General features: G+C 39.5%; 2 protein-coding genes and 1 long non-coding RNA gene across 4 annotated transcripts; 1 reads left to right on the forward strand and 2 right to left on the reverse strand.

Annotated features, from left to right (window-relative positions):
- Nucleotides 1-11,501: 11,501 nt before the first annotated feature.
- LOC107782676 (uncharacterized) lies at nt 11,502-13,937 on the forward strand. Of its 2 annotated transcripts, none has more exons than XM_016603595.2 (6): nt 11,502-11,785; nt 11,881-11,926; nt 12,006-12,211; nt 12,955-13,237; nt 13,388-13,465; nt 13,677-13,937. In XM_016603595.2, exons 3-6 carry the CDS (start codon nt 12,030-12,032, stop codon nt 13,725-13,727), a joined length of 594 nt encoding a protein of 197 aa, XP_016459081.2. In that variant the 5' UTR covers nt 11,502-11,785; nt 11,881-11,926; nt 12,006-12,029; the 3' UTR covers nt 13,728-13,937. The 2 variants fall into 2 exon arrangements, with proteins under 2 accessions (XP_016459081.2, XP_075093687.1); XM_075237586.1 differs by having other exon boundaries at nt 11,504-11,785; nt 12,015-12,211.
- Nucleotides 13,938-43,817: 29,880 nt separating this feature from the next.
- On the reverse strand, nt 43,818-44,228 carry LOC142172790 (uncharacterized). The gene has a single exon (XM_075236481.1). It carries the CDS (start codon nt 44,226-44,228, stop codon nt 43,818-43,820), a length of 411 nt encoding a protein of 136 aa, XP_075092582.1.
- Nucleotides 44,229-45,667: 1,439 nt separating this feature from the next.
- Nucleotides 45,668-46,386, reverse strand: LOC107782677 (uncharacterized). The gene is made up of 2 exons (XR_001647285.2): nt 46,266-46,386; nt 45,668-46,148 (listed from the first exon to the last, which is right to left on the reverse strand). It is a non-coding gene; the product is annotated as an uncharacterized LOC107782677 (long non-coding RNA).
- Nucleotides 46,387-72,089: the final 25,703 nt, after the last annotated feature.

Genomic DNA, 72,089 nt, shown 5'->3' on the forward strand with positions numbered 1-72,089 from the left:
AAGGGAAAAGATATAGTCATTGTTATATACTATCATGATATTCAAGATTGTAATAAAGTTAATGAGTTTAATTTGTCGTTAAGTCAATAAAATCTTTTTTTCTCTAGCATTGAAAACTATCATAAGTTAAAAGCTAGCTAATTAATCAGTAAATATCGACATTTCACATCGTACGTTCCGGATTCAATATCGCCTTAATTTTGGGATTTTCTGAAGACTATTGTGATGACCCGCCATGTCATCATGCCGCATAGGTGTCATTTGACATATATTAATGCCATGTGGAAGCTTACATAAGAAGAAGGCTAGCATTTGTGAGAAGATTCTAGAGAGGTATGGATATTTTCTTAGGAAGAACCTAGATCCTTATGGATTTGCTAGGAAAGTCCTTGGAATCTTCTAGGCTTGTAGATAATTCTAGAAAAAACCCTTATCTTGTAAATATCAAGGACTTGTGTAATAATTAATATTTACACACTAGCCCCTAGGAGACTAGTATATAAAGGGGGTCATCCATTTGTAATTCATCAAGCAAACAATTCAAGTTCTCTCTAATACAAAGCTTCCTTTAACAATTCTCTTGTGTTCTTTCTTCTATTCTCTTAGCGATCTTGAGTGTAGTAAGGCTGACTTGACATAGCAAGAACGTGAGCAAGTTGTGCAAGATCGTGAGCGAGTTGTCAAGTGCCACACGTGTACTTAGTTAACACTAAGGACGTGACAACGTGGTATCAGAGCGAAGGTTTCAACTAAGGGAATGGCGAACGACGGAGAAATTAACGTTGCCAACACCCAAGCCAACGTCATCCAGGATGCTGCTGGCAAGAGCAGCCGTAGCAAAAAGAGGAATGCCACCAACAAGAGCCAGGAGGTGACACCTGAGGTTGTGTCAAACGAAGGGCTTACATCCCAAGAACCATCTGCCACTGAGGCAAGCGAGGATCAAGTGGAGGTCCTTCTAGAGGACGTCTCTCTCGGTAAAGAGTGGGTGATGAAGATGAACGCGGGGATGGACGTCGTGGAGATCTTTGTCCAACGTTTGGGAAAGGTGGAAAGCACCCTTAATGTTCTTGAGGGGCACACTCTTGAAGAGATTGAGAGTATCCGAAATGACTTAGAGGGACGTACACAGACTGAGATGGAACTAAGGCAAACCATCACTGCCTTAGAGTGCAGACTCATGCATGCTTTGAGTACTATCGATGCTATGAAGGCAAAGATAGAGCCACTCGAGAAGGATGTTAATGCTGGCGTGACCGAGGTAGCCAGTAATGTTGTGGTGACGAGGGAGGCCAAGATCGAGGCTCCCAAACCCCCAGTGTTCAAAGGTATTCGTGATGCACAAGAAGTGGAAAACTTCCTTTGGCACTTGGAGAACTACTTCAGGCATGGTAAAGTGAGGGACGACGAGGCCAAGATCAACACTACGGTATTGTACCTCTCAGAGACTGCCATGCTATGGTGGAGAAGGAAGATGGCCGACGTGGATAAAGGTCTATGTACTATTAGCACATGGGATCAGTTCAAAGCGGAGTTCAAGCGATAGTTCTTTCCAAACAATGTCTTGTACGAGGCAAGGCGCAAGCTTAGGGAATTGAAGCAAATATGGAGCATACGTAACTATGTCAAGGAGTTCACTACCCTTATGCTTCAAATCCCCAACCTGACCAATGATGACTTGTTGTTACACTTCATGGACGGGTTGCAAAATTGGGCTAAGCAGGAGTTGCAACGCCGACAAGTCACTGATATAGACCAAGCCATAGTGGAGGCCGAATCATTGATGGATTTCAGGCATTACAAGCATGAAAAAGGCAAGGGCAAGGAGTCAAAGGTTAACAATGTCAAAGGTGAGGGAGATCGTGACAAAGTCAAGAAGATACAACAACAATACTCCAAGACTCAAGATTTCAAAAAGTTGAGTGGTCATCAGGGCTACGCCGAGATGAAGGCGCAGGTCGAGAAGAAGGGATGATATATATGCGGAGGGCCACATGGCTTCAGTAATTGTCCTGACCTCAAGAGCCTCGATGCCATAGTACGTGAGCGGAAGGAGCAGCCACAAGGAGAGAGTCCAGGAACCGCACAGTTAGGTATGATCGGATTATGTGTTGCTGTCATGAAGCAAGCTATCCAACCTACTGAGAATGGCAATCAGTACGTGGATCTCACCATCAACAACAAGCCCGCTCGTGCAATGGTGGATACTGGAGCAACTCATAATTTCGTGAATGAGGCTGCCGCAAAGAGACTGGAATTGAAGCTTGCTCCAACTAACTCTCGTGTCAAGACCGTGAATACCGAGATACAAAATGCTCGTGGGGTAGCTAATGGAGTTGGTGTCAAATTGGGAACTTGGAAAGGTATGACAAACTTTACCGTAATCGCTCTAGATATCTTTGACATCATACTGGGGCAAGAGTTCTTTAGACATTGTCATACTTTAATCGACCCCTACCTCCAACGACTCTTGGTTATGGAGCGAGAAGGAACTTGCATGGTACCTACAGTGACTATGCCACACGGACAGATCCAAGCACAACTCTCAGCTATGCAGTTTGTCAAGGGGATCAAGAAGGGGGAGCCAATGTTCGTGGCAACCATTGCAAGTCTAGAGGTGGACAAAAATTTTCAAGAGACAGTTCCGCCTTGCATAGAGAAGTTGCTTAAGGAAAACAAAGATGTCATGCCCGAGGAGTTTCCTAAGCACTTGCTGCCCAGGCAAGAGGTGGATCACACGATTGAGTTGGAGCCAGAGGCTAAGCCACATGCATTTGCCCTATATCGTATGGCACCTCCCGAGCTAGAGGAGCTCAGGAAATAATTGAAGGAGCTGCTAGATGCTGGTCACATTCGCCCATCAAAGGCACCTTTTGGCGCACCAGTATTGTTCCAGAAGAAGAAGGATGGATCGTTGCATTTGTGCATAGACTACCGAGCACTTAATAAGGTCACCGTGAAGAATAAGTACATGATCCCGCTCATTGCTAACTTGTTCGATAGACTTGGGCAAGCCAAGTACTTTACCAAGGTGGATCTTCGAAAAGGCTACTACCAGGTTCGCATTGCGGAAGGGGATGAGCCAAAGATAGCATGTGTGATGAGATATGGAGCCTTTGAGTGGTTGGTGATGCCCTTCGGCTTAACCAATGCACCGGCCACATTTTGCACCCTTATGAACAAGATCTTCCATCCCTACCTTGATCATTTCGTGGTAATCTACCTAGACGACATAGTCATCTATAGCAACACCTTGGAGGAGCACATGGAGCACTCAAGGAAGGTTTTTTAAGTCTTGCGAGAGAACAAGCTATACATCAAGAGGGAGAAATGTGAGTTCGCACAATCAAAGGTGCACTTCTTGGGCCATATCATTAGCAATGGAGAGCTACGCATAGATGAGGCTAAGGTACGTGCTATCCAGGGGTGGGAGGCACCTATAAAGGTAACTGAGTTGAGATCCTTCCTTGGCCTTGTTAACTACTATCGTCAGTTCATCAGTGGATACTCAGCAAAGGCTGCACCATTGACTGAGTTGTTAAAGAAGAACAAGCCATGGGTTTGGACGGAGCATTGTCAAAAGGCATTTGAATGCCTTAAGACAGCTGTAACAGAGGAGCCAGTCTTGGCATTACCTGACTTTGCCAAGACATTTGAGGTGTACACAGACAGACTTCGCCATTGGGGGTGTCCTGATGCACGATAAGCATCCAATAGCATTTGAGAGCCGCAAGTTAAATGAGACGGAGCGATGTTACACGGTATAAGAGAAGGAAATGACTGCCATTGTGCATTGCCTTCATACATGGAGACATTATCTGCTCGGGTCGAGGTTCGTGGTCAAGACTGATAATGTGGCTACTAGCTACTTTCAGACACAGAAGAAGCTCACACCAAAGCAGGCTAGGTGGCAGGATTTCTTGGCTGAGTTTGATTATGCGCTGGAGTATAAGCCGGGAAAAGGTAATGTTATAACCAATGCCTTGAGCCGGAAAGTCGAGCTTGCTGTAATTACTTCAGCGAGATGGGACATTAGGGAGGCTATAAAAGAAGGCATGCAACATGATCTAGCAGCCAAACAGCTTATCGAGTTAGCCAACAAAGGCAAGACGATACGGTTTTGGATAGAAGACGACCTACTACTTACCACAGGTCGGCGGGTCTACGTGCCTAAATTTGGAGACATTAGATGACAGATCATAAGGGAGAGTCATGACACAATATGGGCTGGTCATCCAGGTCAACGTCGCACTAGGGCCCTGGTTGAGTCAGTCTACTATTGTCCACGCATGCGTGATGATATAGAGTGCTATGTGCAGACTTGTCTTGTCTGTCAACAGGACAAGGTTGAAAAACAACAACCCGGAGGACTTTTGGAGCCACTACCAGTTGTAGAGCGTCCATGGGAGAGAGTAACTATGGACTTTATTACTTGTCTACCGAAGTCCGACGGTTATGGTACTATTATGGTGGTCGTGGATAGATTTTCCAAATATGCCACCCTCATGCCCGCCTCACCAGGTTGCACAACTAAGGAAGCCGCCAAGCTGTTCTTTAAGAACGTGATGAAGTATTGGGGCTTACCAAGGCATATAATCAGTGATCGAAACCCCCACTTTACTAGAAACTTTTGGAGAGAGTTGTTTGACATACTTGGTATGGAGCTGCACTTTTCTACTAGTTTCCACCCACAGACGGATGGACAAATTGAACGAGTCAATGCCTTACTAGAATGTTACTTGAGGCATTATGTAAGCGAGTATCAGAAAGATTGGGCAAAGCTCCTAGACATCGCCCAATTCCCTTATAACTTGCAGCGGAGTGAGTCCACTGGGCGGACACCATTTGAGCTAGCCACAGGCCAACAACCACAAACTCTACATTCAATAGCAGCCGCATTCGAGGGAAAGAGTTTGGGGGCTTATCATATGGCCAAAGGATAGGAGGAGGAGCTCGACACTGCTAAGTCCTACTTAGATAAGGCAGCTAAGAAGATGAAGAAGTTTGCGGACCGTAAGCGGTGTCTCACATACTATAGAGTTAGGGACATGGTCATGGTGAAGTTTAACCCAAGACAGTTCAAGGCACTACGGGGCATGCATCAGAATCTGATTCGCAAGTGTGAGGGGCCATTTAAGATCGTCGCCAAGGTGCAAGATCTCATACAAGCTTGACATGCCATCGTATCTCAAGATCTACCCTGTCTTCCATGCTAGCATGCTTAAGCCATATCATGAAAATAAGGATGATCCGAGTAGGGGCCAATCAAGTCAAGCGCCAATAACTATCACCGCCTTGCATGATCGGGAGATTGAGGCTATCATAGATTACTAGGCCAGGCGAAAACAAGGGCAAAAAGCCACCGCTATGTTCCTCGTCCATTGGAAAGGGCAATCACCGGAGGAGGCCACGTGGGAACAATATGAAGACTTGTGGCAATTCAAAGATAAGATCCGAGAGTTTATGCAATAGCATTGTGTCGCGGTCGTCTCAATATTAGGTGGGGGAGAGTGTGATGACCCGTCATGTCATCATGCCACATAGGTGTCATTTGGCATATATTAATGCCATGTGGAAGTTTACATAAGAAGAAGGCTAGCATTTGTGAGAAGATTCTAGAGAGGTATGAACATTTCCTTAGGAAGAACCTAGATCCTTATGGATTTACTAAGAAAGTCCTTGGAATCTTCTAGGCTTGTAGAGAATTCTAGAAAAAGCCCTTATCTTGTAAATATCAAGGACTTGTGTAATAATTAATATTTACACACTAGCCCCTAGGAGACTAGTATATAAAGGGGGTCATTCATTTGTAATTCATCAAGCAAACAATTCAAGTTTTCTCTAATACAAAGCTTCCTTTAACAATTCTCTTGTGTTCTTTCTTCCATTCTCTTAGCGACCTTGAGTGTAGTAAGGCTGACTTGACATAGCAAGAACGTGAGCAAGTTGTGCAAGATCGTGAGCGAGTTGTCAAGTGTCGCACGTGTACTTAGTTAACAACTAAGGACGTGACACTATGGTGTCTTATCATATTGGTCAATATTGTTGATTTATACAAGTTATTTTAATCAATACAAACACTATGAAACAAAATCACAACAAACAAGAGCGAGAGAAATTCAAAAATAGCCAGATTTACAACTGGTTGTTCAAAAATAGACCAGTTTCAAAAGTAATCGAAATTTAGCCACTTTTCATGTAAAGATAAATCTGGGAGAAAACACTATTCAAAATCCGGAAAATACACCAGTATATTATACTAGAGTTTCAGCATAAGTATGCTTGAACTCCAACATATTATACTAGAGTTCCAGGATAAGTATGCTGAAACTCCAACATAATATGATAGAATTCCAGCATAAGTACACTGGAACTCCAGCATAATATACTGGAGTTCCAGCAAGTATAATTGTCCAGTATAATATACTGGAGTTTGGAGCACCGGTGCTCCAGTCTCCAGTATATTATACTGGAGTCAGCAAAGTATATCGGTCCAGCATAATATGCTGGAATTCATACACAAGTGCACCAAACTCCAATATATTATGCTGGACCGGTCTCTGTTGCAGCAAAATAGTGGCTATTTTTCATTGACTTCGTAAATGTTGGCTATTTTTGAATTACCAATTCGAAAACTGGCTATACCGTGCTATTTTTACCCTCAATATTGCTTTGAAAAAAATTACGTAGATTAAGTTTATTAGACACGTTAATTAGGCTTGCTATTTGTGAAAAAAGCTTCTCGTTTGTCTATGTTAATCAGTGAAATGAGGTGTAGACAACACTTTTAGGGGTCGTTTGGTTGAAATACAACTTATATCGGTATAAGTTATATTGTGATATGTTATGATGAGATTAGTTATGCTGGGATTGTTGTTTATTCATTGTTTGGTATGTTGTATTAAAAATGATAATTGCATAATTCCTAAGAAGAAGGTATAAGTTATACCGGTGCTAATTACCCCACCTTTTATAAGGTATAAGTTATCCCAGTGTTAAAATTAACACCGGGATAACTTATATCTGGTTTGCTAACCAAACAGAGTATTAAGGTGGTATTAAATTTTTATACCACCCTTATACCTTCTTATACCTCATACCAAACAACTCCTTAGTGAATGACTTCCTTTAGTGAAACTCTTCAAAACCATAGTTCTAAAACTTTGAGAAAGATTCTTTTGTAATAATTCCAAAGGTCAGAGGCGGAGTTAGAATATAAAATTTTATGTATTTAATCTTTCGGTTTTCTTCACTATTCCACTCATTAGATTTCCAAAAATATGGGTTCAAATTCAATACTTTTTAAATTTTAGTGATTCTTTTACATATGTATTTTTACCTCGTATAAAAAATATTAGTTCAGTTAAACCGGTTATTTATACTCTCCATTCGCCACTTAGGTGTTTACTAAGAAGTCCCACAACGTGTTTTTCTCTGAAAAATTCTAATTAATAAATAAATAAAGCAAATCCCTATTTACAATTCTCTCCTCATAATGCGACCTTTGAAAAATTCTTTTGATTGCTTTTTGAAACAAAAGGGCAGGGAAGTGACACAAATTTTTCAATTACTGATCGAAGTTTGTCAAAAAGGAGAGGACTCCCACTCTATGCAATTATATATTCTTGCTATACTTTCTTGATGTTTGTTTCCTATATATAGAGTTCTATGATTAGTTTACCTAATTTTCATCGAAGAACTGGATAATTAATAATTACAACTATGGTGTAACTTGTTACATTAATTCTTGATTTCGAGTCTAAATTTTAGTTTGTAACCTAAATATTGTTAGAAAATTAGTGATATCTCAAAAGGTAATGTCCATCTTGGTTTGGGAAAACTTTTCTCTTTGAAATATTATTTACATCTATTTATTATTTAGTAAGTTTTTTTTATAATTAATAGAGTCAAACTAGCCGTTACTAGCCGTTATCTAGCCGTTGGAGTAACAGAAGATTGGTATTTGAAGAGGTAGACACACTTTCTAATACAACTTTCTGAATCATCTTCTTCCTCATATATGTTGGGTTTCTTTCTTGAGTTTTCTGTTAGTTCTGTTTCCAGTTTAATAACTGGAAGAGCTTGTTGAATCCTAGGGGATACGCCTAATTTTATATATCATGGTGTATGCGAAATATCCTTAAGGACAGTGTCCTTGACACGCCTCAAGCTAAATCTTATTCTCCATAATCCTATATTTTTCCAACAAATATTTCATGAATTTATGATTGTATACAGTCGAAATCGGAGAGCTTGATTTCGAGGACTTAATAGTACCCCGGGTTCGAGTTCGGGCAGCACAAAGTAAAGACCAGATCTGACTGAAAAATGCATACCTCGAGGGAGCAAATCGGAAACCCGTCATGATCTGCCTCGAGAGCAGTACAATTTCGATGACACTCAAGAAAGAGCGGGGATTTCTCAAGGACATGTGGATCAGGGCATAAATTATGGGATAAGATTTGTACGAAATAGTACGAGTCCGTACTAGGTTGTTATACAGCTGTACTAATAGAATTCTTTACCATAATTGGGAATGTACTAGATTAGGGTTTTCGCCTCCTATATAAAGGGGACCTCAATCATTTACAAATCTCATCTCATTCACTGCAATAGAACATTCTACTATGTTGTTCTCGTTTACTGTGCTCCACAATTGTTGTTCAGCTTCATTATTTTTACTTTATTATTTATACTTTATTTGCTCTTAACTCACCTCGAGGCCCCCGTTGCTCTAACATCATTGGTTTGATTCATCAATTCTTCTTACTTAAACTTAATAATACTGGTATATTTACTAGTATTAGAATAAATCACGTATCTTTAAAATCACAAATCACCTTTAATTGTTACTCACATTTTTCGAGATAAACAATCATATATTTTGTTTGAGATCATTCAAGAGGTTCGTAAAGACTTCCACGCTCCTCTACTTTGGTAAATTTACAAATTAAAGTTAGCTCAATTACTAACTTGACCGTTGAGAAATGGAATGCAAAATCAGAACGTTATCTTTAATTTATTAGCAGTAATTAATCCTAGAAAAAATGTTGAAGGAGTTGATAAGGTCTAACCAGTTTTTAACTGTGTTCGAATATGGTACAACTTTTGAGGCACATAGTATACGATACGGTTGAAATTAATACATCTTAATTTATGTTTTGCATGCATGATTAGTTCACCTAACGAAGGACCTAGTTGGTTTAATTGCAAGTCACGTTTGTATCAAACACACTTTTAACTTTCTCTCCTCAAGTTAACCTATCAACTGGTCAATAGAAGACTTATTAATAGTTTTATTATGATAATGACCTCTAGCTAAATATCTTATGATATTGTTTTCAATTTCTCCAAACTCAATATCATTATCAAGTTAGCAGTTTATTATAGGAATTATTCTAGATATTAACTTTTATAATTTATTCAATTTGGGTACAAACTACAAACCATAGCAGTTAGTATGATATGTTCATTATTTTTAATACAAACCCTACTAACTTTATATATATACTCTTTTTGTTCATCAATATTCAGACAAAAATTTACGCTAACCATTAGGGTTTGATGAACAAAAATTACCCTAATCGGCCCCACTCAGTGAGTCTTTTTAAATTCTTATTATTCTTTATCTCACCGGGAAACAGTCTATCTCTTCATAAGATACGTTAAAGTTTGCGTACATACTATCCTTCTCTGAGCTTGCTTGTAAAATTATACTGAATTTGTTGTTGTTGCATTATTCTTTGTCTCCGTACCCCGTATAAAAGCCCTTTTCAAAATTCCAACAAAACATCAACGTTCCAAATCGTAAGGCAATCCAATAGGAGATATGCAAATTATATTCCATACTTTATTGTCTGAGTAGCAGAACAATATGTACCTTAAGGAAATTTGAGAAACAGCCAACTGAAATAATGAATACTACAAAGACATGCATGTGTATTCATTAAACGGTACCCATGTTACTATTATTACATGTCTCTTTTGCTTCTTTTTCTTCTTCTTTGTTTCTCCTTTTGGTGAGATAGAGGATTCAGGATTGGGGTTTTGGGGGGGGGGGGGGGGTGGTTGGAGAGGAGGTGGAGCATTGAGTGGGCTCCTGGAAATTGTTTTTTTTTTCCGAGTTATAAAATTCTAAGGGCCCGTTTGGCCATAAAAAAGTTTATTTTTTTTTGAATTTTTTTTTCGAAATCACTGTTTGCCCATGAATTTTCGATTTTCACATGAATATAAATTTCGAAATTTTTCGAAAAATTGAAAAATTTCAAAAAGCTAATTTTCAAAATTTTCACTTCAGATCACTCACAACAATTCAAAAACAGCCCAAAATTATATTCATATCCAAACAGAACTCTAATATTTAAATACCATTTTCATTTGAAAAAGAATCTCACCTTTGTCCGAAATTTTACAAATTTTATGTCCAAACTCCCACTAAACAATGAAGCGCTGGCCATACTCTTTCTCTGTTTGTTGGCTATATTCGAATTATTTTGAATATTTTATTTCATATAGAGTATATCAATTATTAGATATATATGAGAAACTAATGGCAAAATTATATCCACACTAGTTGTATGATTATTACTAAGAGTCATCGACGGAGAAACAAAAGAAATTGGAATCAATGATTCTCTTCCTTTAGGATAGAAGGAATTTTAAGTAGAAATATTCTTGTTATTGCTATGACTCATAATTCCTCAAAAAAGTGGATTAGATCTAAATAAATTAAATATGTGCGTTAAGATATGAATGCTTCTTATTCCACAACAATAAAAGTACCTTTTCACTCTTTTATATACTAGGTAATTTCACTTAAAAAAAAATATATTCCATGCTAATGGATTCATGTACATAATCATGGGTTCCGAAAACGTTAATAGACAAAATATGCCTATAAGTAGTCGGAGTAATATTTTGAACATGAAACACTATAGTAAGAAACTCATTAATATTTTAATACTGTAAGGTAATAAAGACTCCTTTTTTCTTTGAGCCGTGAGTCTATCAAAAACAACTTCTACGTACTAATCAAGATAAGATTAGTACTTTGTGGCAGTGGCAGAACCAAAGATATCTTAGCATTTATTAACAAAATCAAAAACTGGAAACTCCAAAATGACCAAAGAGACAACACTATCAGCCTTAACTTAGGGCTTGAGCCAATAAACCCTAAACCCAATTTTCATTTTCTCCTGACCTAGCCCTAAGTTCAACAAAAAATTTAGGCCCAGCCCATTGTCAAAGACTGATTTGGGCTCTTTAATCCATGCAAATTCAAAGCGTAATGGAATTCTCTTATCAGTTCCCTAATCTTCTGGTTCCCGAATTTTGCTGTCAACAAGGTTTGAGTGAGCGTGAGTGTCACGTGCGCTTCCTCCACAGACTCCCAAAAGTCAATTGGAGGGAAACTCATCTAGCCGTCCATTCAACATTCAATGGACAAGATTTTCCTCAGTTAAATCTACTCAAATATATATGCCTAAAAAGAAAAAGAAAAAGAAAAATGCAAATACAAAAACCACAAAACTGTGGGAAGAAAGAAAAAGGGGTGAGAGTGGCAAAAAGAGAGAAAGATATCACTCTAGAGAATAAACTGCGCCTGTTCTGAGAAAAATTCAAGAATCCCATTTCATATTAGGGGGAAAAGATAAGATCTTTGGCTGTTTATTGGAATTGTCTTAGGAAAATCATTGAATCTTTCATCAAAAAACTCATTTTTTTTTCAGTTTTGGGAGTTCTCTGCTGCAAAAGAAGAAGGGAGAAGAAGAAAGCTTATATCTTTGTAATGTTTACTATTTTTTGTTTGTTTCAAATCTTTGTGTTTTTCAGTTCTTGCATGAGATTTTGCTTAATGGGTTTGCATTAATTTATATGCAGGGTTTTTTGAAAGAATCTGGTACAGTATCTAAGCATAGATCTTGAGGTCAGTCTCTTTGTTTGTTTAGTTTCTCTTCAATTTCTGGTCAATGAGTTTATATATGGTCTTATTTTTAATTTTTTAGGTGTTACAGATAGAACAAAAAGGTATGGATAAGTTACAGTGGGGAAACAGAAAAAGACTAAGGTGTTTCAAGGTGAAAGATTCAACTTCAAATGGGAAATCTGATGGTGGTATTGTAGTGAAGAAGAAAATCACATCTCGAGTTGTTGATAATACCAAGGAATCTACTCTTCTTCCTCCTATTTCTTCTCCTCATCGTCTTAACAGGTAATTAATTAGAAAAAAGATAATTAAAGGAAAGAATTTTGTTTGTTTTGGCTGTTGATGTATGTGTGCTGGAAATAGTGTCAGTGTTTTGATTCAGAACTATGCCTCATTTGAGTTAAAGATTTGATTCTTATTTCAGATTATGAGTACTTTTTGGTTTCTTAGATGCTCTTGGTAGAGATTTCATTGAATCTGCCTAAGTTTATGTCCCGATTTTGATGCAAAGAATCATTCTTTGATTGAGTAAGGGTTTGAATAGGTCAATTGTATGAGAAGTAATTAGTTTTTTTTTTTGACATACCTATGGAAATACACCTCGGGTAGCCGCGTAAGATATGCGTACACACTACCCTTCCCAAACCCCACTTGTTGGATTTTACTGGATCGTTTTTGTTGTTGTTATGCTGGTTGTTATGCGAGGAGTGATCACAATTTGATGCCTTACCTGTAAATTAGAAGGAAAAGAAGTTCAAAGTTATAGTCTTTAGGTTTGGTTGGGAGTTGGTTTGTGAACTCATTAGATCTGAAGCTAGAAAAGCATCAGTGATTTGTGAGCTAGTAATGATACTTGAGAACAAATCAAATTTGTTTCTGGTGAAGCTATTACAATACTTAAATCATGGATTGCTATTGTTATTGTGATTTTTTGAAGATTCTCATCTCTTAAACAGAAAAATACTTGGATTTGGTTACCTCAAAAGTAAAAGATTGTACTACAATTTGGTGGTTACTTGTTATTGCAGAGATCTAGGTGTGAATAGATCCAACACAAATGAGCATCGTAAGACATCGGTGTCATCCCCCGAGAAGGAGGACCGATATTATACGACGAGAGGGTCGGTAGGTGTGGATGATACTAGCAAGTTGTTCATTGATTCAAGGGAGGAAAAGAAAAAGATGGTATGGCCAAAATTGCTTATCACATTGTCAAGTAAAGAAAAAGAAGAAGATTTTATGGCCATGAAAGGTTGCAAACTTCCTCAAAGGCCTAAGAAGAGGGCCAAGTTGATACAAAGAACTGTACTTGTAAGTCCCTCGATGCTCCGAATTCAGATATATGATCCAAGAATTAGACTTTTATCATTTAGGTGGGATTTTACTGGGTGGTTGTTGTTGATTCTTTCCATGGTAAATCTAGTCTGAAAATAGCTACTTTGTCTTTGTTTTGTGCTGCAGTTAGTGCAACCAGGGACATGGTTGCAGGACTTGTGCCAAGAAAGGTATGAAGTCAGGGAGAAGAAGACCTCTAAGAAGGTATTCCACAGCGGGCATGGTTCGAAACTTATGGATAATCCGCAGTAACCTTCCCCCGCGTGATCTCTACTCTTCTTCACTGAGAAATTTGTATCTTAATAACATATAATGATGTATTTTTTGTGCAGTAACCTTCCCCCGCGTGATCTCTACTCTTCTTCACTGAGAAATTTGTATCTTAATAACATATTTTGATGTATTTTTGGTGCAGAAACCAAGAGGATTAAAAGCTATGGGAAGCATGGAAAGTGATTCAGAATAAAATCTGGTGAAGATAAGAGTGAGGAAACCAAGGACAGAGCCAGATAGATTTTTGGGAATTCTTTTGGAAATAGTTGCAGTTGAAGATGGGCAAAAGATAGAAACTTTTGATTTTATTTTGGTGGCAGAGAGAGAAGATGAGGAAAGAAAATCTGAAAATGATGTAATTTTTGGCATATTATTCCTAATTTAGCTCATCTTGAAAAATGAATGCTTCTTTTCTTGGCTTTCTTTATCTTTATGCGTACACTTGTATGTGTGCTGTTCTATGATGCTTTTCCTTTTTTTTTTCTGCTCATGTTTTCCTCTATGTGCCCTTCCTATTTCTTTCCTTTCACGAGTCTTTCTTAATATCTTTTAGATTTCAATATGAGCACTTCTAAATTTTTAAAGGCTTTGGTATTTATGTCAAAAATTGCTTTCCCTATGACAACTTAACTAGTGTAGTTCTTAAATATTACTCCCTCCGTCCCAATCTATGCAGACTTGTTTGACTGGGCAAAGAGTTTTAAAAAAAAATGAAGATTTTTTGAATTTGCGGTCTTAAACAAGTCAAAAATGAGTCTAGAGTATTTGTGTGGTTATAAAAGTTTCTTATTAACAGTAAAATTAGAAGTTTAAGTTAAATTGTTTTCAAATTTAGAAAGAGGTCTGTATACGGTCAAAATCAGGTATGTTCGATTTTGTGGGCTCGAGGAACCGCTTCGAGAATAAGTTCGAAATAGACTGGGCTCGAGCCCGATTGCGGAGTTCGAAGATCAAAGTGTCCGATGAATATTAGGGCCGAGCATAACTAGCCTCGAGATAATGCCGTTGTGGTTTTGTAACAGAAAAAGCAAGATTCTCCCAATAGCTCAGAGATCAAGGCGTAAATTTCGAAACGGATTAGTACGAATTCGTACTAGGCGGTTAGACAGCTGTCCAATTAGATTCCTTACTAAAAACAGAAATGTACCTTATTTAGGACTCCCATATTATATAAAGGGGAGCCCATTCATTTGTAACATCATCAATCATTGGCAAAAGAATATACATCCTTACATTCTTGCTCAGTATTCATCAGAATTGTCTTTTAACTTTATTGTTCTTATTTTATTATTCTCATTGACCTACCTCGAGGCCGCCTTAGCTCGAGGTCGAGATTCGCTCGTACATTAGTTTGATTCAACTTACTTCTTTAATTTATACGTTTGATTTCTTGTTATTAATTGGTATTAGATTAAATCATGTATCTTCAAGACCTCAATACAAATTTAATTATTACTCGAATTTTCGGGGTAAACAGTTTGGCGCCCTCCGTGTGGATAAAGATAATAGTGATTACTTCAGTATTGATTTTGATAACACACGATATTTTTCGCACTTGTTCTTGTCAAGAATTTTTTGCTTTCAGGTTGAAACGTGTCAAGCTCACAAAATGCACCCGTGCATGACAATGATGGTCTTGGATTTCACGATGAAAACGATAATGTAGTTGCTCCAGGAGCCGGGATACCACCTATTAACCCTAGGGAAGTACCGATTGCCAATCCGATAGATGTCTATTCACGCATTGCTTTACATGCAGACCCCGTATGGAGCCTATGTATAGAAGAGTGACCGAATGGCCAATGAACACATGATGTAGGAAACGGGGGAGTTAGTCTCCAAGTAATATTCGAGATGTTGCAGACTCAACATGCTGCCATTGCTCAGCTTCAAAGTCTACACAGAACTCCGTGTGTGGTCGAGCTGGAAATCACTCGCCGTACTGAGCCAGTACCGGAAAGGACAAATAATAGCGGATCAGGGGCTGATCCCACAGTTATGAAAATGCTCGAGGAGCTCACCAAAAGAATTGAGTCGGGAGAGAAGAAGATCGAAGATAATAACAGGAAAGTGGAGACATACAACTCCCGAGTTGATCAAATACCAGGGGCACCCCCGATCTTGAAGGGTTTGGATTCAAAATAGTTTGTACAAAAGCCTTTTCCTCAGAGTGCGGCCCCGAAGCCCATTCCCAAGAAGTTTCGCATGCCGTATATACAGAAATACAACGGGACCACCGATCCTAATGAACATATCACTACATACACATGCGGAATAAAAGGAAATGATTTAGAAGACGATGAGATCGAGTCCATTTTGCTGAAAAAAATTGCGGAAACTCTATCAAAGGGAGCAATGATTTGGTATCACAACTTTCCACCAAATTCCATTGATTCATTTACCATGTTGGCATATTCTTTTGTGAAGGCGCACGTCGGGGCCATAAAGGTTGCTACGAGAAAATTGGACGTTTTCAAAATAAGATAAGGGGATAACGAGATGCTGAGGGAGTTCGTATCCCTCTTTCAAATAGAACGCATGGAATTACCACCGGTCATGGTGATTGGGCCGTTCAAGATTTCACCCACGGGTTGAACGAGCGGAGTTCAATAGAATCACGACAGTTGAAGCAAAATTTGGTCGAGTATCCAGCTGTAACTTGGGCAGATGTGCATAATCGTTATCAATCAAAGATCAGGGTCGAGGATAACCAGCTGGGAACCCCCTCGGGTTCAGTTCATCCAAACAGATAGGCAATTATAGCCCCGAGGGACACCGATAGGGAACCAAGATCGATTAGAGAACGGTATCAGCCGTATGTCGCAGATCGAAGAAGCAATGGTTTGGGGCGCAATCCTCCTCAGAATAACCGAAGAAATGATCGAGGGCAAAGTTCTCGGGGACTTATGAGTAAGAATAGTTTTGATAAACATACCGATCCTGCAGAAGTGCCTTGGTTATTGGAGTATAATTTCAGTGTCGATGCATCGGGGATTGTGTCGGCTATCGGAAGGATCAAAGACACTAGGTGTCCCAGACCTATACAGACCGATCCTTCTCAAAGAAACCCAAATTTGATGTGTAAAAATCATAGTACACGTGGCCATAAGACCGAAGATTGCAGGCAGGCGAGGGAGGAGGTAGCTCGATTGTTCAACGAGGGCCACCTCCGAGAGTTCCTCAATGATCGAGCTTAGAATCACTTCAGAGAAAGAGACGCCAATAGAAAGAATGAGCAGGAAGAAGTGCAACATGTAATTCATATGATCGTTGGCGAGGCCGATGTTCCGCAAAGGCCTATATTCAAACGTACCAAAGTGTCGATCATCAGAGAAAAGCGGACTCGGAGTTATGTGCTAGAAGGAATCCTATCATTCGACGATGAAGAAGCGGAGGGCATTTCTTAGCCGCACAACGAGGCCCGGGTAATTTCTATTTTGTTAAATGAAATTCAGGTTAAACATGTTCTAGTGGATCTAGGTAGCTCAGCAAACATAATCAGATTGAGGGTCGTAGAGCAGCTCGGCCTGTAGGACCAAATTGTACATGCATCTCGAGTCCTAAACGACTTCAACATGGTAAGTGAAACAACGAAGGGGGAGATAATCCTACCAGTAAACGTGGCCGGTACCATCCAAAATACAAAAGTCCATGTCATTGTAGGTGACACGAGATGTAATGCATTACTCGGGAGGCCATGGATCCACAACATGAGGGTAGTGTCGTCCCTTCATCAGATGATGAAATTCCCAATATTGGATGGTGTAAAAATAGTTTACAAGGAACAACACACTGCAAAGGAAATGTTTGCAGCCGATGAGGTGACACCGATACCAGCGCATTCAACCTCGGAAAAATCGAGCATCAAAGATAAGCAGACGACCAAATAGCAATAACCATCCCCAGCCTCGACCGAATCGAAGAAGAAGAAGAAGAAGAAGAAGAAGAAGAAGAAGAAGAAGAAGAAGAAGAAGAAGAAGAAGAAGAAGAGGATTTTCTTACTCCTCGAACTTTCGTTGTTTCCGAAGAGTCAGATGCAACCAAGTCAACGGTCGAAGAGTTGGAACAGGTCATACTGATCGAGTATATGCCCGAGAGAAAGGTATACCTGGGAACAGGGTTAACCCCCAAACTCAGGATAAAACTCATCCAATTTCTTATTTATAACATATGTTATTTTGCTTGGTCCCATTTAGACATGACAGGGATCCCATCGGAAATAATAACACACCGACTGAGCCTCGACCCAAGGTTCAAACTGGTGAAGCAAAAGAGGAGGCCTCAATCTGAGGTGAAACATGCATTCATAATTGATGAGGTAACCAAACTTCTTAAAATAGGGTCTATTAGGGAGATAAAATATCCCGAATGGTTAGCCAATGTAGTTGTAGTCCCTAAAAGGGGGAACAAACTTAGAATGCATGTAGATTACAAGGATTTGAACAAAGCATGCCCTAAAGATTCTTTTCCACTGCCTAACATCGATCGCATGATCAATGCCACGGCTGGCCACGAGATCCATTCCTTTATCGATGCCTATTCTGAGTACAATCAAATTCAGATGAACCCGGAAGACTAGGAGAAGACCTTGTTTATCACCAAGCGTGGAACTTATTGTTACAATGTAATGCCTTTCGGGCTAAAAAATACAAGAGCTATATACCAACGCCTAGTTAAAAAAATGTTTGAGGAGCAGATAGGTAAATCAATTGAAGTTTACATTGACGATATGTTAGCTAAGTATCTATGCGCAGAGGACCATTTGATTCATTTGTAGGAAACATTCGAAATCTTGAGGAAGTACAACATGAAACTCAACCCCAAAAAATGTGCCTTTGGGGTTGGCTCGGGAAAATTCCTTGGCTTCATGGTATCAAATTGGGGAATCGAAATCAACCCTAATAAGATTAAGGTCATCGAAGATATTACCATTGTAGACAGTGTGAAAGTTGTACAAAGGCTGACTGGATGGATAACTGCCTTGGGCCGATTTATTTCATGGTCATCAGATCGAAGCCACATGTTCTTTTCCTTACTCAAGAAGAAAAATGACTTCGCATGGACCCCGAACTGTCAACAAGCATTAGAGGAATTTAAGCGGTACTTATCGAGCCCACCTCTATTCCACACTCCGAGGGTAGATGAGAAGTTATACTTATACTTGGCAGTATCAGAAATAGTGGTAAGTGGTGTACTAGTTCGAGAAGAGCAAGATACGGAATTTCCGGTTTATTATGTAAGTCGGACCTTGAGGGATGTTGAAACTAGGTATCCACACTTAGAAAAATTAGCACTTGCATTAATAAGCGCAACAAGAAAATTAAAGCCATATTTCCAGTATCACCCCATATATGTGATAATCACTTATCCACTCCGAAATGTTTTGTACAAGCCCGAGATATCAGGCCAATTGGCCAAATAGGCCCTCGAACTTGGCAGGTACAATATCGAATATCAACCCTGAATGGCCATTAAGTCACAAATTTTAGCAGATTTTGTGGTTGATTTTACACCAACCCTCGTACCCGATGTCGAAAAGGAATTTATGTTAAAATTGGGTACATCATCAGGGGTATGGACCCTCTTCATCGACGGTGCCTCGAATGTGAAAGGGTCCGGGCTTGGCATTGTTTTGAAGCCACCCACAGGTAACACTATTAGGAAATCTATCAAAACTTCTAGGTTGACTAACAATGAGGCCGAGTATAAGGCCATGATTGCAGGTCTCGAGCTAGCTCAAAGCTTGGAGGCAAAATTCATTGAAGCTAAGTACGATTCTTTATTGGTGTTTAATCAAGCAAACAAAAACTTTGAAGTTCAAGAGGATAGTATGCAAAGGTATTTGGACAAGCTACAGGTAACCTTGCATCGCTTCAAGGAGTGGACTCTAGACCATGAACCTCGAGAGCAAAATAGTGAGGCAGATGCACTTGCAAACTTGGGGTCATCAGTCGAGGAAGATGATATTATCCCGGGGACTGTCCTCCAATTACCGAGATTTGTGGTCGAGGAGGGTCATGCTGAGATAAATTCTAAGTTTGACTTGGGATTGTAGGAATGAGTATATCAAATATTTGAAAAATGGAAAGCTCCCATCGGATCATAAAGAATCGAGGGTTCTACGAACCAAGGCTGCTAGGTTCACATTAGATGGAGATAAAACATTATACAGAAGGACGTTCAATGGACCATTGGCGGTATGTTTAGGGCCAGAGGACATCGATTATGTTTTACGAGAAATCCACAAAAGCACTTGTGGAAACTACTCCGGCGCCGAGTCTTTGATTCACAAAGTTGTTAGAGCAAGGTACTTCTGGGATAGGCATGGAAAAAGACACTAAGGAGTTTGTTCGGAAATATGATAAATGTCAAAGGTTTGCACCGATGATCCATCAGCCCGGAGAGCAACTTCATTCGGTCTTATCCCCATGGCATTCATGAAATGGGGGATGAATATCACTGCCCCCTGCCAACGACCCATGGTAAAGCTAAATTTATTTTGTTTATGACTAATTACTTTTCTAAATGGGTGGAAGCACAGGCCTTCAAGAAAGTCAGAGAAAAAGAAGTTATTGACTTTATCTGGGACCACATCGTGTGTCGATTCAGGATACGTGCCAAAATTATATGTGACAATGACAAGCAATTCATCAGCAATAAGGTAATGGAGTTCCTCGAAGCATACAAAATAAAAAGAATTTTATCAACGCCGTATCATCCAAGAGGAAACGGATAGGCCGAATCGACGCTAAAGGTTGAACAACGCTAAAGGGAAATGGAGAGAAGTTCTACCTGAAGTTCTTTGGGCATATCGAACAACATCGAAGTCCAGCATGGGGGCAACCCCGTTCTCCTTAGTATATGGCTTTGAGTCCTTGATTCCAGTTGAGGTCGGGGAACCCAACGCCAAATTTTGACATGCATCAGAGGAATCAAATCACAAGGCTATGAATACTAGCCTCGAGCTATTAAATGAAATACGAGAAGCTACATTTGTTCGGATGGCTGCACAAAAGCAAAGAATCGAGAGATATTATAACATAAGGACCAATCTTTGGCACTTCGGAGTCAGGGACTTAGTTTAAGGAAAGTCACCCTCAATACTCGAGACTCGAATGAAGGGAAACTAGGCACGAATTGGGAAGGACCATATCGAGTCATCGGAGTTATAGGAAAAGGATCCTACAAATTTGGCACGATGGGAGGCGAACAATTGCCAAACAATTGGAATGTATCACTATTCAAACGATATTATTGCTAAGGTATGACCATTATCCTTTTTCCGTTTGTGTTTAATACTAACTTATTATAGGTTTCGATCGAAGACATCAAAGAGAACCCTTCTACACAAAGACCTTAGGTTTTAAAGCACGCCTTGTACTCTTTTTCCTTAGGTCGGGTTTTATCCCAAATAGGTTTTTCCGGCGAGGTTTTTAACAAGGCAACAACTATGTGCTACCTACGGAAAATTAAACAATATCCAAGGCTTCTTTTCAATCAAACTCGAATACTGGGGGGGTATCAACCTCGGAGGTTATATTTTCGAGAAAAATACTTCATGCCAAAGAGGGCCTCGATAGGAAGACCTTGTAATAGGCCAAATGGTCAGATGAACTGTATCCATATAGAATAGTCGATCCCCAAAGACAAAACAGGTACGCATGTATGAATTATTGAAAGTAGCATTCTTTTTATATCAAACACTTTGTGTCTCAAAGAAATTTGCTATTATATGAGTTTCATACTTATGATTCTGTGAGAAACGGCTCAAGGGCCAAAACACAAACACACCTCGAACACGCGGGGACTGTCATCGACAGTCAACACATTCGAGCTATCTAAGCTCTAATTCATAAGACCTCAAAGAGGCACCCCTCGATGTAAAGTCCAAGGCCATCGCACTCAGGGACTAACACTTCGAACAAGTTCGAGATGTTATCGAGAAACAAGTCCAAGAGGCATACCGAAAGGCTACGACCGTACTAAAGGCTACAAATGAATGCTACGGCCGAAATAACGCGGCTCGGAGACGTCCGAATCCCACAATACAAATAGGCCTTCAAATTCTCTGAAAACCAGTTAATAAAGGCTACCCTCAACAAACTAATCAAAGGGCTTCGATAAAATCAGCCCTCGAAATACCTTAAGAGATGTGGAACTATTCAAATACAAACTTGTGCTAAGGCACAAAAAACAAAAGGGTTTCAATCGACACTAAACCCTAAAAAACCCAACGGGTAAATAATCTATACCAAGGCATAAAGAAAGTTTTACTAAGTCTTTAAGCCGAAAAAGGGAAATAATAGCCATCATTTAAAGGCCACATCGGTCCTACATAAAAAAGAGACTAAGGGCCAAAATATGTAGAGTTCGAGACTTTGCTCTCACTCAACTCAGACCTAAGGGTTCCGCCATTCCGAGCTCGAGTAAAATTGACTTGAGTATAGCTCGAGGATTCGTAATAAAACATTAAGAGGTGTTCCATTATAAGCTCGAAACTCGCCCATTGATTACTAAAAAGCCTAAGGGTTTGTTTTACTCTGAGTCTGCGCCAGTGCTCGCTCGATCATTGAAGTTAAAACATCAAAAAAAATTCACGAAACAAAAACGAAGCAGACTTTGAAAAAATTAGAGATAGAGCAAAAAGAAAAGGAATTCCTTATATAAAAAAAGATATTTACAGTGCCCACAAGGGGCCTTACACAAAAACAAAAAATAAAATCCTAAGGGCCTAGCCTACTTTGGGAGTCGTATCCTCAGGAGCCACATCTTCGGGAACCTCCTCCTCGGGGACTTCATCCTCGTCCCCTCCGTTCTCGGAACCACTAGCAGAGTCTTCATCATCGGAGAGTAAAGTGGCAGTTTCATCCTCTAAAGCTTTGGCATTCTCGATATCAGCTGAGAGATCAAAGCCACGAGCATGCACTTCCTTGAGAGTCTTTCTCCGTGATTGTCGCCTGGCATGATTAAGAGCACACGACAATTTGAATTTTGCAGCGATAGAGATTTCTTATGCCCGAATGTTGGCAGCCTCGGCGTCAGCACGATAGGAGGCCACAAATGCCTCCACCTCATATTTAGCCTTTGCAAGATCGACAACAAATTTAGCTTTGAGCTCCTCAATCTTTCGGCTCCAGGACAAGTTTTCCCCTTTTGCATTTTGAAGCTGACATTCGACCGAAGCCAACTGGGCTTGAAGTGTCTCTTTCTCCGTAGCAAGGAGGTCCATACTCTCTTTCCACCAGTCACAGTTGGCTTTGACTTGGTCGACCTCCACTCGGAGAAGCTCGATTCTCTCCAACTTTTGCTGCAACTGAGACATCGAAGTGTTAACCTCCATTGTTGGACAGAGACTGTACTTTTGCAAAAAGTTAGTTACCTACTTGTCTAGCTCGACTCCTTCCTTACGAGCCTGAGCTAATTCAGCTTGGAGATCTTGCAGCTCTTCTTCTTTCTGCACATAAAGGCGTTTAAGAGCCTCTATCTCCTCAGTGAGCTTTTTGAGGTTGGCCTCACACCGACTTAGCTCGATCTGGGATTTGTTGAAAGCCTCCCGGTAAAGTACCGTAGCCTATGGAAAAAAGAAAGAAATCAATAGGGAGGAGATGAAAACAAGCGTAATAATGAGGAATGAAGTTTACCTGGTTCTGAAGGCGGTGAGCCTCATCAAAAATCATCGGTAGATCTATATAGGAGACATCTTCGAACCCCGCAAAACATTCCTGAAAAATATCATTCCCTTCGTGGGTCGTCCCCACATCGGGAGTCTTTATGGCCCGAGCATCTCGAAACTGCCCTTCAGAAAACATACGGCTAGGTGGGGATTCATCTATGTTAATTATCCCAAGTGATTCACTTGGGACATTCTCTTTTCTTTGGAGGGCCTCGGAGGGCTCAGAATTAGGCTCTTCGGGCTCGCCTGCCAGATGTCCTCTAAGGCGGGGAGTGCTTTTACTACCCGATGGTTTGGGGAATCTGCTCGAGATCCCCTTCGAAATTTCTTCGATTCGAGATTGAACCGCATCAACCATTGTCAGTTCGGTGGCCTTCAAAGCTTCAGTGCTTCCCTTCTTCCGAGTTACCAACGGGCAGTCGGCATCTCTTCCCTCTTCCTCGTCGTCCCGAAGGTGTTGGACCGCTTCTACAGATAGGGCTGTAGGATCGGCCCTAGGCTTTCGAGCCTTATTTTTATTGGTTTTCGGGGAATTTGCTGGCGAATCCCTTTTCCTTTTCTTCTCCTTGGTTGGCTTCGGGATTTACTTTTCACCGGTCGGGGGCAGCCTCATAGCAACAGTGTCTCTGAGGCCTGTGTAAGAGGAAAATAAGTATTTTGCAGAAAAACGTCAACATATAAACAAGGTAACTCACCATGGTTTTTAGCCTCCCACAAACCCTCGGCCAAATCATGCCAACAGCGTTCTGCGTGTGAAGAAGTGGAGGCTAATTGTCGAACCCAACCTGCGAGGTTCGGGAGTGCGCCAGGAAACCTAGGAGAAGCTGTACCATCGAAAAAGAATTAGATCAAGTGAGAATAGGGAAATAAGAGTAATAAGCATCACCGAAAGCTATGAGGCGAGAGCTGTATAGCCTGATCAGATGGTCAAGTGTAAAAGGCAACCCCTCGACCTTGCCCGAGAAGTACCTGAGCAATTTAACGATGTGCTAGAAAGAAAGGTAGATCTGGCCAAGGGTCACTCGATATTAGTGACAGAAATCAAGAATGACTTGATCTATAGGATCCAGTGTGAAAGGATAAGTATACACGCTTAAGTATACTTCCACATGAGTGGTGATATCCTCTTGGGGGAGGGAATCACCACCTCCTTATCCTCCCAGTTGCAGTCCTTTTTCACCTGCTTGAGATTGGCTTCAGATATCGAGCAGATGTATCGGGACATAGGCTCGCATCGGCCTGTAACTGATGAAGGCTTATCGATTTTGAAATTGGAAGATAGCTCGCATGGCCCTAGAATGCATTCCTCGATACGAGGTGGCGCCGTTGTTCTACCACCGGCCGGCCGCGATGATGAGGAGGCCTTTTCTTTCTGAGGAATGGTTTTATATATTTTAGCCATTATTGTTCAGAAACTTAAGAGAAGATAAGAAGTTGTTGTTACAAGAACAAATTGAAGATGGATTCAGAGAAGATGAAGAAGCTAGTAAAGTTTTGGGAAAGATTTGAGAAGTAAGATTGTAAAAATTGTGAAATTAACCTATTTATAGTGGTCGCTTCAACGGTTTGGGAAAGCCAATGGCCGACCATCACCCGCCTTCAATTAATGACCTTGAGAACTATGTAGACGCGACCTTTTAATCACTTCTGTCGCTAACGTCACGAGATTGACATCATGGTCGAGGTATCAGAGGATCGAGGATCAAGTCGTTTCTTATCATCTTACTCCAAGAATGCGGGGACTATCTGTATACGGTCAAAATCAGGTATGCCCGATTTTGTAGGCTCGAGGAACCGCTTCGAAAATAAGTCCGAAATAGACTAGGCTCGAGCCCGATTGCGGAGTTCGAAGTTCAAAGATCAAAGTGTCCGATGAATATTAGGGCCGAGCATAACTAGCCTCGAGATAATGCCGTTGTGGTTTTGTAACAGAAAAAGCAAGATTCTCCCAATAGCTTAGAGATCAAGGCGTAAATTCCTAGGAATTCGTACTAGGCGGATAGACAACTGTCCAATTAGATTCCTTACTAAAAACGAAAATGTACCTTATTTAGGACTCCCATATTATATAAAGGGGAGCTCATTCATTTGTAACATCGTCAATCATTGGCAAAAGAATATACATCCTTACTTTCTTGCTCAGTATTCATCAGAATTGTCTTTTAACTTTATTGTTCTCATTGACCTACCTCGAGGCAGCCTTAGCTCGAGGTCGAGACTTGCTCGCACACTGGTTCGATTCAACTTACTTTTTTAATTTATACGTTTGATTTCTTATTATCAATTGGTATTGGACTAAATCACATATTTTCAAGACCTCAATACAATTCCATATTAATTGTTACTCGAATTTCCGAAATAAACAAAGATCACTCTTTTTGGAACGGACTAAAAAGAAATAGGTTTTCATAAACGGTAACGGAGGAGTATAGTTTATATTGGTATTTACTAACATTTTATCCAAGTCAAACACGCCTATCAGTACTCTTTCTAGAAAAAGTAAAGAAGGAAAATTGCATCCAGTTCATTATGTATATGTGGTTGTTGAATAATGAACAAACCAATTATGTGAGAAATGTGTGAAAAGATTATTTGGTGGAATTAGCGAAGAACATTCTTTGAAGGGATCATCTTAAATTTGTGACTTTCTCTTACCTTTTATTCTCTAACATAAATGCCACCTACCTTCCCAATATCGTAAAGAGAAACAAGGGGGGAAAGGACAGTTGGTTTATATATATATATATATATATATATATATATATATATATATATATATTGTGTGTGTGTGTTATAAATTCATGCATACAATTGATGAATTAAACTGGAAAAATTGCATACCCTAATAACAAGTACGCGTGTATGTAGTCCTTAACTTAGAGTTACAAGCACATAAATTAAGGACAGTAGTCCTAAATTTAGAGTTACAAGCACAGAAATTAAGGACAGTAGTCATAAACTTCGAGTTGCAAGTTCGAAAGTTAAGGACATGTAGTCCTGAACTTAGAGTTACAAGTTCAAAAACTAAGGACATGTAGTCCTTAAATTAGACATACAAACTCATAAATTAACGACAGTTAGTCCTAAACTTACAGTAACAAGCTCATAAGTTAAGGACACTTGGTCCTAAACTTAAAACTGGAAGTTCAAAAATTAAGGACACTTGGTTCTTAACTTAGAGTTACAAGCACATAAATTAAGGACATGTAGTCTTTAACTTAGAGTTACAAGCACAAAAATTAAGGACAGGTAGTCCTGAACTTCGAGTTCCAAGTTCAAAAGTTAAGGACATGTAGTCCTGAACTTAGACTTACAAGTTCAAAAGTTAAGGACATGTAGTCCTGAACTTAGACTTACAAGTTTAAAAGTTAAGGATAGGTAGTCCTAAACTTAGAGTTACAAGTTCAAAAACTAAGGACAAGTAGTCCTTAACTTAGACTTACAAGCTCATAAGTTAAAGACACTTGGTCCTGAACTTAGAGTTGAAAGTTCAAAAATTAATGATACTTGGTCCTTAACTTAGAGTTACAAGCACAAAAATTAAGGACAAGTAGTCCTTAACTTAGAGTTACAAGCACAAAAATTAAGGACATGTAGTCCTGAACTTCGAGTTCCAAGTTCAAAAGTTAAGAACATGTAGTCCTCAACTTAGACTTACATGCTCATAAATTAAGGACAGCTAGTCCTGAACTTACAATAACAAGTTCATAAGTTAAGGACACTTGGTCCTGAACTTTATGAGCAGAAGGGTATTTTCGCCCGGTCGGGTAAAGTTTATTAAAGCAGTGGCTAAAGATTAAAGACATTTTAAATAGTGGCTTAAAAGTAAATACATGTGTTATTAGTGGCTAACCGTGCACTTCCCTCTCTCCCTCCTCATGCAACAACGCCCAAATATACATGAGCCCCTTTCTCACTTTGGCTTGTTATTACTCCCTCCGCTTTACAATAAGTGACCAATTTGGTTTTTTATTTTGGTCCAAAATAAGTGTCCATTTATATAATTAAGAAAAAATTCAATTTGTTTTTACAAAATTACCCTTATGTACATATCCCTAAAAAGTTTTCTTACTCCTCACATTAAATATTTAATTAAGGGTAGTTTAGTCATACTAGGTATTTTTGTATAGAATTTAGTATTTTCCTAATGGGCGTCCCAAAAGCAACATGAGCCCCTTTCTCACTTTAGCTTGTTATTTTTAGAAACTGAAGTTGTAGATTTAGGTGAAAAGCACTATGTACAATTTCTTAACAATGAAATTACAAAACGTATATAGTTAAAAATTATCACAATCACACAATTTGAATTACAATCACTCAAGTTTCTGTTAAGGTTTAAGAATATTTGAGCCTAAAGAATATTTGAGCCTAACAGGAAAAACCTGCCGTCTTATCTTAACCTCATAATTCCTTCGGTGATAGTTGATAAAGTTTGCTGAAGTTGACAAAAACATTGAGTGGAGAAGAAGAGTGCGCACAATGTTAGATTTCCACATTGGTAGCGGATGCGACTTGGTCTCCTCTTTTGGGTCCCAATTCCAATACGACCTCAGGCTTCATTAGCCCATACCTTAGTTACGTCGATTGCTGAACCTGATTTTATTTTGACGCATTGGCCTTTTCTGGAGTGATTCAGTAGTCGGAAAGGGGCCAAGAAGTACCTACTACTACACCACACTACACTTGCTTGCAAGAGGTGGCGATCAGCAGTGTTCCAAAGCGCCATAACAACTTGCATTAGAGCATTATGCCACACGACCATGTCTTCATTAGCATTTTATGGCATGATCTCTTTTATTAGTAGTTTCACCTATTCGATTCAAAAGCCTATGCATAGTGCTTTCGAGAAGATTAAGATCTATCTTTTTGAACTGAGCTGTCCTAAAAAGTGCAATGAGACCGGCCCAGAAGTTACTCGATTTTTTTTTTCTTAGCCACTCTAGATTCTATTCTAGATGCTACTTACTTACATATGATGTTTTATTTCACCCGAGCATTTGGCGATCTCAGATATATCGATATCAATAGGCGCCTAAATGGAAAAATTACAATAGAAATAAAGCTTTTATTTGAAACAAAAGCATTAGTCGAGACTTGTATTTCTCTATTTTTCATCGAGATTGGCTTATTTTGGGCACTCCTCACCTTATACCTAACTTTTGGAGTTGAATTAGGCCCAAGTTTCATTTTTTAACAGATAAATTTAGCTAATGAATCAACTTCTTGTTTGCATCCCTGGTTAAGGTAGTAATGATTGTTCATCAAGTAGCAAATTAGGGTAAAAATTTATCCGCATTGGGTGTTTGCACCCGACTAGGGATGGCAAACGGGCAGGTCGGATCAGATATGAGCGGGTCAAAATGGATAATTTAAAAAACAGATAAATTATCCAACTCGGCCCGTATTTGAGACGGTTAAAAACGGGTCCAGCGGATAATATGGATATCCATATTATCCATGGCTTCTTAAATATGATCACTTATGAGAGAATTCCTAATCTTCCAAACTTGAGGAACCCCAATTTGAGACTTTACAAATGTAAAAGTTAAACACATTAGTTATCTATTGGTTATCCATTTGGTTAACCATTTTCTAAGGGGATAATATGGTTCTTTATCCATATTCAACCCGTTTTTAAATGGTTCATTATCCAACCTATTTTTTGATGGATAATATGGGTGGATAACTTTTATCATTTTGCTACCTCTAAACCTGACAAATAAATAAATGACACTTGTCACTTTGTTTAACTACAAATGTTAGTAATTACCATAGTTTGCTATCATTTATTTTGCACATGATCAATAATAATAATAATAATAATAATAATAATAATAATAGCAACCTTGCTGTACCCTTGTTCTCTTAACGGCGGAATCGATTAAAAATGGTGATACTTTATTTATCGGTTCTTGTTGCCAAGATACTCCAATAATTCTTGTGGAGTGATAAAAAGTCAAGAAAATTATTTCGTCCTTGCCATTTACAAATTCACATTTATAATAAAATCATCTATTAGTTTTTGTTGCCACGATTTTCTAATAATTACACTGTTGGTCATATGATTTTTACTGGTAAGTTAATTGTGAGGAATAAATGTTAGTTCTTCTATTATGCTCAAACTAAGTGTTGCCAACCATTGAAACACAGAGCCCGTTTGGCTTAGCTGATTTGGAGTAGCTGATAAATATTAGGTGCTGAAAAGTACTTTTAAGTGCTGAAACTGATTTAAAAAATAAGCAGTTACGTGTTTGGATAAAAGTGCTGAAATTAATAATAAGCAGCTGAAGAACTGGGTATACGAAGAGTTTTGTTTTAAAAAGAAGTATATTAGGGATATAATAGTAAATATTTTGGTCAAACCTAAAGTGCTTATAAGCTGAAATTTGATAGGTTGGGGGATACAAACTTATGACTTTTGGCTTATTTTTGGCTTATAAGCACTTAACTTATAAGTACTTTTAATTTTACCAAATGCCTAGATAAGCCAAAAAGTGCTTATAAGCAGTGGAGAAGCCAGAAAATTTAATAAGGGTGTTCAAATTTTGAACAGTGGGCTATGCAAGGGTATTCAAAGTCTGTTTTTAATCAATAACAAGTAATATTTTACCTTATATATAGTATAATTTTTCGGCGAAAGATGGTCAGACCATCCTTCAACCAAAGTAGCTTCGCCCATGCTTATAAGCTTAGCCAAACACTTTCACAATGCATACAAATACCAAAGTTGCAAAAAGCAAAGCTCTATTCCACCAAAAAGACTCTCAATTAGTTCACTGAGCAGGATTAATACAATTTTAATGGTTGTAGGTGGTTGGAGTAGTAATATTGCAGCCTTACATTTGATAAACCAATTTTTCCAAGAAGATTACCTGAAATAAGATAAAGATGATGACGGCAACCCTAAAACTTTGTAATTAGTTATGTTATGATTCTATTTTGTATTTATTCAATATAATACTCCTATTAGACCTTAATATTTATCTCATAGTTAATTTAATTAAATTTGGTGTAAATATTTGGTGCAGATAAATTTTTACCGCAAATTAGAGAGAAACGACAAAGAAATTAAAGAATTCATGTATACTTCAATGAGGCCATTTTGTAGGGCCTAAACGTGTCAAAGCCAAACTTAATAGATAAATTTTCATAAAGCACTATTTTTTAGTGGTAATTAGCTATCTATAGATACCATTTGTTATATTACGGATTGTAGATACGTTTTCTGTTGTTATAAGATGTATTAGATGTATTTAAGCTACTGTATTTATGAATACAGTAGCAAAAATAGGCGTGAATCAGGGAAGTCCAACTAATCTGTTGTTGTATTCGAGTATATTCGACTGTATTCATGGCACAAAATATGGGATTACAGCTGGACAGATTATTGTATTCGACTGTATTCACGGCGTCAAACAAGGGATTACATTGTTTTTAAACGAAAAATGAATCAATCAACATAATAGACTCCTAATATAACTCAACAAACTCAATTATAACATACAAATTTCGTATTTCCAGTTATAAAAAAGATTCTCAACCGAAAAATACCCCAAAACATAGCAATCTTCAGAAAAATTATATAATACATTTAATATACATAAATTATATTAATTAAAAAAACATATGAATACATTCATGGCATATAGCGAGACAGTGAATACAGTTAAATACATATAATACAGCGAGATACATTGAAATACAATGGAAAAAAAGTGAACACAATGAAATACATGGAATACAGTGGGTTACATTGAATTACAATGAAAAAAAAAGATAATGAATACAATAAAATGCATGAAAATACAGCGTGATACGTTGAAAAAATATTGAAATATATTAACAGAAAATCAAATTGCTCAGCCCCAAACTCTGTCGTCTTTGTTCAAGAACAACCCTAATTTCTGTTGAATCCGCCGTCAAGCAAAAACCCTCAACTCTTTCGCCTTTCTCTCTCTTTCTCTTCACCGAATATCCCTGTAACTCATTAGAACACATGAAAAGAATGGAAAAACCCTAGCACACAACTAGAAATCAGAGGCGCTGCACGATATAGACATAGTAATTCATGCTATTCACCGACACCACCAAAAACACATCTGATTTTTCCTCATTACCACCATCGCCATTTTAACTCATAAATCCAATACAAACACTTTTCCTGTACAAACACAAGCTGACGTTCTTTAGTCAAAAAATTCCTCGGATTAGTAAAAGGAAAAAAAGGGTTCCGAGCGAACAAAGAGGGGTTTTGGTGCAGAGAGGGGGGGGGAGGGAGATTAGATAGAGTAGACGATAAGGTTTTGCACAAAATTGAGGGGAAAAGTCAGAGAACTCTTCGTGGTATACCAGGCAAAATCACCGTTTGTGACTAATGGTAGGTGATGTGGGTGAGAGGAATTTTGAGATTGAGCATCGTGTTTTCAGAGAATGGGGGAAGAGAATGGCATGTATCAAAGTAGAGAGAGAAAAAAAATAGTGTAACTGAATATCGTATTTAGTGGCTTAGAGGTAGGAGGTAACCAAAATTAGATATTTTGCTATAAACATTAAAAAGTATCTATAAAATATAATTTTTTGAAATGATATTTATTTAAAATTGTAACGACCCGACCGGTCGTTTTGAGCTTTTGCACTTCGCTCGCCAGTTCTCGAGCAAGTCTAGCCCCGTGTGATGTATTATGACTTATGCAAATCGTCGGTTTGGTTTTCAGGGTAACCGGAATGAATTTTGAAGAATAGTTCTCAGTTTGAAGCTTAAAATTTGAAAGGTTTGACCAAGATTTGACTTGTTAGTTGATGACCTCGAATTGAAATTTTTATGATTTGGTTAGTTCCGTTAGGTGATTTGGGACTTAGGAGCGTGATCGGAATGTGTTTTGGAGGTCCGAAGTAGATTTAGGTTTGAATTGGCGAAATTGAATTTTTGGCGTTTAACGGTTGATAGGTGAGATTTTGATATAAGGGTCGGAATGGAATTTCGGAAGTTGGAACAGGTTCGTAATGTCATTTTGTATATAATTTTCAGGTCAATCGGAGGTGTTTTGGATGGTTTCAGCATCGTTGGTGGAATTTAGAAATTTCAAAGTTCATAGGCTTGAATTTGATGCAATTTCGGTATTTTTGCGTTGTTTTTGGTGTTTCGAGGGTTAGACTAAGCTTGAATGATGTTATGGGATATGTTGGTAGGTTTGGTTGAGGTCCCGGGGTCCTCGGGTGTATTTCGGATGCTCAAACAGGCACTTTTGGTCTTTAGGAGATTGCTAGTTTTCTGGTGTTTTAGCAGCAGTGGTTTGTTCATTGCGATCACATGAGTTCCTCCGCAATCGCGTAGAGTAAGTTGAGGCCAAGCGGATTTTGTGAATCGCGATCACGAAGGTAGGAGTACGATCGCGTAGGGTGAGCAGTGTTTGTCACTGCGTTCGCGTGGAGACCTTTGTGTTCGCGTAGAAGGACTTGGAGTGGCAGTGAGGTGATGGAATTGCTCTATGCGATCGCATAGAGCTGGTCACGATTGCATTGATTTGAGGGAGTTTTCTTATGTGATCGCATAGAGCTGGTCACGATCACATTGATTTGAATAACTGGGCAGTATTTAAATAGCCAGTCTGCGACCCTTCTTCATTTTTTCACCATTTTTGAACGGGATTGAAGCTTTTGAGAGGGATTCTTAAGGAAACCAAAAGGTAATCTCTTAGAGGTAAGATTCTTGACTTCATAACTCGTTTATATGTGATTAAAGGCCTAATTAGTGGTGAGATTTTGGGAAATTTTAGTACAAAATGGGTAATTAGGGCTTGAGATTAAGAGACCTTTGAGTGGGGATTTGAGGGGCCATTTGAGGTCCGATTTTGATGTTCTTGGTATGTATAGACTCGTGGGAGGATAATGATTATATGTGATTAAAGGCCTATTATTGAGTTAATTCGATTATTTTCGCTTGGGCTTTGTTCCTTTAGCGTGTTTTAAAGATGTGGAACTGATTTTGGTTAGATTCGGAGCAATTGGAGACTGATTTGAGAGGCAAAGGCACCGCGGGCTAGAGTGTGGACCGGATAGAGGTAAGTAATGATTGTAAATGTTGTCCTGAGGGTTTGAAATCCCAGATTTTACATCATTGTGCTATTTTGAGGTGACGCACATGCTAGATGACGAGCGTGGGGTTGTGCACTGTTGGGGATTGTGACTTAGTTCGTCCAGTGTGATTGTTTAACTGCGTATTTGACTGAAACTGTTTGTTATTATCATGTTTTGGGTTAAATGCTATATTTGGGCCTCGTGCCAACTGTTTCAGACCTTTATGGGGTTTTTACTACTATTCCTCACTGTTTTGACTTAATAATTGTACTCAGTCATGCTGTATTTTACTGGTTTCTTAACTCAGCCTTATTTACTCAATTTTGACATTATAAATGATATTCTTGAGCTGAATGCCCTGTTTTTGACTGATAGTCCGAGTGACTTGTGAGGTTGATGGCTGGGAGAGGCCGAAGGCCTGATTAGGAGGAAATGACTGAGAAAGACCGAGGGTCTGAGTGTGAGGTTAATGACTGAGAGAGGCCGAGGGCCTGGTTGTGAGGATTATATATTTATGGATCGGGCTATATATGTATATATGTGTGTATATATATGTATATATGTGTGTATATATATGTATATATGTGTGTATATATATGTATATATGTGTGTATATATATGTATATATGTGTGTATATATATGTATATATGTGTGTATATATATGTATATATGTGTGTATATATATGTATATATGTGTGTATATATATGTATATATGTGTGTATATATATGTATATATGTGTGTATATATATGTATATATGTGTGTATATATATGTATATATGTGTGTATATATATGTATATATGTGTGTATATATATGTATATATGTGTGTATATATAGCGATATGTTGGATCGGGCTGCATGCGGCAGCGATATGTTGGATCGGGATGCGCGCCGCAGCGATATAGCGCTTGGGCTGTAGGAGCTCCTCCGGAGTCTGCACACCCCCAGTGAGCACAGTCGACTATATATATGGATCGGGCTGCACGCTGCAGCGATATATGGATCGGGTTGCACGCCGCTGCGATATATGGATCGGGCTGCACGCCGCAGCGGTTATTATATGGTACCTATTGAGCGTTTCTATAGGTGTTTCATGGCAATGCTCTTGGGTTTTGATGGCCTACGTAGCTGGGTTGAGTTAGAGGGATTTAGTTCTGACGGTTTGGTATTGTGCAACTAGAATTCTGAGAGTTCTTGATAGTTTCTACCACGCTTAGAGATGTATATTTTCTACTGGCATGATGAGCATGGGATGTATAATGATTTTCTCCTAGATGAGATCAAATGAAAAAGCTCTTAGCTGGTTGAGTACGTAGTTGCTTATAGCTCGGAGTGGATTGTGAAGTTCTCATATTTATCATTGGATGGTAGGGTATATGCGGCATGTTATGTGGGGTTGAGATTTGCATGTGTAAGGTCACGGTTCAGTCTTGAAAGGAAGGTCATAAATTCTTAGGCAGCATGAACATCTTCAGATGACTAGATAAATGAGATTAATGATTGGTATGGCTTGATAAAGGTATACATTTCAGAAAGGGCGATATGTTTGAGTTATGGATGCTTTATTTGTATTGCGGCACTATCTTGTCTGATCGACTGCTGATATTCAAGGTTTGCTTGGTGGCATAGAAGAATTTTTTTAGAAGTACCCCTCGTGGGATGATCGAGTAGTAGGAATGTATTAGATATTCAGGCGGTAGAGTTGGGATCAGATATGGTGATTCATGTGCTTTACGGATTTGGAGATTGGGAGTTCTCATAAACAGGTTACTTTGCGGTTGTGGACTGTAAAGATGTGGGTAAGATAGTCAGATAATAGTATGTGCTATGATTCAGTCATTGTGAACCTTCGGAGGGTTATTTATCTGTTGTGGGTGACCAGAGTTGATGTGTGGTTCATTGGTAGGCCCAACATGGATGTGTGTTCTGCACCGGGTTGGAATTGTTGACTCCGAACTATTATTGTTGAGAGATGTGCCATTCAATTGTTGTTGAGCTTATTCGTATTCTGGAACGACCTATGAGTTACTCTTCTGTGTTACGAGGAGTTGTGATTTGTGTATTATATGCGCATATGGTGCGATTCTATTTGAGCTTTATAGTGGAATTTGAGCGAGATGGGTAATTGGGCGTTGCATGATTTGTTGCACATTGGGTATGTTCTTTCGGACTGATATGGTGTTGCGTCATTTGCTTCTCCATGGTTATGATGATTCACTTTTGGGTGCTAGGTATCAAAGTGTGCTTGGTTAATGATTTTGAGCATGGTAATTTGAGGTGTCTTAGGGGAACCGGTGTTTGGATAGGGTCGTGCATTGCATCAAAGTTATGTTGAGCTATAATCCTTCGGGTTAGATTTGTGTGTTCTGTTTCTACGATGTGTGACGGGTTCTCAGCATTGTGTGTGGTGGTACTGGTGAGCTTGCGGTACAACTCTCTCATTTGAGTACGTTCAGGTGGTTGCTTATTGGTGCACGGGTTGCACGAGTTGTGGCTTTAGATCGTATTGATGTGTCATGTCACCAGAGTAGTTGTGTTGGATTAGATGAGATTGTTGAGATCTAGAATTAATACAAACGGATTCGGTTTCAGTGTGTTGGAGGGATAATATCGATGTTCGGCTCAGAAATTTGCTATGGTCCTTGCTAAAGGAGAAGTGGCTTCCCGAATGGTTGGTCTGAGGAGTGGTTATGACTCCTATGTGTTTCATTTATCATCGGCAGTATACGGAAGTGTTAGAATGAGGCTTTATGTGATAAAAGGCTTATTATCAAAATTAGGATGTTTTGAGCAACTACTGTGATTAGAAGCTATCGCTACAAGTGTTTGAGTTATGTGGTACGTCATGTAATTGCACCTGAGCTTGCAGGTATGGGTTATTACAGCTGGTTCGGGTTTACCCAGAATATAGATGTGAGATTCTGATCTTGTAGATGGTTTTAGAGGTAGAAATGTGGTTCTAAGGTTTATGGGCTGGGTTGGATTGTGAAATTTAAGTTACATTGTGTTATCGGACATATATGAGATAGGGTGACGTGGGATCACCCCTGGGTATCTACATGGTGAGGTTATACATCGACTTGTTGGATTTTGGAACAACTATGTGCACGTTCGAGGACGAACGTATGTTTAAGTGGGGGAGAATGTAACGACCCGATCGGTCGTTTTGCGCTTTTGTACTTTGCTCGCCAGTTCTCAAGAATTTCTAGCCCCGTGTGATGTATTATGACTTATGCAAATCGTCGGTTTGGTTTTTACGGTAATCGAAATGAATTTTAAAGAACAGTTCTTAGTTTGAAGCTTAAAATTTGAAAGGTTTGACCAAGATTTGACTTGTTAGTAGATGACCTTGGATTGAAATTTTTATGATTTGATTAGCTCTGTTAGGTGATTTGGGACTTAGGAGTGTGATCGGAATGTGTTTTGGAGGTCCGGGGTAGATTTAGGCTTGAATTGGCGAAATTGGAATTTTGGCGTTTTCCAGTTGATAGGTGAGATTTTGATATAGGGGTCAGAATGGAATTCCGGAAGTTGGAATAGGTTTGTAATGTCATTTTGGATATGTGTGCAAATTTTCCGGTCAATCGGAGGTGTTTTGGATGGTTTCAGCATCATTGGTGGAATTTAGAAATTTCAAAGTTCATAGGCTTGAATTTGATGTAATTTCGGTGTTTTTGCATTGTTTTTGGTGTTTCGAGGGTTCGCTAAGTTTGAATGATGTTATGGGATATGTTGGTAGGTTTGGTTGAGGTCTCGGTGTCCTCGGGTGCATTTCGGATGCTCAAACGAGCACTTTTGGTCTTTGGGAGATTGCTAGTTTTCTGGTGTTTTAGCAGCAGTAGTTTGTTCATTGCGATCGCGTGAGTTCATCCGCGATCGCGTAGAGTAAGTTGAGGCTAGGCGGATTTTGTGAATCACGATCACGAAGGTAGGAGTGTGATCGCGTAGGGTGAGCAGTCTTGGTCACTGCGTTCGCGTGGAGACCTTTGCGTTCGCATAGAAGGACTTGGAGTGGTAGTGAGGTGATGGAATTGAGTTGGCCGCTATCGCATTGTTGTTAGGAGTTGTCTTACACGATTGCATAGGTGTTTCTGCGACCGCGTAGGGTTAAATAACTGGGCAGTATTTAAATAGCCAATCCGCGACCCTTCTTCATTTTTTCACCATTTTTGAATGGGATTGAAGCTTTTGAGAGAGATTCTTGAGGAAACCAAAGGGTAATCTCTTGGAAGTAAGATTCTTGACTTCATAACTCGTTTATATGTGATTAAAGGCCTAATTAGTTGTGAGATTTTGGGAAAAATCAGTGCAAAAATGGGTAATTAGGGCTTGAGATTAAGAAACATTTGAGTGGGGATTTGAGGGGCCATTTGAGGTCCGATTTTGATGTTCTTGGTATGTATAAACTCGTGGGAGGATAAGGATTCTATTGATGTGATTTTTATCGAATTCCGAGACGTGGGTCCGGGGCCAGGTTTGACCAATTTCGGGATCTGAGTTAATTCGATTATTTTCGCTTGGACTTTAATCCTTTAGCATGTATTAATAATGTGGAACTAATTTCGGTTAGATTTAGAGCAATTAGAGACTGATTTGAGAGGCAAAGTCATCGCGGGCTAGAGTGTGGACCGGATAGAGGTAAGTAATGATTGTAAATATTGTCTTGAGGGTTTGAAACCCCGGATTTCACATCGTTGTGCTATTTTGAGGTGACGCATACACTAGATGACGAGCGTGGGGTCGTGCACCATTGGGGATTGTGACTTAGTCCCTCCCGTGTGACTGTTTAACTGCGTATTTGACTGAAACTGTTTGTTATTATCATGTTTTGGGCTAAATGCTATATTTGGGCCTCATGCCAACTGTTTCGGACCTTTATGGGGTTTTTACTACTATTCCTCACTATTTTGACTTAATAATTGTACTTAGTCATGTTGTATTTTACTGATTTCTTAACACAGCCTTATTTACTCAATTTTGACATTATAAATGATATTCTTGAGCTAAATGCCATGTTTTTGACGGATAGTCTGAGTGACTTGTGAGGTTGATGGCTAAGAGAGGCTGAATGCCTGATTGTGAGGTAATGACTGAGAAAGACCGAGGGTCTGAGTGTGAGGTTAATGACTGAGAGAGGCTGAGGGCCTGGTTGTGAGGATTATATATTTATGGATCGGGCTGCACGCTGCAACAATATATATATATATATATATATATATATATATATATATATATATATATATGTATGTATGTATGTATGTATGTATGTATGTATGTATGTGGATTGGGCTGCACGCCGCAACAATATATGGATCGGGCTGCATGCCGCAGCGATATATTGGATCGGGCTGCTCGCCGCAGCGATATAGCGCTTGGGCTGTAGGAGCCCCTGCGAAGTCTGTACACCTCCAGTGAGCACAGTCGACTATATATATGGATCGGGCTGCATACCGCAGCGATATATGCATTGGGCTGCACGCCGCAACGGTTATTATATGATACTTATTGAGCGTGAGTGCTGATTGATAAGAGTTGAGACATGAGTGACCGAGAGGCTTGCCCGAGGGGCTATATATACATGTATACGAGTGATGCTTTACCTGAGAGGCATGTTTATGAACTTACTGGTTTCACCCCTCCTTAAGTGAGTTTCTATTGAATATGCTGATTTAATTACTGCTTTCACTCATGTTTAGACCTAGCCTCTATTGAAAAATGTTAAACAAATATTTTTAAACGACTTTCCTTAAAACTGAAGTTTTATAAGGTATTAGAAATTTAGTCACTGATTTGGCTTTGTTATTTTCACTGAGATTTTTATGTTGCGAAATGGTTATGAATTTCTGTTTGCCCGAGGGGCTGTGTACGAATTATGTTTTGGCCGAGGGCCGATTATGATTTTTATCACTTTCACTATTAATTTCATTGAACTTTACTGAAAATTGTTAGAAAGGCATTTTCAAAAGATTTTTCCCGGAATGGGAGTTGAACGAGGTGATTTGATTTGTATCCTATTTTGGAAATATGCGGTACCCTTTATGGTGCCATGATGCGGTTTACGTGATTTCTCTCTACTCAGACTTTATTTACTTTTATTACTTATTGAGTTGGAGTACTCACATTACTCCCTGCATCTTGTGTGCATATTCAGGTATTTCTGAACCCGGTAGCGGGTGTTGATCGCTCATAGGCAGAGTCATCGGAGTTAGCAAGGTAGCTGCCCTGCATTCGCAGCATGACTTTTCTCCCTCTTATTTTTGTAAATTTTGTGGATCTGAAAATGATAATCTCTCTTATAGAGAGAAGAAATAGAGAAGAGAGAAAGAAGCTTTTTCTGATAGCTCTACATAAAATGAATTGTACTGTACAAGCTATAGTAGTACCTAATATAACCGCGTAACAACTAACTGCAGTTAACTAACCATTAACTACTAATTACAGGGTACTACTAATAACTAACTACAGTTAAGTTAACATGGGTCATGACTATTACATAGCTCATTACCCCCTCAATCTAGGACTAATGAAGATGTTCTTGAGGCCTAGCTTGGTTAGTAAGTGAGAATGTTGAATACTGCTTAAGCCTTTGGTTAAGATATCAGCAGGTTGATCAGCAGACTTCAAGTAGACTATTTGAACTAAGCCTAGATGAACATTCTCACGAATGAAGTGACAATCAATATCAATGTGCTTGTCCGTTCATGGCACACAGGATTAGCAGCAATCTGTATAGCTGATTTGCTGTTGCAATGAAAGGGAACTGGAGTGTGAGAGTGACTCCCAACTCAACAAATAGACCAATAAGCCAAACAATCTCAGCTACTGTGGAAGCCAAACTTCGATATTCTGCCTCAGCGGAACTTCTCGAAATGGTACTCTACTTCTTGGACTTCCATGAGATGAGAGAATTACCAAACTTCACTAAATAGCCAGTGACTGATCTCCTTGTATTAGGACATGCAGCCCGATCAACATCACAGTAAGCTGTTAACTAAGTAGATGCTGCAGCTGACATGAGAATCCCAAGACCTGGACTCTACTTGATGTATCTCACTACCCTCAAAGCAGCTTCCATGTGAGAGTGTTTGGGGGCTGCATGAACTGATTCAAAGACTGCACAACAAAGGAGATGTCAAGCCTTGTAATCGTCAAGTAAATTATTCTGCCTATCAGTCTTTGATAAGCACCATGATCCTCAAGAAGACTGTCATCCTTGAGGCATAAATGATCATCATAAGTCACTGTGGTGAGCTTCTGATTTAGCTCAACAGGAGCATGAACTGGCTTGGATCCTGCCAGACCAACATCTGAGATAAGTTCAAGTGCATACTTCCTTTGGTGCAGCAGGATCCCTTATTTGTTTCTAGCAAACTCAATCCCCAGAAAGTATCTCAACTCTCTAAGGTCTTTGATTTTGAAATTCTTATGTAAACTATGTTTAGTAGTTGAAATAAGATCAGCATCATCCCCAGTAATTAAAATGTCATCAACATAGACCAAAACAATAACAATATGGGAGTCTTGTTTCTTAGTAAACAAAGAATAATCAAAATGACTTTGTTTGAATCCTGAATTAAGTAGTGATGTGGTGAGTTTAATGTTCCATTGTCTTGAAGCTTGATTAAGCCCATAGAGCGACTTGAGCAATTTACATACCTGTGTATTCCCTTGTTTAAGAGAAAAACCTTGAGGTAAGGTCATGTATACCTCTTCTTCCAAATCCCCTTGCAAAAAAGCATTGTAAACATCCATTTGATATAGTGTCCAACCTCTGGTAGCTGCTATGGATACAAGTACAACAGACCTAATAGTAACCATTTTCATAACAGGTGAAGAGGTTTCTTGATAGTCTAGTCCCTCTTTTTGACTATACCTCTTAGCTACTAATCTAGCCTTATACCTCTCAACTTCCCCATTGAATGTGTACTTGATCTTGTATACTCACTTACACCTAATTACACTTTTGTTTGGAGGCAATGACACTACCTCCCATGTTTTGTTGTCCTCCAATGCTTGAATTTCTGCTTTCATAGCTTCAATCCACTTCACATCCTTGGCTGCCTCATAATAAGAACTTGGTTCAACTTCAGAAGATAATTGAGTGATGTAAGCTTGATATGAAGCAGACAATCTTGTGTACTGAATAAAGTCACCAATAGGATACTGACAATGTGCTGCATGAGAAGGGTTAGACTTTTGTATTGGCCCAACATAATCCTTAAGCCAAAAAGGAGGCTTGGAAGTGCTTCCTAATCTCCTTAATTCACCAGTATTATTAATGTGTTCCTCATGCTGTGCAATAGCTGATTCCTTTATATGTGGTAGAGAGTGGGAATCCAATGATGGGTTAATACTTCCAGGAATAGATTCCGCAGGTGTAAGAGGTGCAGATGAGTCTGGGTTATCCCTGTCCCTAGTAGTAGTAGGTAAAACAATGGGAGGCTGATCAAGGGGAAGATCAGCCCTCTGAAATTCATCTATAAAGAGAGAAGAGTCTTGAGCAAGACCTTGAAATGGATACACATCGTCATGAAATATCACATCTCTACTGACAAAGAGTGTCTTGTGTTCAATATCATATAACCTATATCCCTTTTGTGTGCTTGCATATCCCAAAAACACTGACCTTATGGACTTGGGTGCAAATTTGTCACCCATTGGTAACCTTGTTACAAAACACAAACACCCTATGATTCTCCTATGTGACAATGAAGGCCGTCTCCCATAAAGCAACTCAAAAGGTGACTTGTTCCCAAGTAATGTGGAGGGAATTATATTTATTAGATACACAGTTGCATCCACACAATCACCCCAAAACCTCACTGGCAAGTGCCCCTGAAATCTGATGGCCCTTGCAGTTTCTAGAACATGTCTATGTCTCCTTTCCATCACTCCATTTTGTTGAGGAGTGTGTGGACATGAACTTTGATGTATAATTTCATACATTTGAAACAGAGTTGCACAATTATGGTTAAAGAATTCAGAACCATTGTCTGACCTAAAGCATTTGATCATTCTACCAAACTGAGTTTTTACCATAACAATGAAATTCTTCAGTACTATAATAACATCAGACTTAAGATGTAATAAGAAAATCCAAATCCATCTAGAATGATCATCAGCCATTGTGAGAAAATATCTCTTTCCATTATATGTAGGAACTTTATATGGTCCCCAAACATCCATGTATATCAAATCAAAGACATTGTCTACTTTATTGTTACTAACTGAGAAAGAAGTCCTAGCTTGCCTGGTTAAAGAACAAATACCACGTTGGCTTATTTCTACTTTACTACTGCTATTTATACTAGGAATTTTCTTGAGAACTTGAATTGGAACATGTCCCATTCTCTTTTTCCACAGCTCAGTTTCATTCCTACGGGCAACCATCACCAATGATCTAGTTTTATTCTTGTTTCTCCTTTGTGAATGCAGCATATACAGTCCTTCTTCCTCCTTACCAATCTCATTCACCCTTCCAGTGAAGAGATCCTGAAATATGCAGAAATTTGAAAAGAATGCAGCACAACAGTTTAAAACTTTTGTCAGTTGAAACATAGACAAGAGATTAAACTTGAAAGCTAGTACACACAAGACATTGTTAATAGTATCACCTCCATCTAATTGACAACTACCAACATGTGTCTGTAAATTTCCTGCATTACCTACTAACAATTTATCAAGCAGAAGTTGTTCATTACCGACTATATAATTTGTAGCTCCAGTATCTGCTATCCATTTCTCATCAGTATTTGGTTCATAAGAAATATTACCTGCCATGTGTGCACTGGAAGATGATTCAGAGATTGATGTCTTGTTTAGCAGACTTAGAATCTGACCATATTGCTCAAGAGTGAACATTTGCAGAGGCCCTAAGCTTTGTTGTCCCTGATGATTATGTTGTTCAGAAGTGAATCCCTGCACAGGTCCCAAATGTTGCTCTTGTATCATCATGACTGATGAAGATGGGATTGGTTGATTATTTGAACTTCCAACCATATTAGCTCGTTTTTAGGCTTAAAATCTGCAAGATACCCTATCAGTTTATAACAATTGGCCCTCAAATGTCCCTTCTTATTGCAGTAATAACATTTCATCAGCTTGTAACATTCCTCCTTAGTATGACCTTTTAAATGACAGAAGTCACATTCAACATTGAAGTTCCTCCTTTATTTTTGACCAAGTTTAGAGCTGAATAGGGCAGTAGGATCAATGGACTCAGCACTATAACCACCACCTACTACTAATATTTGACTTTCATCCTGAAGGATCATAGCATAGGCTTGATTGATAGTTGGAATTTTAGATTCATTATAATTTGGCTACGAGCTTGACTATAGCCATCGTTTAATCCCATTAAAATTACCACAAATATTGATACTCCTGTCATTCAATGAACTTCTTCGACTTATCACAACAAATAGGGGGAGGCATAATCGAGTAATATTCATCCCATAAATCCTTCAATTTCGAGTAGTAAACTGAAACAGAAGATGTACCTTGTGTTAATGAAAAAATCTCCCTGTGCAATTAATACATTCGCGATGCATTAGCCTTATCAAATTGTTCCTTAAGATCCGACCAAATTGCATATGCACTTGACCGGAAAAATACTCCACTCAGCAAATCACGACTCATACTGTGCATTATCCACGACTTCACAATAGCATTGCAGCTACCCCATAGATTTGTATGAGTGTCTCCATAAGTGTCACGCATCACTGAACCATCGATAAACCCTAGTTTGTTCCGTGTTAGTAACGAAACTTCCATAGCTTGGCTCCAGATCGTGTAATTTTCCATTCCTTGTAGCTGAAAACCAAGTGACAATGCTCCTGGTGTGTCTGATGGATGTAAATACATTGGATGATTATGATCTATCATCATTGTCGATTGATTCGTTACTTCCTCTATACGACTGGTAGCTTCGTCTCCGGCCATGACTGTTTAGAATTCCGGTGAGCAATTGACGTTTCCGGCTAAAAATTTGAGAAACAAATGACGAATCTCTTGTTTTCAACAATTCTCAGTGAAAACCTTTAGATTAAATCGTCTATACGCTCTGATACCATGTCAATTTTGTGGATCTGAAAATGATAATCTCTGTTACAGAGAGAAGAAATAGAGAAGAGAGAAAGAAGTTTTTTCTGATAGCTCTGCAAAAAATGAATTGTACTGTACAAGCTATAGTAGTACCTAATATAACCGCCTAACAACTAATTGCAGTTAACTAACCATTAACTACTAATTACAGGTAACTACTAATAACTAACTACAGATAAGCTAACTTGGGTCATGACTATTACATAGCTCATTAATTTTCATTAGACTGTATTTAGTACATTTTCAGACTTTTCGTTGTATTCAGATTTTAGTAGATGTTTATGACTAGTGACACCCCGATATCGGGCTTGTGTAATTATTCCGCACTTTTCTTTTAAATTTACACCACGAGATTATTGATTAATAAATGGTATAAAAATAACTTTTATTAAATAATGGTAGATTCGGGAGTTGTGTCGGCTGGTCTAGTTTCACGATAGATGCCATTACGACCGGGTCGATTTTTGAGTCGTGACAAAAATAAATAAGGTGTATGTTAACCTTTGTTAAAGCCTTTAGGTTGTTTAAGTAGGTTTGGGCTAAGGTCGTTGCGCTCCTGCCACCTCTTGGCAAAGTAGGCTGATGGGCAAGCCCCCTCCTGTCGCAATAGTGTGGGGCGTCAGAAGTTATTACCCCGTGACCAATTCGAAGTGGCTGAAGTTCGACACAGAGCTTTTTGGTTGTTAAGTTATAGCAGGACTGAGGTAAAAATTCCAACTTAATATGTCAAATCGGGCTACCAGTTTCCGAATTCGACCAAAAAAAGGTCATGACTTTCTGTATTGAAGACGATTAATTTTTGTTATTATATACAAGTGTAAATTTTTAATTACGATTTTTTTGAAACTAATTGTACGCTCTTGATGTAATGGAGAAGTCGCATTTTCCCTGTATAGCACGGGCGGATCCAGTTGAATAACTACGGGTTCCATAAATTCAGTAATTTTTTGTCTGGAATTTGTATTTGTATTGAAAAATTTATTAAATGTATAAAAATATATTTTAACTTAGAACCAAGTCCGTTCATCCTGTTAGAATTGTACATTAACTTAAAATTTTTATAGAAACCCATAAATCTAAAATTCTGGATCCGCCACGATCTGCTCTATAGTAATCTTCCATTGACCAATCTGAACAGTTTTGGATTAGGAGGAAATTAGGTTTATATCCACCTCCACTGTTTTCTGTACGTGTTGATATAAGTAGTAACCTATCTTTCAATTCAAAAATTCCATTGAATTTTACCACAATAGCTATGATAAATAGAATACCTATCATAATAAAACACACATTTCACACTAATGTTTATTAGCACAACCAACAATATTACACAAAGATAGCAGCCAGTCCACTGATTTTCACAGATGAAAAGTGGAACCATTTTACAATATTCTAGCATGTACACGCAATCTGGCTAGACTGCATGCACAACTAGCCATAGATTTAGAACTTTTATTTATTTAAAGCATGCAATATAATAGTATAATATTATTGCATGCAACGTACCAACTTATTGCATCCCATATTAATATATAGGTGCAGAGGGAAGTGAATTGAAAGGGCCACAGATGTATTTACTAGTTATAACATCCCATCTACATTTGTTGCAAACCCAACCATCATTGCAGTCTTCATCGTAGTTGCATCGTCTCGCACAAGTAACACCATTTAGATCATGAGGGTACAGTAATTGCATTCCTCTTAATTCTTCACCAATTTCTCTCACGGCGTTTACTTGAGGCCAAGTCATCAGATGAGCTGCATGCATGCAAAACATAAAGTATAATTAATGTCATACTCCTATATGTTAGATCTAACTTGTACTTTCAATATAGAAACGATCAAACGAAATGAGGGAAGGAGATAGTCATTAACCAGTAGCCATGAGAGTGACCAAAAGCAAAATCAATTTTGGTGAAGAAGAGACAGCCATTGTTTCAACTTTTTATTTTTTCTGAGAGGAAGGATACTTGTTTATTCTCAAACTTGCTCACTTAAATTTCTCTGCAAAGGGACGCTATTTATAGACAGACTTGACTCGCCTTTCTATACATATTTTAAACTATTTCGTTTCTTTATTCATAAATGTGTATGGTCCATATTTTATCCTCCCAGATCATAGTGATGTAGACTTCTTATATATTTCATAATAAAAGAAAATTCATCTATATGTGACAGCCTGCAATTACAAATGGACTTAAGTTATACCCTCTTTGTTCTAGATTATGTGAATCTTCTCGCTTTCAAGAGTCAGTTTGATTAATCTTTAAAGTTAAATTAGATTAGATTAATTCGATATTTCAAAGTTAAAATATAGCTAGATACTTAAAAATTATATGAAAAGCACTTTAAGTTACAATTTTTCTCATGTCAATTTGATGAAAAACGAATTTCAAATGTTGGTCTATGCTTACATGGTTTAAATCTCGAAATAGAAAAGGTTCATATAAACCAGAAAGGATGCATTAAAACTGCAATGATTCTTTTACATTATCACACTAGTTTAAGTTGTCAATTAAGTACTATTTCTATTAGATTAGTTACTATTTTTATTGGATTGTCAATTAATGCTCATCACGAATATTTACCTTTTATTACTTTATAAATTATTTATCTGATTATGTAAATAATTTTTTACACCATCAATATATATATAACTCAAATTCATTCTGTATTAGTTATTTTTCTCTGCTTCCCATGACTAAAAGCCTTTGACCCATCAAAAAAGTGCCATTGATATTCAAAGGTAAATGTTATAGAGCGGTGGTTGGACCGGTCATGTTGTATGGGACAGAGTATTGGCCGGTTAAGAACGCTCATATCCAGAAGATGGAAGTAGCAGAAATGAGGATGTTGAGGTGGATGTGCGGGCATAATAGGATGGATAAGATTAGGAATGAAGATATTTAGGAAAAAGGTGGGTGTGGCTCCTATGAATGACAAGATGCGGGAAGCGAGACTGATCAGATGGTTGGGGAAAGTGCGGAGGAGGAGCCTTGATGCTCCGGTGAGGAGGTGCGAGCGGTTGGCCTTTGCGGGTACGAGAAGAGGTAGAGTGCGGCTTAAGAAGTATTGCGGAGAGGTGATCAAGCTGGACATGGCGTGGCTGCAAATTTTCGGGGACATGTCCCTTGATAGGAAGGTGTGGAGGTCGAGCATTAGGGTTATAGATTAGGAGGTGTTGAGTTCGAGGGTGAGGCTAGTTTGATAGGGTTGGTCCTAAACTGCTAGTGGTTAATGTTGTGCACACTATCCTTCCGTTTTTCATAGCATCATGCCTTATTTCTGGTTTTGTTATTGCATTTCAATAATTTTCTAATTCTTATGATACTGTTATTATTTCTTTGGTTTCTGTTTGATGGTACTGTTATTGTATGTATTATTTTCTTCATAAAATCTGCCTCAGGATTCACTTTCCAGACAATTTTCCAACCTTTCTAAAAGAAAAACAACTTTTGTAGTTTATGAGTAAAAGTAAATATATTTCTCTTTCTGTGTAAACTAGAATAAACTTGTTTTCTTAATTCCCTTGTAATATTTAAAATATAAAAGCTCCAAGGGGGCTCGATTTTATTAAATAAGCCACCAAACTTAATTAATGATAGGACACCTAAAAGTTCGAATTTCTGAAAGAAAAATAGACAGAAGAGATAAGATTTATTTGTCTGCTTTCAGCAATAATTGTCAGAAACAGATAAATAATTACAAAGAAACAATATATGAGAAGACCTCATGATAAATCAGATCTTTAAAGTAATTAACAAAACGATGTTGAAACGTTTAATTAGAGCATTTATTTTGCGAGTAATAGTCAAGCATTAGCTATGTTTTATTTATAAATAATACCAAATTAAGAATAGGTCAAAGTTACATTACATACATAGAAAATAATGTTAATTGATTAAGGATGAACTAATTTGTAATACAAAAAGACAGGAGATATCTTATTACTAATTCTCATGACTTAATATGAATTGATATGAGTTGCTGCAGGAATATACATTAAATGCGAAAAGAACAAGTTGTATGGTAACAAGGATATTTTGGTATTTTATGTGTATCAAGATCATGCGCGAATGTTCTCTTTTATGTTTAGATTTTTTTTTTTTTATCAAACACTGTCAGGAAAATTAGACGAATTAAAAAAATACGAAATACCCAACCCTAAAACCTAAACCCTATACAAACCCATCGAGTTTCTTGACGCATAATTCCCCTATTTGTATTTTTTTTTGTAACAATTCTTTTAAATATTTAGCATTAATGTAAAATCTTGCGATTTTTAAACTTATTTTTGTAAAACATCTTTGGTGAAAAATTCGTTTACAATTAAAATACGATTTTCAATAGTCGTCATCACTAAACAAATACAGTTAACTGGAACGTGGAAGAATGATATCCAGTTCTCAATAATTATTGATGGCAATCCCTAAAACAATAAAATTTTAAGTAGAAGCTGGGAATCAAACAACAAATTATTCCTTTTTATTTCCTCTAGACCGGGTTATCGGGTTGATATAAACACATAAGGGCCTAGTTGTATTAGGCAGGCCATGCACTATTCAGTTATATTTTCTCATGTTCTCTTTGTTACTATCTGATGAGAAAAATCTAGAAGTCCTAAGCGGCCATTAACAAATCCCTCCATTTTACTCGATTCTTCTACGGTTGACATACTTCATAGAATTCACTAAAAGGAAAACACTTTCTATCATAAGTTTCTTCATTAATTGCTACGGCTCTAACCTAAAATTTTTAATTCACGGTGAAAAGTAAATTCAGAGAGAACTAGCTTAGTTAAATTGCTTAGGAAATAGGTCATTGCTCACCGCCCAAAGAAATGATGACATTCGGAATGGATCGGTTATGATACATGTGTCGCGGTAAATATTCATTTGTATCACGTGTTTATATCAAACTAAATAATTTAATTTTAATAGTAAAAAATTCAAGTAAAAATATACATATATCTTGCATTTATTATTTTGATGTATTTATTCGGTCGATCAAGTTTTTACAGTTATATCACTTTCAACTAACTTCCACTTGGAAGTAAAGAGGAAACCTCAACGTGGATGTACACAATACGCACATGCCTACTTTTAGATTTACGCAAATCCAATATACTCCCTCTGTTTACATTGTCTTAGTTTGAATTGGCAAAAACTTTATTAATTGAAAAAAAGAATCAAGTCGGTATTACTTTCTCTCTCTAGAATGAGAGTTCCTCTCAGCTAAAGCTGAAAATGGGTAGGAAATCGAAGGCAGGAGGGAGAGGGCAAAGCAATCAGATGACCAGTTCAAATCAAAATCATGGAGGAAAAGGTATTCCTAGGACTGAGGACTCGAAGAAACAGAGGAATTTAAATGCAATTACAGGTATAATACCATTGGAGATGGAGCGATTAACAGTGACTACACCAGTAGTTACACCGATGAGGACACAAATTGAAATCATACAAGGGAATGGTGCAAGTAAACGATCCTGGGCGGATAAGGTGGAGGAAGAAGCAATAGTAAATGAGACACAAACACAAGAGTAGAGATCGTGGAGCAGAATAGTAGTTATTGTTCCATTAGATGAAGGTGAGGATCTGAAAAGAGAATCACCAAAAAATAGCAATGTGAAAATTACGGCAGAAGATATTCATGAGGAGGTAGAATTCTGGAAAACTGGAGTAGTATGCTATGTTTTGGGTTCAAATCCACCGCAAAGTGTTATGGAAGGATATTTTAACAGAATTTGGGGGAAATGGGGAATAGACTTAGTAGCACAAGTTCAAAGAGGTGTGTTTCTAGTCAGATTTCATACGGCTGAAAGTAGAATGAAAGTGGTAGAGAAAGGAGTCCAGATGTTCGATAGAAAGTCAGTTATTGTAAAGACATGGCAGCAGAATATTGAATTGAAGAAGGAGATCATGGATAATATACCAGTGTGGATCAGACTTCCAGGTTTAAATGTGAAGCATTGGAGAAAACAAGTGTTGGCTAAGATAGCTGGAATGGTAGGGAATCCATTGAAGGCAGACAAGGCTACTACTATGAAGGAGAGAATGACCCATGCTAGAGTATTGGTAGAAGTACCAATCAATATGGCATTCCCTGATACAGTGATGTTTGAAAATGAACATGGTCAGATTGTAGAACAAGAGGTTGAATTTGAATGGAAACCGATGTTGTGCACAAAATGCAAAAACTATGGGCGTGAATTGAAGGAATGTAGAAAACATATTAGAGAGGAGCTGAGCAGTAAAGTACAGAAACAAAGAGAAGAAACAAAACATGGTGATAGAAAGGGTAGAAATGGAGAACAAACAGGCAACAACTGTGAGCACGTGATTTTTGCTCTATGAGAACTACTCCCAAAAATTTAAAATAAAAATGGTTTTGTGTGGTTCGTGATTTATTTGTATTTTTGTCTGTGCATGTTTATTTCTACTTTAATTAAGAAAAATACAAAAATATGTGTTGCATGTGCATTTAGGATTTAATTTTACAATTTAGGAATTAATTAAACAAACAAGTTTGTTTTACAAAATGGAAAAATCACAAAAAATATGTACCTTGCATTCTTGCATTTAATGTCTGAATTGTGTGATTTTATCTTTATTTGATGTTTAATTTCGTGTGATAGCTATTATTAAGAGTTAATGTTTTAGTTAAATTGTCAATTTTATAATTTAATTAGGATTTTTAGTTGAAAAGGAATTAAAAGAAAAAGAAGAAAATAGTGAAAATTGGGCCAATTTCAATGCAAAAATCAGGCTCAAATCACCCATGAACCAGGTCCAGTTGGCCTGGCCAAAGACGTCTTAAAACGACGTCGTTTGGTCACTCTTAATCAAGGTCATTGGATTAAATCGATCCAACGGCTGAGATTCAATCTCCCTTACCCATTCCCTGGCCCGACCCGTTCCCCAGTTCAAACTGCCCCAGTATTACTCCAAACGACACCGTTGCCTATCAAGTGAATTGATCCAGGCCGTTGATCTTAATTGATCTAACGGCCGGGATTAAATTCCCCACATGGTATATATTCCTAAATCCTACCCTGCCCCTTAAACCAAACCCCCCCTCACCTCTTCGTCTCTGAGCTTCAAAGACCAAACAGATCCCCGCCTCTTGCCATCGTGCACCGCCCACCGGAAATCGCCTCACGGCAGTTCCGGTGGTCCAAACGACCCCATCTTTTCACCACTGATTTCCTTCGACCTCCCCATTCTGAATCCCTAACTCTTATCCCTCGAATCACAGCCGTGTGCTTCGAATATTAGATCGAAAATCAGGCCAGAACCCTATCTCGTCCAATAGCCTCCAATTTCACACCATAGCTTCCCCAAGACTTCCTCGTTCCAGTCCCACGCTCAGTTTGCTTCGAATCACCCCCGAGCTCCTCGAATCTTAAATCAAAGGAATCGACCCAAACCCTAATCCGTTCAAATTCCACCAAATTCACACCCTGTGATCTCCTGGACCTCTTCACCATGAATCCCTGATCGACTCTTTTCAAATCATCGTGGGGTAGCTCGGATTCCAGATCGAAGTTAGGTAGGCCAGGTTCCATGAATTTCAGAGACTGACTTTAGCCATGCTGTTTTCCTTCGAAAACACATGGTTAAAGTCCGTCTCGGCTTGAAAATGGGAAGAGCCTCGAGTTTTTTATCAAATTGTGATTCGGGTAAGTCTTTTACATCCAATTTGATTGTTCACTCTTGCAGTTCTGTTTGTTTACTTTGTCCTTTCCCCTTCTGTAAATTGCCATGAATTTCCCGTTTAAATCATGGTCAATAGTCTAAGGTCCGAACTTGGGTCAGTTTGCGAGTTGAATTTGTCAAGAACTAGTTTAATTTGTGTCTGTTTAGTTTGTTCAAGTTCAGGCTACCAATTATGTTGTCATTGTGATCCCTTAATCAGTAATGTTAGCCTGTGCAATAGACCTAATGCTTAGGAAATGGTTCATGATTGTTTGAGCCTAGACTCGTGTTATTAATCAGGTTTCATTTCATGACACTTGCTTTGCCTCATCTCTAATTGCAGTCACATGTTGATAGTAGTTAGGTTTAGCCAATTGTTGTGAATTAAAACTTATTCTATAGTGTGTGATTCCCTTTGTTTGCAATTCATGCTGTTGGTTACTTATCTAGTTGGTTATCAGGGAGTCTATTGGTTTTTCAAAATTTGAAGTTTTGTAATCTGTCCAGTTGAGTTAGTAGTCAGTTGTTAGGAATTTGATAGTTTGAATTGGTTATAGCTGTTTGGGGTTGTTACCAATTAAAGGGATTGGGTAGGACAGTAATTTCAGGGGCTTTAGGAGGGTAATTTGGGAATTGAAAAGTTTAAAAATGCCTAGTTTAAGTGGGCTGGCAGTAGGGTACTAAAGTACTATTAAACTAATGTAATTATTTAGTGTTAATGGGGAACAAAACATAATGGTGGGGGAAGGTTTAAAGGAAATGGATTAAGAAATAGGTGCCCATACCTATTTGAATTTAAATAAAGAAAAGACAAGAGTAGTGGGGAACAAATGAATTAAATGGAGGGAAAACATAATATAGTGGGGTTTGAGAAACGAAGAAAAGAACTAAGTAGAACACTATAGATTACTTTAGGTCTTAAACCATAGGGGGCAGGCCTACTTTGGGGGTTATATATAGAGTCATTTTTAGACAGAAGGGGAGTGGGTTTTTACACAGAGAGAGGGGCTGGTTTTTTGGAGCAGAAAATCAGTTCTCTTTAGGCTTTATTAGTCTGGTCTGGCTGTTTCTTTTGGGCAGACCTTAAGAGGAGAACATTCTGAAAACCTTGAGGGTATTGAACATTCTAAAAAACTAGAAGAGTCTTAAGAGTAATCCTAGTTCAACTAGTACTATTCCATTGAGACTGAAAAGAGCTCCAGCTTGACTGTGGAGTTGTATTTTCGAGTTTTCTCTTGATTACTGAATTCTAGGGGTGTTTCTGCTTGTGTTTTGACTGATATTTGTTGTTGTCAAGCTGTTTGGGGTCAGTTACTAGTTGTTTGTGTTGTTGTTGGTATTGCTGGGAATTTTAACTGGTTTTTCCTGAGTCGCTGTTGGTTATCTTTTGGTGCATTGCTGTTGTGAACTGCTGTTGTATTGCTGCTCGCATTCTGCTGCTGCTGATTTCTTCTTCTTCCTTTGCTTCTTATATTTCAAACATCCAGGTACATATCCTGGAACCTTCAAGCTTGTGGACATAAAATGAAATGTTGCTTGAGATGATTTCTGACTTCTCATGTCTTGTTTTAGTTCAAAAGTGTAGTGTAATTATGTTTATTTGAATTTCATATCACTTGTATAATTGGACTGTTTGAGGTCGTGTAGGATTGTTAACTCATTTGATTTGTGAGAAGAATTGAAACACCAGTTTTAATCTGGTTTACTCCTTAATTCGTGTTGTAGTTAAATCTGATATTTGGCCTATGATAGTTTAGCATGAGAGGTTTGTGATAGTTAGTAGTAAAAATCTGATTCTGAAATTGTTAATGATATGGCTTGTAGTTAATTTTGAAATAATGGTAGACATGTAAGATTTGAACATTCTAGGCCATTTCAGTATATTAATCATAAGGACTGCATGAAAGTAATACCATTTGCCATGGTTATATAGAGTTGAACTGCTTACTTTGTAAAAATCAAGTAATTGCTGATAGTCGCTATTAGGTTGGTGAACAGCCATGCCCGTCCGCGTACTTAGGTTCTGATTTTAAACGGACGGTGTTCATGACCCAATTATAATAGCTCTTAAACCATATAATTAACTAGGATTCCTCCTTTTATTTCAGAAACGAACTAAGTAGAACACTATAGATTACTTTAGGTTTGCCCTTTAAAGATAGTAAAATGAGATGAGCCTCGCTGAATAAACACATAAATGGTGGGGCCCTCGTTAAATGAATATATTAAATACTTAGACTTCGGGACGTTTAGCGAATTTCACGGCCTCGTCCAAAATAACAACGCATTAGTCTCTTTAGGTGCGTATCTTAATAACATTACCTCCCTAAACTCGGGTGTGCATTTATGTGACCCAAATCCAAATCTCAACGAAGTCGAAATGTGTCGCTAATCACGGGTACATTAATCGTGACGTGGTTCGAGATGCATTTCCACGACGTTGCAAATTTCTTTTAAAAATATGAGACGAGCCTCGGCAAACAAAAATACACAAGCTGCGGGGCCCTCTATACGTGTTGGTAAAATTACTTAGACTTCGGGATGGGCCGTTTAGCAAAATTTCACGGCCCTACCCAAAATAATGATACGCTAGTCGCTTTAGGCGCGTATTTAATAAATGTTATCTTCTTAAACTCGGGTGCACATTTATGTGACCCAAATCCAAATCTCAACAGAGTTGAAATGTGTCAATAAACACGGGTGCATTGATGTGACGTGGTTCGAGATATATTTTCACGATGTTGCAATTCTCGATAAATAATAATAATAATAATAATAAAAGTGGTACACAGTTAAAATTTGCACACTGGTTCAACATGTATTAAAACCAGATAAATAAGCCAAATATGACAGTTGAACGATCGTGCTAGAACCACGGAACTCGGGAATGCCTAACACCTTCTCCCGGGTTAACAGAATTCCTTACTCGGATTTCTGGTTCACGGACTATAATACAGAGTCAATCTTTTCCTCTATTCGGGATTCAACCGGTGACTTGGGACACCATAAATCTCCCAAGTGGTGACTCTGAATTAAATAATAAATCTCGTTTCGATTGTCCTTTAATTGGAAAACTCTCTCTCCTTTCATCCGGGGTGTAGGTAAAAAGGAGGTGTGACAGCTCTGGCGACTCTGCTGGGGAACCGAACCTAGAATCTCTGGTTCAGGGTTTAGAATTCGAGCTTAGATAAATTGTTATATTTGGATTTATCTTATTTTTGTTACATGTTTGGGCCTAATGTGCTAAATGCTGGTTTTACCACTTTGATATTATCTGAACTGTATATAAACTGTGCTGAAACCCTTCTCTTCTTACCTTCGGGGATGTGCTTGCTGGTTGAGACTCCCTATTATGTTAGTGTCATACCTGAAATAAGAAAGAGGTCGGACAAGTTACTAAGCCGGATGGCCTTTTGGTTCCCGGTACGTAGCCCCCTCCTCGACTCGAGTTGTCCGCTCGGGTACACAGTCTAGAACAAATACCCAGGTTATGAACCTAGAATAACTCAGCTTCATGCCGGATCCCTAGTAGGAACGTTTGTTTGCATCACGTGCATTTGACTTTGGAGGCTCAACATAGGGGTTGGGTCTGTCTAGGACAGGTGTACCAAAAAATGAAAATGACCATCCTGATGCATCTTACTTGCTTCTACTTGTGCATTTACTTGCTTCGGACTTGCATGTTGACCGACTTTTTGAGGAAAGCGAAATAGCAGTATGAGGGTTAAAGAGAGTTAATCGCCTATTTTGAAAAAAACCAATGTCCAAATAGTGTCGAAACTCTGCTGAATTTTTGAGAAAATGGGAAAAAAAAGAAAAAAAATATAGTTTTATTTGCCAATGAAAAGAGTCTGGTTTTAAAAAGAAGTTTATTTTATCAACCCGAACTACGCTGGTTTGATTCTCACAGGGTTCGGGATACGTAGGCAACCCTCATCGGGTCCGACCTCCTCTTTTACAAAAATAACCAAAAATGTCAATTTTTTATTGTCAACATAAATAAGTCGGGTGATGCCGTTTTTGGCAAAAATAGCCGAATGTTCCCGAAAGGGACGCCAGAAGGTTGACTTTACATAAACGGCCACTTTTAGTCATTTTTGGATTTTTGATCGGTTGACTCACCCAGCTTTAAAATCTTCATTCCCGAAGTACTGAAAAGCCGTGTGCGGAGCCGGATCTTCCTTTTAATCTATGAGAAATTAAAAATAGTCAATTTGTTAAGTCAAATAAATTTTATTTCTTAGTCACCTTAATAAATGTGCAGGATGAGCACGATGCAAAATGAACCTTTTTCAATAATGACTAAAATCCCTTTCAAGTTGCGGCTATGGTGGGATGATTTGGGTGGTGAAGGGCAAGATGAGGTCAAGAAATATCTAAAAGGTCTTACGGGTTTATTGGAAATCCAGCCTCGAGGGGATATATTATAAGAGCTTTGGTCACCTGCTGGGATCCGGCACACAATGTCTTCCACTTCTCCGATTTCGAACTCACTCCGACTTTGGAGGAAATAGCCGGGTACATCGGAAATGCTGAAGTTCCGTTGAGGCAAAAATACCTGGTTGCTCCAAGAGCTGTCACTGTGCATCAGTTTTTAGATTCGTTAAAGATACCCAGGATGGTCCATAACCCAGATTTGGCCGTAGGTTTTTGTAATTCGCGCTTCATATACAACAGATATGGTCATGTCGGAGGATTCAACAACCCGGGTAACAAGTTATGCAGAAAAAGTAACCGCGAGAAATGGGACGAGCATAGACGAGTGTCTTTTATGATAACCTTTTTGGGCCTTTTGGTATTTCCAAGGAAAGACGGAAACATTGATCTGAAAATAGCCGGGGTCGTCAGTACCTTGCTCATTCAAGATGAAAGCACTCTTGTGCCTATGATAGTATCTGATATCTTCCGAGCTCTCACAGCCTGCAAAGCCAGAGGGAACTTTTTCGAGGGATGTAACTTGTTGCTACAAATATGGATAACTGAGCATCTCTGCCACCGTTCCCAGCTCTTGAGTTATGGTTCCTCGAAGAAAACTTGCATAGAAGAGTTCTACACCAGAATCAAGGGGGTCGGTCTACCCGAGGGAGTTACGGCGTGGACATCATTCTTTCGAACCCTCACCGCTAGCCAAATCCAGTGGACACTAGGATGGTTGCCTGTGGATGAAATCATATATATGTCAGCCATTGGACCCCATTTTCTTTTGATGGGACTCCGGAGTATTCAGCCCTATGCCCCGTATCGAGTCTTGAGACAGTTGGGGAGATGCCAAATAGTTACGAAAGATGAAGATCTTAGTGGCCAAGTAGTCGAGATCGGGCCCAACGGACAGTTTCCTGAAGCAGCAGTCCGACAAATTTGGAGCGAGTGTCAATACTTAACACCCAATACATGTGTACGCGATCGGTCCAAGGGTGAAGTTTCGACGGGATACCTTGCTTGGTTTGGGAAAGAAATCGAGTTTGGGAGACCGGCCAAAAAGCCCCATCTCCAGGAGTTCGTCCAGGCGTCGCAAGAACAATGGGATTGGTTGGCTAAAGAAGAGAGTTACAGGACAGAAATAGGCAGGCTGAGGCAACAGATTAGAGACCTGGAATTTGAAAATAGTCTGCAAGTTGATACCGACTGGGAAGAAAAGAGCAAATTGGCCCAAGAAAACGAAGCGTTGAAAGCCCAAATCCGACAGATGAAGAGAGATACTGACAAATAACAAAGGAGTCGGTCGGATGAGCGGTTAATAAAAGGGTTAAAAAAAGGAAATCGGTGAGTGCCGGGATGATTTGAAGAAATCTGAGGATACCATAGCACAACTCCAGGCACAATGGGAAAAAGAACGAAAGAGCGCACACAGTACTTATAGTAGGCAAGGAAAGATTATGAAAAGACCATTGTCAGTCTAAAAAGGAAGGTGACCACCCTAGAGAGCAAAGCGGCTCAACAAGCCAAGGCTTTTGAAACCGAGAGTAAACACTGCTGTAATCTAATGACCTCGATGGAAGATGAAATACAGCAGTTACGAAAACAACATCTGCATGATTCTTGGGTTTTGAAGGCTAGAGGGGATTAGATAGAACGCCTACTCCTAGAGAAAGACCGAACCAGGAACAAGATTCTGACTATTGCTCGTGCTATCACCAAGAAATGTCGGGAGTGTGAAAAGATGACCCGTACTACCTTCTTCTCGGCGGTGATGATATTTGTGAAGAAAATCATGCATGAATTGGAGCAGCTGGAAAGGAACCTTACACCTAAACCTGCGACAAGGCCGAATGACGCCCTGCGGGCACCCAAATTTAAAACCTTAATGTGTTCATAGTTTGAATCTGCATTTTCTTTCTCTTAGAGTCTGTTGTCTATTAGAGTCTGTCTTTATTTCGCATCAGAGTATGTCAGTAGTTATTGAGTTCGTACTTGGTTTGGTTTCGAGTCTGTTATTTTCCTTTCTAAGAAGCGTCTAGTTTGTAATAGAATGTTTATTAATGAAAAATCGAAAATTTCCAAAAATTATCTTTTTGCTTTTCGCACTTATAGGGCAGAACTACGCCCGGTCTGATTCATGCGAGGATATGATACGTAGGCAATCCACATAAGATTCGACCACCACTAAAAAGAAAAAGAGAAAAGGCAAAGTGAAGGAAGGAAAAGAAAGAAATAAAAAGAGAGATAAAGAAAGTTTCAGAAACACTTAAACGAGGCGCAAACAAAGTAAGCCGGAATAACGCATGTAGTCAAAGCAAAGACATGTTAGAAATGGTTAAACTGCCTAGGAACATTGCATCCCCCAACGTGAAATTGCAATATGTGTTAAAACTCTAACGCTAACAAGTTTGTTGTTTATCCAGAAATTTCGAACCAGTTAGTTTGTTAGAACGTTCTGGCAGATTACCATTACCAAACAAGATCCAAAGGGTCCGTACTAAAAAGCATGACTAGTTCAGACCAAAGTGTCGAGGATGAAAGGACGGAGAATCAAATGTTGAAAGAGGAAATGGATAAGATGAGACAGGAGATGAAAGAAATGCAGTTGGCCTTAGCCAGGGTGCAAAAAGTGCCTAACCCTCCCGTTATTCCCACTCTCCCACCAGGACACACGTCGGAATACCCTCCCCCGGCCCTTCGACAAGCTTCCCCAATCACCAATACTATCAGGGAAGAAATGCCTATGATCCCCAAGCTTCACAACCCAATCAGAACCCTCCCCCACCAAATGTTCCTATTTTCGTGGCAACTCCACCAGCCACGCTGCAAAGATCATCCAGCGAGCCGTTGTTTCAAGCTCACGATAACCAATATTACCCCCCTGAACCAACCTTCAAAGCACCCGAGCCTCATACTTATAATACTCACTTCGAGATTCCGGTAGAGACTAAAAAGCCGGCTAAGAGCCTAGAGCAAGACGAAGTGCTTTGAAAGTTTAAAAGCCTGGAGTAGTCCTTCAGGAATATCCATGGGTTAGGCAACCAAGTCAGTGTGGCCTACAAAGATCTGTGCCCATTCCCAGACATTCAATTGTCGGCAGGGTTCAAGATGCCAAAGTTTGATCTATACGAGGGGCACGGTGATCCAATGGCACATCTGCGAGGGTTTTGCAGCAAGATGAGAGGAGCAGGTGATAAAGATGAGTTGCTAATAGCTTACTTTGGTCAAAGTCTAAGTGGGTCTGCACTGGAATGGTACACAAGACAGGATCCGAGCAGGTGGTACACCTGGGACGATTTAGCACAAGCATTTGCAGGTCACTTTTAGTACAACCTTGAGATCGTCTCTGACCGTCTCACATTGCTGAAACTTGAGAAGAAGCCGGGAGAGAGCTTTAGAGAATTTGGGTTCCGGTGGAGAGAACAGGCAGCAAGAGTTGATCTTCTGATGAGAGAGGGGGAAATGGTGGACTACTTTCTGCAGACTCTAGAGCCAACTTACTTTGGTCACCTGGTGACGTCAATTGGAAAATCTTTCAATGAAGTAGTAAAAATGGGAGGTATGATTGAAGAGGGACTTAAGTCCAACAAAATCCTGAGCTATTCAGCGATTAAAGCAACCACTCAGGCCATCCATAGCGGCACGGGAGGTGCGCTCGGAAAGAAGAAAAGGGAAGATGTCGCAATAATTGAGGCAGGTACTTGGTCCAGATCCAGAGGTCCCCTCTCACTACCAACCTAGACCCCATCACTCAAATTACCCACACATTCCATACGGCCCTCCACAGCCCTACTACCCACCACAAGAGCCACATTTCTCTGTCCATCATGCCAAAACTTACACCTATCCTCCGGTTCGCCCGCAATGGCGTGCACTGGCTCCCCAAAATACATATCCACCTCCACAAAATATATATCCACCTCCACAAAACACATATCCACCACCAAGGGCCTACAGGAATCCTTCGGGACCAGGTTTCCGTGGGAATCAGACTTTCAGGAATGAAAGGGTGCAGAGGCAGAGAACATTCACTCCGCTGGGAGAAACCTATACTATTCCGTTCCACAAATTGAGGCAGTTAGGCCTATTGAGTCCTGTGGAGTCCAAATTGCCAAATCCCCTTCCCAAAAATCTGGACCACTCAGTAAGATGTGAATATCGTTCGGGGGCTCCTGGGCATGATACTGAGAAGTGTTGGAAGTTGAAGACTGCCGTACAAGATCTTATTGACACAAATAGGATCGAGGTCCAGAAGCCAGAGGCACCTAACATTAACCAGAACCCGTTGTCGGCACACCATGAAGCCCACATGATCGAACTAGTGCACGAAGGAGGGAAGCTCAAGAAGCCCTTGCAAACGGTAATGATGATCCGTGCCAGTCCGAAAGAAAAGTCGATCAGTGGAGAGGCGGTAGTACAGTCGGAAAGGGAAGAAGGCAAGCCAGTGGTGGTGATGGGGAAGAGTTCGTCTGATGTGGCCAAGAATCCAGAGCCGGTCAAAATAACGGTGCAAGGGATATCGAGCAAGCCAGTAGCCGTGAAGGGGGCATGCATATGACCAGTTGTTATCAGGCCAGTAATGCAGTTGCCGATAATCAGCGAGAAAGTTATGCCATGGAGCTACAGTCAGGTAATGGTAATGCATAAGGGGAAGGAAGTTGTGGAAGAAATATGTGAGGCACAGGAGTTAACTCGTTCGGGAAGGTGTTTTGCCCCCGCAGAGTTAAGAAGGGCCAATCCAGCAGTGACAAAGAATCCAGTTACCAAGGAAGAGGCGGAAGAATTTTTAAAGAAAATGAAGGCGCAAGATTACTCCATTGTGGAGCAGTTGAGGAAGACCCCGGCACAGATCTCATTGTTATCGTTGTTGATCCATTCAGCTGAGCATCGCCAGGTATTGATGAAAATTCTGAATGAAGCTCATGTTCCGGATAAGATCTCTGTGAATCATCTGGAGAAAATAGCAAACAAGATTTTTGAGGTCAACATGGTCACTTTTTCAGACAACGAGTTGCCCATTGAGGGTACAGAACATAATAGAGCCCTTTATCTGACCGTGAAGTGCGAAGACTCGGTAGTCACTCGAGTACTGATCGATAATGGGTTCAGTGCCAATATCTGTCCTTTGGCCACATTGAACAAACTGAAGGTCGATGGTGATAGGATTCACAAGAACAACATCTATGTTCGAGGGTTTGATGGTAGTGGTACAGACAGAGTGGGTGACCTCATACTTGAATTAACAATTGGTCCAGTCGAGTTCACCATGGAGTTTCAAGTGTTAGACGTGGCAGTGTCATATAATCTTCTGTTGGGGCGACCCTGGATCCACGCCGCCAAAGCAGTGCCTTCTACATTACATCAGATGGTCAAATTCGAGTGGGATAGGCAAGAGATCATAGTACATGGGGAAGACAATGCAAGCGCCGTAAGTGATGCCATCGTGCCCTTCATAGAGACTGATGATGATAAGGGACCATGGGTTTACCAGGTTTTCGATACGGTTTCAGTGGATAAAGTTTCTGAAGGAGAGGACCTTCCACTTCCCAGGATCGCAGCTGCGACTGTCATGGTAGCCTCGGAGATGTTGAAGAACGGGTTTGTGCCAGGCAAAGGTTTAGGGGCTGATCTTCAGGGTATTGTTCAGCCGGTTTCTTTGTCAAAAAATCTGGACACCTTTGGGTTGGGGTTCAAGCCCACATCGGCGGATGTGAGATGGGCCCGCAAGTTGAAGAAAAGAGTCTGGGTCCTTCCCAAGCCAATCCCGCGCCTATCTAGATCATTTGTCAGAGTAGGTATCAGAAAGTTGTCGGTTCCAAAAGTTCTCGGACCACTGATTGGGCCAGATGGAGATTTGAATGAGGGCTTTGAAAGGCTGTTCGCCGATGTCAACATTATAGAAGCTGGAGAAGGGTCCAGTAGGTTAGATGTACAATTTGTGGGGCCTAGGGCAAATATCAACAATTGGATGGCTACTCCCCTTCCTACCCGGAGGAGTCTTGGTAGTGGGCTCTGATTTTTCTTTCTTATTTTTTGAATTATTCCAGGGTTGTAATCCAGTTTTGTTTTGTATTTGGCAAAGTGTGAAACTCTGTTATCCCGTATTTTAATAAAGTGAAAGCGTTTTTCTTCTTATTTTGTTCTAATTTTGTTTTCTTCTTTTCTCTTTCTGAACAGTTTTCTTTATATTGGTTCTAATGACATGGCATGCACAACGGATCTTCAACCTAGTCTTAAAAATCAATCTGATTTCGAACTAATCGTACAAGAGGTCGATTATGATGATGAATCGGAATACGATGAGGGCGAAGCCTTCGAAGAGATAAACAGAGAGTTAAGCTAGTTTGAAGAGAAACCCAAGCCCAACTTAAATGACATAGAAGCCATCAACTTAGGGGATGCAGATGATATCAGGGAAACTACAATAAGCATCCACATTGCACCGAATATCAGGGAAGAACTAATCAAAGCACTTATTGAGTTCAAAGACATTTTTGCATGGTCGTATGATGACATGTCGGGGTTAAGCACGGATTTAGTGGTTCAAAAATTGCCCATTAACCCGGCATGCCCTCCCGTCAAGCAGAAATTGAGAAAGTTCAAAACAGACATGAGTGTGAAGATTAAAGAGGAAGCAACCAAGCAGCTGCAAGCAAAGGTTATTCGGGTCACTCGATATCCTGATTGGTTGGCTAATGTGGTGCCAGTACCGAAGAAAGATGGGAAGATCAGGGTGTGTGTGGATTACCGCAATCTGAACAGGGCAAGCCCAAAAGATAACTTTCCATTACCCAACATCCATATCTTGATTGATAATTGTGCCGGACGTGAGATCAGATTTTTTGTGGATCGCTATGCTGGGTATCATCAGATTCTGATGGATGAAGAAAATGCGGAAAACGGCTTTCATTATGCCGTGGGGGACTTATTGCTACCGGGTAATGCCATTTGGTTTGAAGAATGCTGGAGCAACGTACATGAGAGAAATGACTACTGTGTTTCATGACACGATACACAAAGAGATTGAGGTATACATGGACGATGTGATCATAAAATCCAAGCATCGGGAGGACCACGTAGTAGACCTAAGGAAGTGTTTCCAAAGACTTCGAAGGTACGATATTAAGCTCAACCCGGCCAAATGTGCACTTGGTGTTCCATCTGGAAAGCTGTTGGGATTCATCATCAGTCAGCGAGGCATTGAGTTGGACCCGTCAAAAATCAAATCCATCCAAGATTTGCCACCGCCGAAGAACAAGACAGAAGTAATGAGTCTGTTGGGAAGGTTGAATTATATTAGCAGGTTTATTGCACAACTCACAGCAACTTGTGAGCCCATTTTTCGGCTACTGAATAAAGATGCTGCGGTAGAATAGACGACAGAATGTCAGGAAGCATTTGACCAAATCAAAGGATATTTATCAAATCCACCTGTGTTGGTTCCACCTGAGCCGGGAAGACCGTTAATTCTTTATCTAATGGTCCTGGAGAATTCGTTTGGTTGTGTACTGGGGCAACACGACATTACAGGAAGGAAGGAGCAAGTCATCTATTATCTCAGCAAGAAGTTTACAGTATATGAGGTTAAGTACACTCAACTTGAGAAGACATGTTGCGCCCTAACTTGGGTGGCCCAAAAGTTGAAGCATTATCTGTCATCCTATACTACTTACCTCATTTCACGCCTGAACCCATTGAAGTACATTTTCCAGAAGCCTATGCCCACAGGGAGATTGTCAAAATGGCAAATATTGCTCACGGAGTTCGACATCGTCTATGTGACGAGGACGGCCATGAAATCCCAAGCATTGGCCGATCACTTGGATAAGAATCTTGTTGATGAAGAATACGAGCCATTGAGGACGTATTTTACTGATGAAGAAGTGATGCATGTAGATGAGTTGGAATTATCTGAGGAACCAGGTTGGAAGCTCTTCTTTGATGGAGCCGCAAATGCGAAAGGAGTTGGAATAGGAGCGGTACTTATTTCTAAAACAGGACATCATTATCCTGTTACGGCACAACTACGTTTCTATTGTACCAACAACATGGCTGAGTATGAGGCATGCATTTTGGGTCTACGGCTAGCTACAGACATGGATGTCCAGGACGTCTTGGTCTTGGGAAACTCGGACCTCCTGGTGCATCAAATTCAGGGTGAATGGGAAACAAGGGATTTGAAACTCATACCATATCGACAATGCTTGCTTGATCTGAGTAAACGATTTCGATCAGTGAAGTTCAGACACATCCCAAGAGTTCATAATGAGGTTGCCGATGCTTTGGCCACTTTAGCATCGATGTTGCACCACTCAGACAAAATTCATGTTGACCCATTGCATATCCAGGTTCGTGATCAGCATGCTTATTGCAACATAATAGAGGAAGAAATGGATGGCGAGCCATGGTTTTATGATGTCAAGGAATACCTCAGGATGGGGATATACCCGGAGCAGGCCATCGGAGATCAAAAGAGAGCCATTCGGCGACTAGCAAATGGATTTTTCCTTAGTGGAGGAGTGTTGTACAAAAGAACACCAGATTTGGGATTGCTGAGATGTATAGATACTAGTCAAGCCACGACAGTTATGACAGAGGTACATGCTGGAGTTTGCGGGCCACATATGAGCGGATATGTATTGGCAAAGAAGATTCTCCGAGCAGGGTACTATTGGCTTACTATGGAGCGTGATTGTATCAGTTTCGTGCGGAAATGCCATCAGTGTCAGATACACGGAGATCTGATTCATTCTCCGCCGACTGAATTGCATACAATGTCAGCACCATGGCCATTTGTTGCCTGGGGCATGGATGTCATTGGACCTATTGAGTCGGCAGCTACCAACGGTCATAGGTTCATTCTGGTGACCATCGATTATTTCACTAAGTGGGTTGAAGCTAATACTTTCAAGTCGGTAACCAAGAAGGCAGTGGTAGATTTTGTTCATTCCCATATTATCTGTAGATTTGAGATCCCAAAAGTGATCATCACGGATAATGGTTCTAATCTTAACAGCAATTTGATGAAAGAGGTATGTCAGCAGTTTAAGATTACACACCGCAATTCCACCCCATATCGTCCCAAGGCGAATGGAGCAGTTGAGGCAGCCAACAAAAACATAAAGAAGATACTTCGGAAGATGGTAGAAGGTTCAAGACAATGGCATGAAAAGATACCATTTGCATTGTTGGGTTACCGCACTACTGTTCGTACTTCAGTAGGTGCAACTCCTTATTTGTTGGTATACGGAACTGAAGCAGTGATACCGGTAGAGGTTGAAATCCCGTCCCTCCGGATTGTCGCTGAGGCTGGGATTGATGACGATTAATGGGTTAAAGCCCGGTTGGATCAGTTGAGCTTGATTGATGAAAAGAGATTGGCAGCAGTATGTCATGGCTAGTTGTATCAAAAGAGAATGGCAAGAGCCTACAACAAGAAGGTGCGCCCCAGAAAATTTGAAGTGGGGCAGCAGGTGTTGAAACGAATCCTGCCACATCAGGCCGAAGCAAAAGGCAAGTTCGCCCCGAATTGGCAAGGGTCATTCATTGTAACCAGAGTGTTGTCCAATGGCGCTCTGTGTTTAACATATATCGAAGGGAAATGCGTCGACATGGCTATCAATTCTGACACAGTTAAGAGATATTATGTATGATTTCTTTTGATTGTAATTGTTGTTTTTTTGTACTTGGCATTTATCGGAGAATGAAATGACGGAGGCAATTCTTTCTTCTATCCAAACACTTTAACCTTTGCTTCCCCTTTTGAGCCTTATTTATTCTTTCATACCCCTCTTTTGGAATCAGTAATGAAAAGGAAAGAAAAAGAGAAGAGAAAAATAATGATAATAAAGACAAAAGAAACGTCACAAGAAAAACAAAGGAGTTGGGAACTACGTTTGACCTGATTCCTCAAAGAAGGATACGTAGGCGCCTCACGGCTCGGTCATAGTATAACAAAAATAAAAAATCCCCAAGCAAGAAAAACTGGGGCAGAAGTTTGTGTTGTAATTTTGGGAAGAAAGTTCGATTCCAAGAGTTGTAATGTTTTACCCATCAAAATGATTTTGGAACCCTTTTGATATCCCTTTTGTTTTAGCCATACACAGAAACCCATATTGATGTCCAAAAAAAAACCCCCGATCAGTATCCGAGAAGTGACAAGTCATGCAAACGGAAGTCGGGAATAACACTCTGATCCCCAGCATAGAAGAGGATCATAAACTGGAAATGAATTGATAGCCGAAAGAATCCCAAGCAGAGAGAGTCATATCGGTAACACTCTAATCCCCAGCTGAAAAAAATAAAATAAAATGAGAGTGTCTTATCGGTGAAAACCTCCACAGGCACCATAAGGCGACGGAAGTTGAGAAAAATAAAATGAGAGAGTCTTATCGGTGAAAACCTCCACAGGAACCATAAGGGGAGGGAAGTTGAGAAATAGAATGAGAGAGTCTTATCGGTGAAAACCTTCACAGGCACCATAAGGCGACGGGAGTTAAGAGAAATGAGAGTGTCTTATTAGTGAAAACCCCTCGAAGGGCACTATGAGGCGACAAGACAAGATTGGCGGAAAGGATCCGCGTTTGGCAAAGAGTTGAGTGCCTGTTTATCCCCAGCAAGATGAGGCCGTCCGAAAGATTGATAGATACAAATAGTGTGGGTTGATTAATCCGGAATGCACGACCTGATCGTTGGGATCGGTTATATCATTCAGATAAGTTTTTTTCTTTCTTTTTCCCCAGCATTTGTTTAGAAAGACTTCTTCTTTTTCTATCTTTTGAAATTATCATTTTTTCATTTCTTGGTTTAAAGACTTTACCTCCCAAGCAGTTTGTTTTTGAAAAGGATTTTCAGAGCTTATTACCAGTTGCCCAGATTGTGCAAAAACACAATGTGAATAGGACAGGCCAAAGATAAGGCAAAAAAATGAAAAGAAGTTTGTCGCAAGACCAAATGATGAATGGGTCTAGATTCCAAGAGGACAGAATTTCCAGGGGAAGTGGGAGAAAAATAGAGGAAAAACAACAGTTGAAAAGTTATGGATCAAATTCCAAGAGGATCCCCAGCATATTTGCGAGATGTAGGAACAACTCCAACAGATTATCGACCAAGTTCCGCGATGGTCAAAAACACAAAATGGGTAAGGAAGGGAGAAGAAAAACCATCCCCGGCAGGAATATCATCCCCAGCAAGTTTTGTAATAAAACGCAAAGCAGGGAAAGGAAAAAGGGGAAAAACCATCCCCAGCAGGAGTGGCACGAACATTCGCCACGTTTTAAACGAACAAAATTTTTCTTTGATTTGAAGCAAGGACAGGAAATGTTATGGATGATGAAAAGACGTCATGATAACAAGAAAGATTGTCAAACTGGAACAGAAAGTTTTCTTTCATTTTGAAAATTTTCTGGAAGTCCGGTACCCACTTGGGGAAGAAGCAAGATAACACAAGTTTTGGGGAAAATGGTATCCCCAGCAGTCTTAGGAAGAAGGCCAAACAAGTCTTAAGGGAAGCAGTTCTAGTGGAAGGAAAACACCAGGTTTAAGGGAAGTAGTCTTTGAAGAAGGAAAATAACCTATTTTGAATAAAACACCGGTGTTATCCCCAGCAGTTTTCAGAGGAATGAAACACCAGTTTTGAGGGAAGCAGTTTTGAAAGAAGATGATTCAAGTCAAAGGAGTCAGGAGCCCGCCTGTAGAACGGAGGTTCACATATTTTAAGTTAAAGGAGCCAGGAGCCCGCCTAAAGAACGGAGGTGTTAAAATTTTAAGGTTCGTTGAAGTCAGGAGCCCGCCTGGAGAATGTAGGTGTTATATTTTTTGAGTTGTGGTCAAAATCAGGAGTCTGCCTGAAAAAATGGAGGTGTTACAATTTTAAGAAGTTGCTGAAGTCAGGAGCTCGCCTGAAGAACGGAGGTGTTACATTTTAAGAAGTTGTTGACGTCAGGAGCCCGCTTGAAAAATGGAGGTGTTATAATTTTAAGAAGTCGTTGAAGTTAGGAGCCCGCCTGAAAAACGGAGATATTATCTTTAAATTGTTTATCGAAGTCAGGAACCCGCCTGGAGAATGGAGGTGCTATATTTTTAAAAAGTAGTTGAGGGCAGGAGCCCGCCTAGAGAATGGAGGTATTACGTTTTGAGTCGTAGTTGAGGTCAGGAGCCCACCTGTAGAATGGAGGTTGTTATATTTTAAAGTTAAAGGAGTCAGGAGCCCGCCTGTAGAACGGAGGTTGTCATATTTTAAGTTGAAGGAGTCAGGAGCCCGCTTGTAGAATGGAGGTGTTTATTTTAAAAGTTGATGTTGAAGTCAGGAGCCCGCCTGTAAAACGGAAGTTGTTATAATTTTAAGTTAAAGGAGTCAGGAGCCCGCCTGTAGAATGGAGGTTGTTAATTTTAAGTCGAAGAAGTCAGGAGCCCGCCTGTAGAATGGAGGTTGTTATATTTTAAAGTTAAAGGGGTCAGTAGCCCGCCTGTAGAACGGAGGTTGTCATATTTTAAGTTGAAGGAGTCAGGAGCCCTCCTGTAGAATGGAGGTGTTTATTTTAAAAGTTGTTGTTGAAGTCAGGAGCCCGCCTGTAAAATGGAGGTTGTTATAATTTTAAGTTAAAGGAGTCAGGAGCCCGCCTGTAGAATGGATGTTTTTATATTTTAAAGTTAAAGGAGTCAGAAGCCCGCCTGTAGAACGGAGGTTGTCATATTTTAAGTTGAAGGAGTCAGGAGCCCGCCTGTAGAAAGGAGGTGTTTATTTTAAAAGTTGTGGTTGAAGTCAGGAGCCCGCCTGTTAGAACGGAGGTTGTCATATTTGAAGTTGAAGAAGTCAGGAGCCCGCCTGCAGAACAGAGGAAATAATTTTAAGGTCAAATCAGAGGTCAGTAATGTGGAGGGTTACAACAAAATACCCCCAGCATGAATCCCATCGCAGAAGTCAGAAAAAAGACTACAAGAACAAGTCGGAGATAGATAAGATTTTGTAATTCCTAGTTTAAGTCTAGCTTCTTGTTTTCTTTTAGCACGGTGTAATAAGGAGGTCGAAAAGCAGTAGTAACAGCATGCAACAGCAGTAACAGCAACATTGCAGTCCCGTGGTAGTCCCAGCTACCAAAACTTCCCGAACTACATTAACCTGATTCCCTTCTAACCCGGGATATGTAGGAAACCTTTGAAGCAAAGGTTCGGTTGAATCTTTTCAAAAATGCTTCACACGGAGTATTCCGACGGGCAAAAATCGCTCGTATCCGCTCACTTTATCTTTGCACGAAAACTCTTTGTGTTTTCGGACAAAGAGGGGCAGCTGTGAGCACGTGATTTTTGCTCTATGAGAACTACTCCCAAAAATTCAAAATTTAATGGTTTTGTGCGGTTCGTGATTTATTTGTATTTTTGTTTGTGCATGTTTATTTCTACTTTAATTAAGAAAAATACAAAAATATGTGTTGCATGTGCATTTAGAATTTAATTTTACAATTTAGGAATTAATTAAACAAACAAGTTTGTTTTACAAAATGGAAAAATCACAAAAAAAAATATGTACCTTGCATTCTTGCATTTAATGTCTGAATTATGTGATTTTATCTTTATTTGATATTTAATTTCGTGTGATAGCTATTATTAAGAGTTAATGTTTTAGTTAAATTGTCAATTTTATAATTTAATTAGGATTTTTAGTTGAAAAGGAATTAAAAGAAAATGAAAGAAAAAGAAGAAAAGAGTGAAAATTGGGCCAATTTCAATGCAAAAATCAGGCCCAAATCACCTATGAACCAGGTCCAGTTGGCCTAGCCAGAGACGTCTTAAAACGACGTCGTTTGGTCACTCTTAATCAAGGTCATTGGATTAAATCGATCCAACGGCTGAGATTCAATCTCCCTTACCCATTCCCTGGCCCGACCCGTTTCCCGGTTCAAACCGACCCCCCTTAAACCAAACGACGTCGTATGGGTTAATTTCTTTGATCCTGGCCGTTGATCTTAATTGATCTAACGGCCGGGATTAAATTCCCCACATGGTATATATTCCTAAATCCTACCCCGCCCCCTAAACCAAACCCCCCACCTCTTCGTCTCTAAGCTTCAGAGACCAAATAGATCCCCCGCCTCTTGCCATCGTGCACCGCCCACCGAAAATTGCCTCACGGCGGTTCCGGTGGTCCAAACGACCCTATCTTTTCACCACTGATTCCCCTCGACCTCCCCATTCCGAATCCCTAACTCTTATCCCTCGAATCCTAACTGTGTGCTTCGAATATTAGATCGAAAATCAGGCTGGAACCCTATCTCGTCCAATAGCCTCCAATTTCACACCACAGCTTCCCCAAGACTTCCTCGTTCCAGTCCCACGCTCAGTTTACTTTGAATCACCCCCGAGCTCCTCGAATCTTAAATACAAGGAATCGACCCAAACCCTAATCCGTTCAAATGCTACCAAATTCATACCTTGTGATCTCCTGGACCTCCTTACCATGAATCCCTGATCGACTCTTTTCAAATCATCGTGGGGTAGCTCGGATTCCAGATCGAAGTTAGGCAGGCCAGGTTCCATGAATTTTGAGCCAGCGACTGACTTTAGCCATGCTGTTTTCCTTCGAAAACACATGGTTAAAGTCCGTCTCGGATTGAAAATGGGAAGAGCCTCGAGTTTTTTTATCGAATTGTAATTCGGGTAAGTCTTTTACATCCAGTTTGATTGTTCACTCTTGCAGTTCCGTTTGTTTACTTTGTCCTTTCCCCTTCTATAAATTGCCATGAATTTCCCGTTTAAATCATGGTCAGTAGTCTAAGGTCCAAACTTGGGTCAGTTTGCGAGTTGAATTTGTCAAGAACTGGTTTAATTTGTGTCTGTTTAGTTTGTTCAAGTTCAGGCTACCAATTATGTTGTCATTGTGATCCCTTAATCAGTAATGTTAGCCTGTGCAATAGACCTAATGCTTAGGAAATGGTTCATGATTGTCTGAGCCTAGACTCGTGTTATTAATAAGGTTTCATTTCATGACACTTGCTTTGCCTCATCTCTAATTGCAGTCACATGTTGATTGTAGTTGGGTTTAGCCAATTGTTGTGAATTAAAACTTATTCTATAGTGTGTGATTCCCTTTGTTTGCAATTCATGTTGTTGATTACTTGTCTAGTTGGTTATCAGGGAGTCTATTGGTTTTTCAAAATCTGAAGTTTTGTAATCTGTCCAGTTGAGTTAGTAGTCAGTTGTTAGGAATTTGATAGTTTGAATTGGTTATAGCTGTTTGGGGTTGTTACCAATTAAAGGGATTGGGTAGGACAGTAATTTCAGGGGCTTTAGGAGGGTAATTTGGGAATTGAAAAGTTTAAAAATGGCTAGTTTAAGTGGGCTGATAGTAGGGTACTAAAGTATCATTAAACTAATGCAATTGTTTAGTGTTAATGGGGAACAAAACACAATGGTGGGGGAAGGTTTAAAGGAAATGGATTAAGAAATAGGTGCCCATACCTATTTGAATTTAAATAAAGAAAAGACAAGAGTAGTGGGGAACAAATGAATTAAATGGAGGGAAAACATAATATAGTGGGGTTTGAGAAACGAAGAAAAGAACTAAGTAGAACACTATAGATTACTTTAG

This window comes from Nicotiana tabacum, chromosome 18 (genome assembly GCF_000715075.1).
Source record: "Nicotiana tabacum cultivar K326 chromosome 18, ASM71507v2, whole genome shotgun sequence".
NCBI classification, from domain to species: domain Eukaryota; kingdom Viridiplantae; phylum Streptophyta; class Magnoliopsida; order Solanales; family Solanaceae; genus Nicotiana; species Nicotiana tabacum.

Bases quoted from the DNA above. Each gene is read 5' to 3' on its own strand.
- LOC107782676 (XM_016603595.2), top strand. From the start codon at position 12,030: ATGGATAAGTTACAGTGGGGAAACAGAAAAAGACTAAGGTGTTTCAAG. The intron at 12,212-12,954 runs GTAATTAATTAG...TTGTTATTGCAG, and splicing joins TCTCCTCATCGTCTTAACAG to AGATCTAGGTGTGAATAGAT. The intron at 13,466-13,676 runs GTATTCCACAGC...TTTTTGGTGCAG, and splicing joins AGAAGAAGACCTCTAAGAAG to AAACCAAGAGGATTAAAAGC.
- LOC142172790 (XM_075236481.1), bottom strand. From the start codon at position 44,228: ATGGCCGGAGACGAAGCTACCAGTCGTATAGAGGAAGTAACGAATCAA.